The sequence below is a fragment of the Phyllostomus discolor genome, chromosome 2 (assembly GCF_004126475.2).
Source record: "Phyllostomus discolor isolate MPI-MPIP mPhyDis1 chromosome 2, mPhyDis1.pri.v3, whole genome shotgun sequence".
In the NCBI taxonomy this organism is placed as follows: Eukaryota; Metazoa; Chordata; class Mammalia; order Chiroptera; family Phyllostomidae; genus Phyllostomus; species Phyllostomus discolor.
The window spans coordinates 158,934,998-159,007,086 of NC_040904.2; the positions used below are offsets into that span (position 1 = coordinate 158,934,998).

The 72,089-nt window shown below is 41.3% G+C and overlaps 1 protein-coding gene across 1 annotated transcript; it reads left to right on the plus strand.

The window, feature by feature from the left end:
• The first annotated feature begins 10,007 nt into the window (after nt 1-10,007).
• On the plus strand, nt 10,008-53,970 carry LRIG3 (leucine rich repeats and immunoglobulin like domains 3). The gene is made up of 19 exons (XM_028532398.2): nt 10,008-10,514; nt 16,268-16,339; nt 16,545-16,619; nt 35,401-35,532; nt 36,109-36,252; nt 37,269-37,412; nt 37,715-37,858; nt 38,279-38,422; nt 39,326-39,406; nt 40,309-40,380; nt 42,574-42,645; nt 43,139-43,302; nt 45,536-45,856; nt 46,942-47,223; nt 48,378-48,830; nt 49,643-49,801; nt 51,942-52,085; nt 52,176-52,448; nt 53,682-53,970. The coding sequence occupies exons 1-19, from the start codon at nt 10,297-10,299 to the stop codon at nt 53,924-53,926; spliced, it is 3,339 nt and encodes a 1,112-aa protein (XP_028388199.1). The 5' UTR covers nt 10,008-10,296; the 3' UTR covers nt 53,927-53,970.
• The last annotated feature ends 18,119 nt before the right edge of the window (nt 53,971-72,089 follow it).

Here is a 72,089-nt window from a genome sequence, read left to right on the forward strand (position 1 = left end):
CTCTCTTTCTCCCTCCTTTACCCTCCATCTAAAAATACACACACACACACACACATACACACACACACATATATACAAACATACATAATAAATGGTGTTGGGAAAATCGGACAGATATGTGCATAAAAATGAAATTAGACAACCTTCTTACATATACAAGAATAAATTCAAAATGGATTAAAGACTCAAATATAATACTTGATACCATAAAATTCCTAGAAGAAAATATAGGCAGTAAAATTTCAGACATTTCTCATAGCAATATTTTTGCTGATATATTTCTTTGAGCAAGGGAAACAAAACAAAATATAAATAAACTGGACTACATCAAACTAAAGTATTTTTGCACAACAAAGGAAACAACAACAAAATGAAAAGATACTTATTTGACAGAACATATTCACTAATGACACATCTGATAAGGGGTTAATATCTAACATTTATAAGCAACCCAACACCAAATAAACAAACAATCCAATTAAAAAATGAGAAAGCACCTGAAAAGACACTTCTCCGAAGAGGACATACAGATGCCCAATAGACATATGGATTGCTGAACATCACCAATCATCAGAGAAGAGCAAATTAAAACCACAGTGATATATCACCTCACGCCTATCATAATGGCTGTCATCAATAAATCAACAAACTAGTGTTGGTGTGAATGGAGAGAAAAGGAGCCATATTGCACTGTTGTTCAGACTGCAGATTGGTGTAGCCACTGTAGAAAACAATATGGAGTTTCCTTTAAAAACTAAAATGGAACTGCCTTATCACCCAGTGGTTCCACTTCTGAGAAAATATCTGAAGAAACCCAAAACACTGATTTGAAAGAATACATGCACCCCTATATTCATTGCAACATTATTTAAATAGCCAAGATTTAAAAGCAGCCCAAGAGCCCATCAGTAGATGAGTGCATAAAAAAACTATGATACGTTTACACTATGGAATACTACTGGGACGTAAAAAAGAAGGAAATCTTACCTTTTGCAACGGTATGAATGGACCTGGACAATATTGTGCTAAGTGAAATAAGCCAGTCAGAGAAAGACAAGGACCATATGATTTTAGTTATATTATATATATATAAAATAAATATATGCATATAATGAATATATGTATTATATATGGGTATGTAGTAAAACATATAATAAACAAACAAATAAACACATGAAATGGAAACAGACTTGTAGATACCAAAGAAAGACTGACAGCTATTGGAGGGAAGGGGTTTTGGCGAGCTGGGTAAAAAAGGTGAAGGGATTAAGCACAAAAATAAAACCTCGTAGATACAGACAAAAGTATTGTAATTGCCACAGGTAACGGGGGTGTGACAGGAAGTAAAAGAGGGCAAATGGGGAATAAATGGTGATGGGAGGAGATGACTTTGGGTAGTGAACACACAATATAATATACAGGTACCATATTATAGAATTGTACACCTGAAACATATACAATTTTACTAACCATTGTCACCCCAATAAACTCCATACAATTTTTCAATAAACAAAATAAAACAATTTTTTTAAAAATCAGTGTTTTTAGAAGCAGATTGCTCTTAACTCCAGATCTAGTCACATATAAAACACATCTTAAAGTAACTATAGTTACCAAATATGGATTGCTTCAGGATATTTTAGTTATTTTTAATGGTGGGAAGCATGCTACATTTGAGTGATTTCATAAAACCTGATTTAAATTTTTAGTTTTATTTTTGCCCCAGGCAAAATTTTTAGAAAGAGCTTTTGTGACTGCAATCAGTATTTGCAAATTATGCATAATTCTGTTTCCAACATTCTCATCTTGTCTCAAAAATTCTACCCTCACCTTGAGACATTTAGCATGTACTCTCATTAACACTATAACAAAAGACCCAAAGTTTAAAAGGGAAAAAATAGTACATTTTATTTTTCCCTTCACAAGCATGTCAATTTCAATGAAAAATCACAAAGTTCAGGGAAATGCTCATCATCTTCTAATGTTATAGAATCCTTTTGAGAAAGAACAATCAACATTTAATATAATTAATTATTCATGTTTTCATTAACTTCCTATATTATTATTTCATTAGGTAAAATAAAGATTTTGTCCAAATTCTTATTTTTAAGATATGTCTTGGCTTTAAAAGTTTCTACCACTGCATTAACTAATTTAATGTTCTAGGACAAGCTGATTAAATAAGCTCTATTTCAATAACATATTTAAGAAATATCTGAAAAAGTCAGTATTTTATATGAATTACTTTGTGTATAGACTCAAAATCACAGATGAGAGTTCAATATTAGGTGATAAAAATTCAAAAACAAATTCATAACTTTTAACACAGGGGAGCGTGTGTCTTTAGTACTTTCTCTTATAATATTAGAAAGTATGGATTTTTATCAAAATCCCAGTAAGTTCATTTTCATGATGTCTATTATATTCTTCATAACAGAAATTATTTGTCATGACAAGGAATGGCTTATTAAGTATAAATGAAGATAATGGAAATTGCCGTTTTGTTTTGTAACCTGAGTTGGGTCTTTGAGTGAGAAAGGCACAACTTTTTGTAGCTGAGGAGACTTGGGCAGAGTCCCCACCTCAGGGTAGACCCTGAGATGTTCCTGGAGCAATGGACATAAAGGGTAGCCTTTTAAAAAAGCTAACTGAAAAACTAGAATTAAAAACTAGATTATTTAGGACACACAAAAAAAAACTCTACTTCACCAGTACAGGAGTTAGAAAAACATAAAAATTAGCATTAGCAAATAAACCAAAAGTTAAAAGAAAAGTCTGCTATCACATATAAAGTATCTCAGTGGCTGAAATATAACCCCTGGTATTAATATTTCATTTCTCTGGGCTTCTTGAATCATACATACCCTATCACTGTCCTCCTAATCAGGTACAGTCCTAGACAAAATTGTAAAAAATGCAAAGCTCAGTTCTCTTTCTGCATTTTTTAAATCTTCTGATTACCAGTCCCCTGGGTTCTGCAAGCCATGTGGAGTTTTATGGGACACTGACCCTCATGTGCCAATGACGCCTCACACAGCACTCCTGGAGTGGGCGTGCACTGACATTGCAGGACTTAGGGACACAGTAATGCCTGAATACACACTGTTACTCTCAGTAGTTAGATTTCAAGCACCAGTCTCATACCTAGGCATGGATGCCTGCCTTTACAAATCAGAACCTAAAATGATTGATTCATACATCTACATGAGACTTTTTTTCCCCCTCAAACTTGAATTAATGAACAGAGGAGGGAAGAAAGAGAGAAGGAAAGGAGAAGGAGTAACTAAACTATAGTCAACCAGCAACAAAATTACCAGGCAAGTTCCATGCTTTCCTGTTGATGGACTTTGGAACCTCTGCTTCTTCTGACTAGTGAAAAGCAGTGTAGCATAGTGGTTGAAAGGGTACACCTTGAAGTCTGATTAACTGGGTTTGAATCTCAATTCCAACATAGGCAAATGCCTTAGCATCCCCCTACATCAGTGACCTCATCTGACACATGGGGCTGATACCTTACAGTGTGGTTGTTAAAAACAGGTTAATACATATGACACACTTAGAGAATAGTAACAGCTTAATAGTAAAACCTGAATGTCATCGTTTGTGGAGTTCTAGGAGTCTCTTACTTTCACTTTGCCATATCGTCTACACAAGGCAAGTAAACAGAAAAGAGTAATTCCTGAGCCTCGTGAGGGTGTTAGAGGAAGTGGAGTGCTTGGGAGAAAGTGTTAACAAGAGTTGCAGTTATTTAATTTTCAAAGAGGAAAGCTAAGGAATGTTTCTGGTAATAGCTTCTACTTTGTCCTGGAAAAAAAAAAGCAGAAAAGCTCAGATGGCTGCAAGAGAGCCAGAGGAACTTATTTCTCTGGGCTGTGAAGACGAACACTCTGACTGACCAAGTTTTTCAAGCCCAAAAGCACTGCTGTGGGAGCGGAGGAGGCTGCCTGCTGCAGACACAGTTGCGCCGGGGCCAGCAGTGAGCAAGGCGCCCTTGAAACCTCTTCACACTCTACGTCAGTGTTTCCATGGAAAACTTTGTGTATGGATGTATAAACAGTATAGACACGTGTAAAGCTTTGGGCTAAAAACTGAACATTTTAGCAGGAAAATGTTTGTACTGTCTTTGCTATGACAGAAACACGATGTTGCGTTGAACTGACTCCACAGAACCAAAATTCTTCATTCTCTATTGAAAACACTTATGCAGAAGAATATGTAAGCACTGTGGCTTGATAGTGATATTTACATTTAGGAGCAGAAGCAGAGCTTTTAATGCAGGGAACTTGATTTTGAGACTATTCGTGACAAAGTCATTTTAAATAATTTGATAGGCCTGGGTAAATATCAAATAGAGGATAAATCTATAAATAAAAGCAGTACACTCAGTTATGAGCCCTTTCATGGTTCGGAAATGTAAATTAATTCTTAGAATAGTATATAGGCCAGCTGTTCACCCAAATAGTGGGAGAAATATATTCTGCAGAAAAGTTCCCAGGAGGGATATTTGAGTCTTTTTAGTAAATATGCCTAATGATTTTTTTTTTTTTACCTCACAGCATAAACCATAATGAATTGAGGTATGCAGTAACTTTTGGAGATGACATAATACAATTCATATTAAAAATCTCAGGATGTGTATAGTAAAAATCTCAGTATGCTGTTATAACATAAATTAAGGATTCTATATTAAAGTTATAAAGCTTTTTTTCATTTAAAATTAATTATGTTCTTCACTTTACTCAGGACTAGCGGTTGAGGGTTCACTTATTTCCAATATTCCACTGGTCAGTGATCCCAGCAGCAGAACGAGTCTACAGTTAACACATTTCAATCCCTTGATCAATAAAAAGAGAACAGCATTTTGAGAGTTAAGTCATGAGAACTGGAATCTCTGTGGGACTTTATACTTATACAATACTATAGTTATACAATACTATCTATATTGCAGCAATGTATCACTCTTCACCCCATTTTACAGATAAGAAACAGGAAGTATAGCGATGTTCAGTGAACCAAAGTTACTGTGCTTACCACCTCACTGTCAGACTTCTGACCACCTTGCCTTCTCTATTACAAAGTCTCAAACATTTGAATTTCTGCATTTCTGACAGGATGGAGCCTATTTTTATGTGTTGAAGATTCCCTGTGGTGTCTTAATATTGCTACTGGCTGGAGGTGCGGGGGGGGGGGGGGGGGGGGGGGGGGGGGGGGGGGGAGCAGGGATTGGCAGAAGAAAAGAAACTGTCCCAAGGTCCTTAAAGGAGTTAGGAAACTGGAGACCATGAAAAGCAGCTGTTGCTGGGGAAAGACACTCACCAGGAAGGAGAATCTGGCGGAAATCCCAGACTCTCACCCTGAGCCTTCAGCCTCCCCCACCCCACCTCAGGTCTCCCAGCTTTCAGGAGCCCCAGGCCACACCAAGTTTTACCCAGTTTTATTCACAATAGGAGTTTTCCTCAGCACACACATAATTCCTAAGGGTAACTTGAGAAATGAGTAAAATAAAAGATAGCATATGTTTAATATGTAATTAAGTGAACGTTCAGACAACATTGTTTTCAATTCAAGTAATATCGTACAGTTGGCCAACTTGAGGAAAACAGATGGGTGGCTATCTTCATCTTTCTAAATATTTTCTAAAGAGTTAAGACATGTTCCTAGAGGGAGGTTTATAAAGTAAGATTCTATTTTCCTGCTCTTTGAGTGAAGCATTGCATTTTTTGTGTGTGAGAAAAGGGGGTTATCTATTTCTTCTAAAATGCCTTAATGAATGGAGAAAGATATGGTTAGGTTACAGAGTACAGCAACATTTGCTTTTGGCATCATTATCTGGGGAGTTTTGTGCTTTTCTTCCTGCTTTGCCTTATCTCTTTCCCTTTTCACAGTTCACACTTACACAAACTGTGTCATTCATTGTAATGATAAAGCAAGTACTGAGTGTTTAGCTTTCATTCTTGTCCTTGGATGTTAGAACTGACAGCTTAGCACCTCTATTACTTTTTATCGGTGAGTCATTGCCCTTGCCAGCACTCAAGATAAGAAAGTCTCACACTTGCCAGAGGGGGAGGAGGGAACAGGAAAACTAAAAAGAGCTCCTGGGCTGGGTTATACCAACCGTAAAATGGACGGATGGTAGGAGGCTCCTTTGAAAATGGATGGGACTTGCCATTCACCAGGACAAAATTATAAATGAGAAGCTGTCTGGGGCTGATTTAGGTGATTACCAATGGAGAGTCAATTTTCAACCACATGGTTAACCAGTGTAAACCTCTGAAGGAATAGATTAATCCAAAACTCTCTCTCATTTTAATTCAAATATTAAAAGACCCCCAGTCAAAATGAATTTGACTATCTCACACCAAATCCTTGTTTACAAGACTAGCCACAAGAACTGAGAATCAACATTTGCTGCTACTTATTGTGTGTGTATGCCCGGAAAGACTACATCAGGAGAGGGTCACAGGTCAGGATGTTTAAGGGTCATTGTTATTAATGGATTGATTTTGGGATATGAAATAGAATTTCATGGTTTTTTCCCCTTCAACTACAGACCATCTTTCCTGGGACTCTGCCTTCACTCCTACTGTCAAGGTTGTATAGAAGCAGCTACACAGGGCTGCGAAGGATCTCAAGGATGTTCAGTACTCACCTGCTCAGGTAGCTGAGCAGTGAGACATCTGTCCTGTGTTTCTTAAAGAGTTTGAGAAGCCCGTGACAGCGTTATACTGATTTAAAGTTCCCATGTGAAACTGGTTTCCATCTCTAATGACTGCACGGCTGAGGATGTACTGAGGCAGAGAGGAGCTGTATGTAACATGTGCTACATCTTTTCTATGTCTAGCTTGCTCTCTCACCAACCACGTGAGGTTTTCAGTAAGTGTGAGCCACACCCATCAAAATCCTCAGCTGATTGATTCCCAGTTATGATTACTTTAAAGTGGAACAAGCATTTAAAGATGCCCACAAACCAATCTGTGCCAAGAAACATCCTAGATTTATAATTTCTCCCCAGTTTTTACAATTGTTTGCCCATGTCTAATTTCATAGCCTCACATTCAAGTGATTTCCTTTAAAGAATCTTTCCTTACCTTCAAATTCATTACTATAGACATGATGTTACTTTCAGATTGCACTTGTACTTATTTGGTTTACACAATAATTTAATTGTGTAATACTACATGTAAACAAGTCTGCAGCTACTATGGATCAACATCCGACCGGAGGAGCAAACATGCAGAGTGTAGCAGGGAGGGGCTGGTCGCCTCCAGACTTCAGGTGGTCCTAGGCATTACTCAGCAGATCTTACAGAGAGAACAGACAGTGACTGCTAAGTTAGCGAACTGAGAAACCGAAATCAGATACAGTTTTTATTGCACTCCCAACTTACAGAAGGAGAAACTGAGGTATTGAAAGTTTAAATAATTTAATTAGATTCACACATCTGGTGAAACCCTTAAAGGATAGAGAGGCCACATGGTGATATGGAAATTCTAAGCATTATCTAGGAAGTAGTAGAGTGAAAATGGCCAGTTCATTCCAGTGAATACTGCGTGTGGTGGGTGGGAGTGCACTGGAGGAATAGCTAAAGCAGGGCTCAGGGGATCTTCCTTCCTAAGAGGGATGCTCAATAGAAATGCAAGTGAACCAGGCAAAAGAAGGGCAGAAGAGTGACCTGGACAGAGAGACCAGCATGTGAAGGAAGGCCAAAGGCAAAAGTGCATCATGGGAAGAGAATTGCAAGTAGTTCCTAGAGTAAAAGAGAGATGATTAAATAAAACAAGTTCAAGAGATAAGCACAGGCCAAACATGCACATAAAAAGGCTGCATATGTCACTCGAAAAAAAGTAAACTTCATTCTGAAGACAATGGGAGCCTGTGAAAGGAATTAGGCAGTTGAGTCACAGGATCAGATTTGAGCTTTGGGGATATTATTTGACTGCACTGTGGAGAAAGGACTGGAATGCCAGCTAGGAACGAGGCTATGGCAGTATTCCAAGTGAGAGCTGATGGTGGTCTGAGTTTACATAATGTCTGTGGAGATAGAGAAGAGATATATTCAGTTGCTAGCTTCATTGGGACTTGCTAACTAATTGCATGTACAGGTGGTAGTGAAAATGAGGAAATGGTAAGTGTGAATTAGGCACCTGGGCCAGTAGTCATCTGGACAGAGGGAGGTATCCTTTGAGATAGTACAGTCATGAGGAAAAGCAGTAGGTTCAGAGCTGGTGGTGAAATTTAATTCCAGCCATGTTACATTCAAACATCAATCTGAGATGACCTGTGGATGTTTGAACATATGGCTCTAAAGTTTAGGAGAAACATTTGGGCTAGAAATATGTAAGTATCATATATCAGTAAATATCAGTATGTGGATATAAATGGAACTCACAAAAGATGAAATAATATAAAATAGTGTAGAATGGGGAAAGAAAATGAGAAAAATCCACCTCCAAAGTTGTAACCTATCTATTTCTGACTATCTCTGTCATGTGGGTGACATGTCAATCAGCAAGCCACTGTATTCCTGCTGCCATTCTTACACATAATGACGTGTATAATGGCATATTTCTTCTTAAAAACTCCAATTCGCTAAGCCAGATTTTCTTTATTTGAAACAAATGGGGAAGACTGAGCTGGGAAATCCATGGCATGACTGTGGTGTGTCTTGATCACTCCCAAGTAGGCAAACTGATCATTTGAAAACCAAGGTGTCATCATTATAAATATTTTCTAAATGTATGTCATCAAAAACAGTGGTGGAGTCAGTGCTAATGGTGACCGGAAAGAAGAGGATGGGATATCCTATGTGAAGTAGTACACTTCCATTCAACTTCTAAGTGAGTCTTTTCTCTCCATGAATGGAGGTGTTTATACAGGTGATATGCTACAGTGGAAATCAATGGTCATTGGAGATAAAGTCTCAATTCCACAAGCTACCCCCATTTCTCAATAATGAAAAGTTTATGTGGCTCAAAAGAATGCTTTGGTAAAGAATATGCAAGAAACACTGAATGCAAAAGTAGAAGTTTAAAATGAGCTTCCAGCTTTTACCACAAACAGGTTCGCTACCTTCCCTGGGTCTACCCACCCCTCTTCCTGGGGGAGGGCCTCCTCAGATGTTCCCTGAGGTGGCCCTCTGCCCTGCGATCCCCTGGAAGAGTAAGTCAAGACACAGACTTCATGAGAAAGTCCAGTGTGCTGAATCCACCCCAGGATGAGGAGGCAAGAAAGTGCTTCCAGCCTGGTAGCATTCTCAACCAGGGTTAGTCATCACTCAAAGCTCAGGTGGACCACGCATGGTACATATATTAATTTTTCCTCCTAGGTTTTATTTTGCTTTAAAATGTAACTGTGTATACTTTTATTATTTCTAGCTATTGCATGCAACCTATGATTGCCATCGCAGTTTATTAGAAGGTCATTTCTCATCATTTCCTCCAGTTCTGTTCAGCTGGCTATTTGTAACTCAATATACTATTTCCAATACCATGGCTTTTACGTTATTGTTTTTATTTTTGGAGCCAATATGCAGAAAAACCCAATCAGTGTTAATGTTAAAGAAAACACTTTCTTTACTTTCTTACTTTCTTTTCTTTCATTGAAACCATTGTTCATCTGTGACTAGTAGGACAATTGAAACATTTTTTAAATTTGGAATTGAAAGTTTTTCTGGTAACAGCTAACTTAAGGTTACTCCCCTGATGTTCCATAAAAAACTTCCAACTCCACGAGCTGCCCTAATATTTGTGCACTTGCTTTCTCACTCCTTCTTTCTCTTCAACTCCATTTGATATGTTTCCCAGGATGTAGTGAAGACTTCTGGACCAAGAGGCTGGAAAATGTAACCCTCAATTTCCTACAATCTCAGCTCCACTTTCTCGGGTGCTCCGCCCTGGGCTTGGAGCCCTGTTATTGTCACGTGGTCACGGACGGCTGGGGCCTGGCTGGCCAATGGAGGCGCGCGGGTCACTACAGACCCCGCCCCCCGACTTCTCCGAGTCCGACTTGGCGCTCCACTGCAGCGAGGCGGTGAAAAAGTTTTTTTTGCTGGCAAAAGGGCCTTCGGCGCGCCGAGGGTTCTCCTACTGCAACTCTGCCGCAGTCAGCCTTTCTTTTTGGTTTCCCTCACAGTGCTCCGGGGCATGAAAAGGCTTCGCCGTAGAGAGTAAAAGAAAGGAATTTACCTGGGAGTACGAGAAGAGGGCGCGCACCCACTGTCCCCTGGAAGTTTGCCCCGGGTTCCAAGTGCGTGCGGGCTGCGGAGCGCAGGGCCGACCTAGAGGCCGCAGGACCGTGATGGGCGCGCCGACACTCCGCGCGCCCGCCGCCGCAGCCCTGGGGTTGCTGCTGTGCGAGGTGCTGGGATGTGCGGGTCCGGCCGAGGGCAGCGGCCGCGGGGTCCCCCGGGACCGCCTGTGCCCGGTTCCCTGTCGCTGCATTGGGGATCTGCTGGACTGCAGTCGCCAGCGGCTGGCGCGCCTTCCCGAGCCACTCCCGCCCTGGGTCGCTCGGCTGTAAGTATTCTTCTTGAGGGCGAAGGGGGAGAGGGCCAGGGGCCTGGGCACTTGGCTCGCAGCAGTGTTTTCCCGGGCAGCTCATCTTGGCCCAGGCCTCCAGTGGTGCTTGGTGGGGTTGGAAAAGGAGCCATCGGGGCCTCAGTCTCCCTTCCCCAGTGACTTGCGGGTCGCGCTGTGGGCCCTGGCACAGCCCACCAAGCCTCAGATGAGCGAAGGGAGGGAGCGAATGACAGCTCTGGGGGTACAGTCAACATCCCGTGAGTGGAGCTTTCCTAGGGAGTTCAAATACGCACCCCTTGCCTAGCTGGGAGAGGTAGCAACCTGCGGACTACCGGAGTTCTCTGTTCTCTCTCTCAGTGTATAGGGCCTGTCACTCAACTAGTTTCTAACCACTTCAGGCCCGTTTTCCTGTACCTGTCTAGTCATTGAACGTGCCACTGTCCAAGCTGTAGTAGACATCCTTTTGTTGTTCTTTTCTCCTGTGCTCCGTAAATCCCCCCTCCTCGCCCAAATTGTAACATCTTTTTTCCGGTAAGAAGTTGTCAAGACTGATCAGTGGACAAGGAAAGGAAGGTGCGAGAGTTTTCAGAACCAAGGGCTTGATTTCTGAGCTTCGTAGCACGCCCAGACAGTTTAGGAGAGAGTGCTGGGTGCTGTTATGCAAGTTTTTGGATGCTAGCTGTGAAGTCTGAAAACCTGAAATCACTGCCAACTGCCTGCAAGAACAAGGAAAAAAAGTGTATTTTAGTTGGAAAGGCTGATTCTTTCCAAATGTCATCTCTTTATTTTCTCTCAGCCTTAGTTTTGTTAAAATTGGATAACTGTAAAATGTAAACAATCAAAACTCGTGCTTTAAAAAAAGTTATCTGTTTAAAAGAAATAAAAGTAGTGTATCCTTAATCCTTAAATTTGGATCTAGCAGAATAGCGATGAAACTTGTAAATTCTTAAGCAATTCTAGTAGATTATCCTAATGTCCTAGTGATAGTGGTAGGAAGAAATTGCATTTTTATAGCAGTGTGCAAATCAAAATTTTTGTGAATTGTAGAGTTGTTGACCCTCAAAATCATATTCTTTGTGTTAGTAAATATTGGTTTAATTAAAAGTAAAATTGGAGAGTTTTAGATTGATATTTAATCTCTTATCAGGGGATGTCTTGTTTAGTAGTTTTTATTACAATTGAAGAAGGAGATAAGGGCTTTAACCCAAAGCAGGAAGACTTTCAATTAGTTGTGGCTAATTCTATTCAATTGCCTCTTGTGGAGGTCATGCTGCCTTATTCATGAAATGTGAATGGCTCTATTGACAACATATGGAACTGAACATTTGAATGACTGGAGGTGAACACCTAAATAATAGAGGGATGAGAAAAAGAAAAGCAGTAGAGTAGTGCTTCCTGGGGTGTGTTTCAAGAGGCTTGAATTGTTCACAAATCTAATTTATATTCAACAGCTTCACCCTATTAAGTGGACTCTTACCATGCAGTGCCTATTTTTGTGAATTTGGATGCCTTTTAAAAAATAACTGTATTGCTCTTGATTAGAAGTTGAGTTAGACCAAAAGGGGTTTGATACCTATTTAAACATTGTCTTAAAAGTAGCTGACCTAATTAGGTTTTGTTTTGCAGATAATTTGGTGGCATACTGAAAACAAATTACAGTTTATTTGGTTAGCACAATCTTTAATTACATTTCCGCCAGCAGTAAATTGTCTCAATACAAGTCTACATTCCTTAAATGTATGTGAAAATAAGTTCCACTTGTGTAAATAAGCACTAGGTCTGTTGTCAGAAGCCCCACTGTGATCACTCATTGGACAGCTCTGTCATTCTTGTACTTGTGTGACTTTTAACCAACTTTGTAGTTGTCACCAAACCATGTGGTCTAAATTCTTTATTGTAAATGTTTCCTTTGTTTGTGTCTAAAACTCGAGAGGTCTTCTCTCTCCAACTCTGAAAGGACATGAGAGAAAAAACACGAGGAATTGAGCTTTAGCTTTTCTGTTTCTTGATGTTTGAAACAAGCGGCAGAAGGTAGCTGCTTCTTAAATTTTACAGAACGAGACAAGCTTTTAAGTAGATTGTTTCATTGTTTAGAAATAACTAGAAAAATGCATATTGTTCTTCCCATATCTTAACTTCCTCTCATTAGGTAATTAAAGTAGTAAAAGTTTGCCTTAGGACTAGCTTATGAGAGCACTATTCAAAAAAAGTTTATTGTCTGCCTTTTGTCGTGTTTGTTGAATAAGCAAGTTAAAAACTCAGTCTTTCTATTATACCTGTGTATTTATTTTTTTTCACTTCACTCAATTGTAATTTATTGCTGTAGGAACCCCATGTGTGACAAGTTGAATAGTTTAAGCTGTAATGTGATAATACTGTAGTTAGTTCTCCTTTTAAAAAGTAGCTTCTAATACTTTATTGAAAGGGGCTCTTAAAACTATTTGAAGGTTGCTTACAACTAACTGCCTTAAAGCTAGACTTGAGTTTGCATCTAGAGTTTGTGCTTACAGAGTCCTGAGCCTGAAGAAGGGTGTTTGTTAGAATATGTTACTCAGCCGCCAATGAAAACTTCAAGTATTATTAAAATCTCGCTGGAATTTCAAAATTATTTATTGTATCGCTTAAAAATGTTTGAGTTAGCAGGGCAGAAAAAGTCCGAAAGGTACTTTCTACTGGTGGGGTTGCTTTAGTATTCGCCTGTTATAAATCCTCTGGTTGGTACCAGAATTGGGCCTGGGGTGGTGGGGGTAATGGCCCTTATGGTTTTCACAGCTGTTTTTCTATATTTTCCAGACTAAAACTTGAACATAGCAGGCTGATTTATGAGTCACTTTGGATCAGTGTCTTAAAACAGCTACAGCCTGGCTTTTTGTTTTCCAGCTTTCCAGATTTCTGCTGAATTAGCAGCTCTGCAGGCCCCAGTGGGGTTGATTAAGAAGCTGTGCTGGATTTGCATTTTAAAATTGGACTTGGAAGTCAGATTTCCAAATGCGAAAAGGAAGAAAATGATAGCTAGAACCAAATGTTGGAAACTAATTATTTTCTTATATATTTATTTGCCTGCTCATATTCAAGAAGAGAGGCTTCTCTCTACCAAGTAGAGTTTGATTTTCAAGTATTTGGTCAGCTGAGTTCTGGGTAAATAGTTAACACCTCTCTGCCTGACCACCTTTCCATTAACCTCACTACCAAAAGTAGTTTTTAAAAGGTTCTTGGTAACACTTTGTAAAGGATGATGATTGTCTAACCACTATGTATAGCTGTACACCTGAAACTAATACAAAATAATATTGAGTCTAAATGGCAAATAAAAAAAGAAAAAAAATTAAAGGCAAAAAAATTGTTGCACATTTAAAAAAGATATATCCCTATATGTTTTATGTTTCTTATACTATTATAAATGATTTCTTTTCAAAAGTTTCTTGGTGAAGATGTTCATTAATAGGACTCTAAAAATGAAGAATCTGCCTTATTGAATGTTCTTATGGGTTTTAACAAAGAATTAACATTATGCAACTTGAATTTGTTTTTGATATTCTAGCCATAAAAACAATGTAAGGAAAATTTAGGGTAATGTGACATCCTTGTACTGGAAAGTAATCACTTCTGAAACATAAACTGTAGTAAATCTAAATTTAGGTGCATTAAAAATTTCATGGCTTTAAGTATTTAGCAGTAAAAGTCACTTAAGGGGCGATTTTTTTCCTCCCACATATAATGTGGTTTTAATAGTAGTACACAAAATTCAAGAATGGAAGCGTTGCAATAGCTGAAATATTTAAGGTTACCAAATCTGGCTTCAGAATCACAAGTGAGTGGTCCTCAGCATGTGCTCTGTTCTCTGGAGGCAGTTTCTCAATTTAAAGGTCTTTTGTTGGAGTTCTCATCCCATTGCTGGTTGAGAAAAATGTTAGGCACTCAATCTCTTTTCTCACAGGATTGCTCTGTGAAATAATCCTTAAAACGAAGTGAAGAGTGAGGTTTTAGTTTGTGTAATTAAAAGGCAAATCACCTGTCTTAAGTGTCGATACCAGATTGGTTCCCCCTTTCCTCTTAAAATGTGAAACAATAAGGGGATGCAGTTTTATGCCGGTTCAGTATTTAGTTAAGTGGGTCCGAGTGAGACTTTCTGTTGATTCAGGCTACCTCCCAGGTGAAGGACTCTTTTCCTTGGTTGTTTTTTGAGCCCTGTGGGAAATCTGTGACTGTCTGTGGTGCTAAAAGCACACAGGTTTTGTTTGAGTCCTAACGTGAGTTGTTGGGCTCACGGTTTCCTTGATGAACTCCAGATGGACCTGGGCTGGTTTGTGAGGGAAAGTGTCTGGCTCCAGCGTGGTGAGCATGCACAGCAGTGGTTGTAATTGCAGGATTTTTATAGTTTAAAGGCGGTGCCAGGTTTTTTTTTCATGTTATAACTCTACCAGAACAAATCTACTCATGTCTGTTACTGTCTGGTAGGTCTTTAGGCAAACATGTTTCAAATAAAAAAACCTTTGCAGATTTTTTTTTTTGGTGAAATAGAGAAATCCAGGTTTATTCTCAAAACAAAATTCAAAGGTTGAAAGACTCTCTGATTTCCAATTGTTAACTAATGGGCGTGCGCTAAGTAACACTGTGCTTCTCTGTGATTTCTCTGCCTTGTGCAGGGCGGGGGGGGCAGGGGGCATACTTATGCATATAACAAATGGTTCATGCTTTTCTCCAGTCAAGTTTGGTTATTTGAAACTTTGGTTATTTAAAAATCATTTTCCAACACTGAGAGAACTTAGTGAGGTTGGTTAGCCTCTTTCACGGGGAGAGCTTCAAACCACACTGTTGTTAGCCTGGTTTTCCATAGCTGTGCAGCCACGTTACCTTTGTCACCCATCCTGAAGGCACCTATTCAGTGCATTGACAAGTATGGGGAGTAGAACCCAGTGTTTGGCAGGTTGAACTCTATAGTTTGAATCTTCAGTGATGTGATGACTTCCTAGCCTAGAGTATTGTGTACATAGGCATTTTATTGTACTTTTTTAAAGAAATAATGTTGAATGGCAGTTGTTACTGTTTGATTGAGTCTTTGAGTAAGTAGCAGAGCTACTTTAATGATTGAAGAGGAATCCGATCACAGTGTTCTGTACATTCTGCTTAACTTTGTTAGGTAGTTATATTACCAGATACTGAGATTGGGGAATTCAGGAAAATATAGGGTTGAGGTTGTTTTCCACCCTCAACACACACACACACACACACACCCCCCACAATGAGACTTTCAATAATTTGGTGCCTTAGCCCAAAGAAATAAATGTGTGAACAGCACTTTCTATTTTGTTTGACTATCATAAGGACACTGATGTTTCATCTTTTATAATAAATAGGTTCCTTCAGAGGTTTTCGTTTTAGCAACCTGCCTAATTAGCCACTTTTCACAAGCCATGACTTCATCATATCAGGTTGGAAGTTGGGAGATGGCAGGGAATCAGGAAGGCGAAGCCAAACAGCCAGCTCACAAAAGATCGGTTCACCCTGTGCCAAAAACATCTCCTAGGACGTTTGCGGGCCTGAAGCACTCGAATCTGCCAGCCTCCTACACTAATTTTGTCCTCAGAGTTCGTATTTTTCAGTGTGGCGTTTGGGTTCCCATCTAGTTTATGGGCAGGAGGGGCAGTTTATTTGTGATGTTTCACAGATCTGCTGTGTCTTGTACATCATTGAGTGCTATACATGATTTTTTTTAAACTACTTATAATTTTATTTTTGTTTTCTTATAGGGACTTAAGTCACAACAGATTGTCTGTCATCAAGGCAAGTTCCATGAGCCACCTTCAAAGCCTTCGCGAAGTGTGAGTCTTAGTTTTTTTCTATTTGATGTTTGATTAAAATATAACTATTACACTATTTAATTGTAAAGACCATTTGGATTACAATAAATTATTTAAAATCTAATTTAGGAGGTATGTTTAAATACTTTTACAAAGTTTCACCTCTATGAATTACAGATTACCTAATCAGCTTCCACCGCCCACCCCCTTTTTTTGGCACTTACAGGAAACTGAACAACAATGAACTGGAGACCATTCCAAATCTAGGACCAGTCTCAGCAAATATCACACTTCTGTCCGTGTAAGTGAATGCTAGCAGGGTTACTTGTGTGCATTTGTAATGGAGGTATTCTTTAAATTAGTTGACTTGTTTTCCAGCTCCAGTCTCTGCTGAATTCGAAGTATTATAACAACACACTTTTTACACTTTGCTGTCATTGCTAAACTGGCCTCTAAGATTCACAGAAGCCACCTGCACCCCATAGAGACATGTATTTGGTTATGTTCTGTGGCCTAGGACTTCACCTCTGGTATTACTTCATAGCTGGCATGGCGTCTACAGGTTAGGTATTATTACATAGACACTGGTGGAAAACATTGTTTTGTGAGAGGAAATGTGAGTTTTTTAGGAAGACATTGGAGTATCTTCTTTTAAGTGTGGCAGCTGGGGTGGAAATCAAGGTCAGAAACATCTAATCAAAATATGAACTTTGTACAGTTAAAACTAAATATGTGGTTGAAGTTAGAAATACCATTGCCTGTTATTTTGCAAATAGGAGTTTTCAAATAAAATTAAAATTCTGTTAGCTTTTGTGTGTGTCTGGGCCAAATAACATTTTACTCATGTACTGGACATGTTTCGGAATAATTTTGACTTTCAGCATCTAAAGGCAGCATTTAGAATGTGCATGGTTTAATTTCTAAAATTAAGTAGTTAACCATCTTAATCTGGAGTGATTTAAAAATATATTTGACCCACAGAAGTTAAAAATGTTTTCTTCCTTTAAACAAAGGAAGGGAAAAAACACCATTGTTAGGTGCTTCTGCGAAAGGTGTTGGGAGGGTGGAAATTATACAGTAAATTTCAGGAAAGCTGTTCAATTAATTAAAGTGATCACTACCCAATTGCTTACATCTGGTGATTTATAGAGGTTTGTTTTTACTTAAGGCCCAGGTCAGCTAAGTCACTGGTGCAGCCGCTGTGTCTGCTTTCCTCTGTTTGAATAAGAACTAAGTGACATTTGATACTGATGTGGTTTTTCCAAAGATCAGAAACAGAAAGGAATGAGAGAAAAAGCAGTTGGTATTTGACAAGTAAACACTGAATTCAAAAAATATCTTTATGCTAACATTAATACCTGTTTTCGGTCTTTCACAATGGCTTAAAATTGTGGAGTGTACATGAAGCGCTGACTTCGGTTTCTTAAACATCTCCGGCTATTCTCCTTTGACCAGTGGGGCCTTTTTTGAAATCGCAGGGAACGCCACTTCACCCTCCTGTCCTTGTCCTGTGTGTTGGCAGATGCTGTCAGCATGTCCAAGAGAGCCTTGCAGGGGGTCATTGCACGCTTCAGGGCTGAGGGCATTTGCAGTGGAGTTTCAGAATCTGGGTGGGGTAGGGAAAACAGTCTTCTCTTCAGCTTCATGTCGAGTTGGAAGCACATTAGCAGTAAACTTGTAAATAAATTAGAAAGTTCTGTTGAAAAATATAACCTAGTGATTTTACACTTTAAAACTATAATTTGTCATTAGAAAACTGAAATAAAATATGGAAAGTTAGAAACTTGCAAAATGTGAAATCATCTTCATATTTTGTTTGCGTTTCACTTTTGTAAGTGCTGAATAATCTTTTTGGAACTTGAATAATCTCACTTTCTTTCCTCTTGATCTGCTGCAACACCTCTAACCAGGGATTGCTTTGTTCGTCCATGTAATGACGCATCCTGTTTATCACCCAAAATCACATGCAGTCTATGTGGAAAGTAATTTCTGTGATGGGCCTGCTAATTCATTATTGATAGTGAAAAACTCTTTTTATACCTATGAAATATCTTGAAAAGTTTACTTCTCTGGCTATTTTCTTCTACAGATGTCTCCTGTAGGCTTCTTTGGATGTTGCAGTGTGCAGTCCTTGCTTTTAAAGTACTGCTACTGTCTGCCTTGTGCTGTGTCCGGTGGACATTTTCTTTTATATAAAAGCACTTGAAAATAATCAGAGCCAAAAGTCAGTACTTACACATTTCTGAAATATCAAAAACAAAATTTGTTAAACCACATAACATGAGTCAGATGAGAACCATGCTGTAGCACCACCATTAAATGCCACATCTTTCAAAGCAGTTCTTAGGATTATATGACTTTTATTCTGTCAAGATTTTTTTTAATAGTTTGTGAAGGAAATCATTGTTCTGGGTAATTTGCACAAGTTAAATTATTTTAAACATATTAAAGAAAAGGAAAAATTTGTTGTAGTCTTGAACACAGGATTTGGTGCCAGAGTTCCACAGTGTTGCTGTTCTGGGCAGTGGGGACCCCTTCCAGCTGGGGGTGGGGTGCGGCAAGAGCTGGCGAGGGCTGCATGCAGAGAAGACTGTCAGGTAAGACCTCTTTCCTCTCTCAGCTGCAGGAGCCAGGAGCTACTATTGGGTCAGGCGGCACCCCATGTCCAGAGATGGATTTATGGGAGGACCAGTTCTGATGTCAGGGAAACTTGGCAAAACACATCATAGGTTGACCACTGGGTAGACAGTGAACCTCCCCAGTAAGAAAGCTCATCTCTTAACATTTCTAGGGACTTTTCAGAATATAAAAAACTAGAATAGACTTGCTTGTCTTTGAATCCCACACAGCACCAGCTCAAGTCAACTGGCACTCTAAGGGCAAGACTTGGTTTGGGCTTTTTGTTTATTTTTCTCTCACAATTACTTCCTACCAGTGACAGGATGCTGTGTTTTAGGAAAAGAAATGGAATAATCTTTGGAATGAAGATATTTTGTAGTAAAACCGTTGATCTGGCATAAGTGAGTGTGCTCACTGAAGTGACTGCTAGTCCTGGCTTCCTGTGGCATGTGTAAGCTGCTCAAGCCATGGACACTCCTGAGCCCTGTGACCTGGTGAGGGTCTGGTCCCAAGTCCCTGAGTTATATAACACTGGTGTTGAACAAGAGAGGAGTCGTTGGTCATTGAATAAAGCTAGTGAGTCTTAGCCTTGACATTGATGGTTTGTATGGTATTGCCCAACATGCTGATACTTGCCTGTTGCCTTAGAGATGGAAAGGTTTAGGTGAGTGAATGGCTAAGAGGTACCTAGATTACTTGTTAAAAATGTGGATTTCTCGACCCTGTCCCTAGAGATTGTAAATTAATGGGCCAAGAATATCTATTTTAATGCATCTACCTGGCTGATTCTAATCAGAAATTGTATAAATATTTCTGGAATTACCGACAGAGTCCAGTTATCATAGTCAAATAAGCCTTCACTCATTATTTCTTATCTCGGAGGTAGAACATCTCTCCCAAGTTCATCATTTTCTTCATAATACGTTATATTTCCAGAAATGGCATTGTCATCCTTCCAAAGAGGTGGTCATGAAAATCAATCACCTTCGTGGGTGGGACCCCAAAACATGTGCTCAAACGAGGGAAAGCCATCAAAGAGATTTCAAGCAGATTGCAGTGGCCAGACTTGCTTTTTGGAAGTGCCACTCTGGCTTCCTGGTAGAGTGTGGCTGGGCGGGGCAGGTAGTTCTGACGGCCAGCCATGAGGCCGGCCATGAGGAGAGCACTGCCGCTGGCCAGGAGAGAGGGCGGCGCCGCGGCTCCTGCACCGCGCAGCTGGGGTGGTCAGCAGTGCAGCGATTCGGGGAGAAGCCCAAGTCAGAGGGCTCGGAACTCATTGCTGGCTCTTCCCTTCTCTGGGTTTTCGACCTTGGGCAGGTTACTACTGTCTTCCCGTTTCCTCATTGGGTGGTTGTGAGGGTTTGGAGAGAGCACACAGGTGACCGAGCTGGCAGCCGCTCAGTGAAGGTGGGTGCGCCGGGATCTCGGTCCTCATCCAACTAAAGTTCATTGAGGAAATAAGCGGTGCCAGGCTCTGTTTTAAGTGCTGGGGCCACAGTGCTTATCAGGAAGCTTTCCTCCTAGTGAGGGGTGAGAAAAATAAATAAGTGAACAAACTTTAAAATAAAACTTGAATTTCTTATAAATGCTGAGAAGGGAAAGAAAAGAGGACAGAGGGATGAAGAGCTCTGGCAGCTGCCCTGTAGTTGGTCAGGGAAGACTTCTTTCTGAATACTTACCAAACCCTGCTGTGTGCTGGGTGCTTGTTTTAGGGTTGAGATTCAACAGTGAGCCAAAGAGCTGAAAGTCTCTGCCCTCTCATGGAAAGACAAAAGGTAAAACAAATGAGAAATGTGGTCAGAAAGTGATAAGTGCCCAGGGGAATGATAGAGCAGAAAGGAGGTAGGGGAGTGTGTGGTGGAAGAAGGGGTTTACGGTTTTAAATGGGGTGCATGGAGCCACTTGGCAGGTGACATTTGAATAAGGGCCTGAAGGTGGGGAAGGGAGTCACGGGGCGGGGAGGGTGGGGGGACACCCTCTCTTCCCATTTCCTCTGCCCTGCCCAGGCCCGTCTTGCCTTGTCTGTTCAGCTGTCACGTGGAAATGAAATGGTTTTGTTTGTAATTCTCTCCCTTCCTATACTCTAAGGCCTCTGAGGCTCACTCTCGTTTTTCCCAGCACCTCATGCAGGTATGTGGCATGTAATTGGTGCTTAATTAGTATATGAATTAAGGAATATTTATGGAACAGCCACATGCAGTTGGCATAATTCAAACAGATCTTCTCTTGTAAACTTAGTCTGTACCAGAAACTAAAAATTTACAGTGGACACAAAGCATGCCTATGTTCCACTTAATTTGTATTCAACTATACATGCTTGGTAGAAAAAAATTAATAATAAAAAATGATAACAGCAGCAATAATAATTAAAGAAAAAAGAACAAGAGAAGTAACTGAAGTAGCGTAAGCGGATTTAGCTTGCCCCTGTGGCCGGCGAGCACTGCCCTGCAGTGTGTGCCTCGTGCTCGTGTGTGGGGAGCAGCGCCCCTCTCCCGTGGCCCATTGTTCTAGTGCCCAGCTGGGCCCACTGCAGACGACTTTGGTCTCCCAGTGAGGACATAGATATTTTTCATAGCCCCTGTCCCAACACACATGAGAACTACATTTTCAGGTCCTGAAGTAAAAATTTGAAATATGAAACTGGCCCTGTATAGGACTCATTGAGAGAGGATGAGAGAATAAGTCTGCATAAAAATTTTTTGCTAGTGTGTAAGGGATCTTCAAGCGTGTATTCATAATAGCTGGTTTCCCCCATCAACTGGTGTTACAGCCTGGTGCCATGTGACACAGGGTCCATCCTGTCCTGTCCTCCTGTACTGGAGATGCTTTGGGGAGGCAGGAAAGTGTGTGCCATGCCTTTTCATCCAACATCTGGTGCAATTTATATGCTACAGAGAACAGTCCTGGGTGGTAGGCAGTAGGGAGTATTGGGAAACGGGGTAGCATGAACAATTGTCATGGCAGACTTCTGAGAAGGGTATGACTGGGGCTTTTCTTCCTGCACTTTTGAAACTCCCACACGGACAGCATGTGTAGTGCTCCAGTGGCATTTGTCACACATCTCACTGCAGGGTAGGACACATGCCTTACTGAGCTTTCAGTCCCCTCAGCAGTGGGCCCGGCTCTGGCACAGAGAGATGCTCACTGAATATCTGAGTGGATGAGACAGATCACGGGCACTTGTGCAGTAGAGTGGCCTGAACTGGGAATGGGGCACACAGGGTTTTGTTTTGTCTCACACTAACGATCCATGTGACCTCAGGCAGAGTTAACTAACTCTTTGTTTACCTGTAAAAACAGTGTAAAGATGTTTTTCCATCTGCCTCCTCTGATTCTGGTGGAGGATCCAGGGGTACGATGTAGAGGAAAGGGCTCTGGAGTGTGTGAGCCCCAGCAGCTGCTGCTGGTGCAGCCTCAGTGGGCCTGGCAGAGTAGCAGAGGTGGGAGGCAGTGGGCCAGGGAGGGTTCTGGGACAGGAGGGTCACAGGAAGGAGACAAGACTTAGAAACATGGTCCTAGCAGCAAAGATGAGGGAGCGAGAAAAAACTTTGCATTTGGGGTGAATTTTCAAGAAACTTTTATCTTCTTGAAATGGTTTTTAAAAAATGGGTGGGCATCAATTATAGTTAATAACCACACAACATTTCTAAGGTTTGCATACCTATAAGGTGGATTTCGAGCTGTTCCTAGTGCCCAACCACAAGGTCCACTGGGTGCTAAGTGCTAGGAAACAAAGAAAAGTAGGATGTGGCCTCTGCCCTGGCGGCGGGGGGGGGGGGGGGGGGGGGGGGGGGGGGGCAGTGTTAAATAAGGACAACAGGGGAAGAGAGACAGCAGAGAGACCCTCCAGCAGGATGCTGCCCTGGCTGACAGAGACATGCCCAGGGCTGCCCTGGTGCGGAGCAGGGCTGCAGGCTCCGAAAGCGTAGAGTGTGAGCGTGCGGGGGGCCTAGAGGAGCATGGAGCCTTGGGTAAGGATCAGCTTAGGTGATTCACAAGTGTGGGGAGTCACCCCAGACTTCTTAAAGCAGGGGGATGAAATGACTGCATTTCCATTCGTCACAGAATCTGCTTTTCTCCTTTTTTCTCCTCTGTTTCAGTCTTAAACAATGTTCATTTTCTGAGTCAAGTGCTATGAAGACAGATAAAGAATGTGACTTTGATATTTAACAGTTATTCAGCAAGTCACACCTGTCATCCCTCCGCCCGGAACCCTGTGTTCTCCGAGCCCTGCTGTGTGTTAGCTCCACGTCCTTGTCCCCACGGAGGGCCATTGGCTGTGGGTGTGCATCATTTGCATACTGACTTCTGGATGATGAAAAGGGTAGATTTGAACGAGTGGTTAGAAATCTGGTCAGCAGTGTTCTTTTACCTAGATACTGAACCCAGTATCTAGTATCTTAATGGGGTATCTGGTACCCCCATAAGTGGGAATTTCATTTCTCATTACAGCTCAAAAATCAGACTAATGCAAAAAGTCAGTTCAGGAGACAGTGATTTAAGAGACTAGTGCTTGATTGCATGGCTCAGACTTGACCCAAATAGTTCATGAAACTCAATTTATAACTTTTAAAACATTGGTATTTTAGTAGTTCACAACTCAGATAAAGCTGTGTATACGGAAGGCAAGTATTACATATGTTTTCAAGTGATGATGTAACTGAATCATTTTAAGACCGCAGAGTACAGCGCAAACATTGTTAGTTGCTGTTTTTTTAAAACCCAAACCTGCATGAGTCAGTATGTTAAAAGTGGTCACCATTCTGTCGTATTAATTAAGGAAGTCTGGGAGCAGCTTTAGTCACAATTAAAACTTAATTTCCTTGGGCATCAAGGAGCTTAGTTATGATTAAGTGAACATAAACCATGTCCTCTTTACCTACATCTGGGTATAAAGGAGCCCATGGAACTTGATCACCTTAACTGAAAAATTCACCCCAAAATGTATGCTGTGCCCGCGTGGGTGAGTGGACCAGTGTCTTCACATGTAGGGCATTGCCTTAGAGCGCTGCAGACTCCCCAGTGCAAGCCAGACGCCATTGTATCCAGATGGACATAAGCTCTTGGAGATCAGGTCTTACAAACATGTACACATGTTAATATGATAAGTTGTATTCTTTTATTGGACTTTAAAATGTTTATATGTGATTTGCACATGAAAGAGTTTTCTGTATACAGACGTGTGTTTGTGAGAGATAATCTCTTAAATTTAATCTTCACATTTACTGGAAACTGCTCCCCAGGATACAAGTTTGCGAGGTTTTTGAATTCTTAATTTAGAATGATTGTATTTGAAACAAATTTGTGATCATGTCATGGCTCTTTCGACCCTTCATTGCTCTTAGATCCAGAGCAAAATTTTGCTTAAGCTCTGCGGGGCTCTGCGTGATCCGAATCTTCTTTCCCATTGAGCCTCCTCTCGACTCATCCCCCATGTCCAGGCCTGTGCCAGCACGCTCCTGCCCCAGGCCCTGCGGTCCATGCCTGCCCTCTGCCTGGGGCACTCCCCCTCCCCCAGCTTTTCAGTGAGGTTCGGGGGTCCCCTCATATATTTTCATATCTTCTTTACTTGCATTGCCTACTTTATTATAAGATACACTGTTACATTTTTCAGTTGCACTTGTGGTACTTTAATGTCCATTCCCCCCACCGGAATGAAACTTCATAAAAGCTGAGACTGTGTCTGTTTTCATGCCCTCTGCCACCCTGACATCAGTGCAGAACGGGGCAGATGGTGGCCCATCGGTGCATGTTTGTGAGATGAGTGACCACAAGGATAGCCCTGTCCAAATTAACACACGTAATGTCCCTGCCTCTTTACACACACTTAAACTTTTCATTAATGAAACTTGGTTTTTCCAGGGGAACAACATTATTAGATTGGCATGGTGACCCATTGAGCATCTTTCTTTGGTGATGGTTCTTAGAGTCAGTAAAATGGACCCCTAGTCCCTTAATTTGACCTTCCTGTGGAGCATGCCATAAAAACTCCTGCGTTACCCATGTGTATCCCGAACCTACACCATTTCCTCATCCTTTCTCTCAACTTTACGCTGGCCATTTTGGTTGCTACTTTGAAATATCAAGTATAACTTCTGCCAGAGACTTTAAGCTGAATGAGACTTGTGCTGCCAAAACAGACAAAACAATAAAGCTACAGCTAGTTGCTCTTCTTGATTGGGGTGGCAAGATTCAACATGTGTTTCTATCCTGGCCTCCTTACTTTCCCTCCTCCTCTTCCTTATTTTATAGCAGCATCTCTGCTGTCCTACCTAGACCAGAGGCGCAGGGCTCTAGCTGAGTAGAGAGACCAAAACAATGAAACAGGGCTCTAATCAGTAAGACTTCTTTCTTTGGCTGAAAGTTGCTTAAGTACTAAATTCAAAACATGAAAGGAAAGGCAATTATAAATATAAGCACCTCCTTTCTAGTACTTCAGATCACCTGCTTGGCTGTCCCCCTCTCTCTCCCTGAAGCTTTACCAGCAGACACAGTCCTCTCTAGAGGGAGGGTGAGAACAAGACGAAACAGTAAGGCAATATTTATGCTGCAAGTACCGTGCAGCATTTGACTGCCCATTTGACTGTGCATGAGCAATTTTCAGTGTTTTTATAATAAAACAAACATGGAATAGCATCAGAATGAGCATAATAATTTGAAAAAATAAGATGCTTTTCGGACTTAGTCACCAATGGCCATGCCGTCCCACTCAAGGTGTTGGAGGGCAGCGTTTTTAAAGGTGGGTGTTCACAGAGTCAGGAAAGCAGTCGATGGATTGCGTAAATCCCTCTGTCTCTTAGTCTTCTTCTCCTGTATCTTTTTTGCTTTTACTTCCTCACCACCATCTTCATTTAAGTATCAAGAACAAGGTCAGGGATTAGAAACAGTTTTGTATGTTATATATATTACTGATCATAATGCGTTTTTGTTAGTTTTGAGTGTCTGTACTCAATTCTAACCTTAGAATTGGCAGAGACATTCCTTCCCATGGAGAAACCTCTGAAACAGAGGGCATCCGGAGATGAGACCCCGTGAACACATCCAGGGACAAAAGCTCACTTCCCAGGAAGGAGCCATTCCACTGGAAATAGTTCAGACTGCTGGGGCTTTTTGTTAAGCTGAGCTCTGCCCTTCAGTGGCTTTTACCTGTTCTCCTAATTCTGCACTGGAGAAAACAGCTTCCTTCTATTTTCAGCATTATAAAGCAAGACTGAAAATGCAAGGTTTTCTTAAAGCCTTCTTTTCCCCAGCTGAGACTCCAGTTCCCGTCGCCCGTGTGACAGGCGGTCCAGGCCAGTGCTCCCCAGGAGCACTCTCCGCCTTGGCCAGAACGCTCTGTGTCTGAGCTGCCCACCGCGCTAGCCACTCACGCACGGGTGCCGAACACTGGAAATACGGCTAGTGTTGTTGAATTTTCCATTTAATTTGTCTTAAATGTACATGGCCAGTGGCTGTTTCACTGGATGGTGTACATCCAGATTCCTAAAGTCCACCCCACACACATTGCTCGTCTGGCGTGACGTTGTGAAATAATGTGCCCAGAACAAATATTGAGATGTGGTCTAATACAGAATATGGTTGGACCATCACTCTCGGCCCAAATAGGAAATTAATGAGGCTTAAGATTCTATTGGCTTCCTAGGGACCACACTGTGGCATTGTCTCATACTCAGTTGTCATCAGCTGAGGACCCAAGACTTGCCATTTTCATAAGAATTTCTTTCAGATAGGCCTTTTAAAATGATTGATTAAAAATTCAAAACACTGCCTTATCCCAGCTTAGTTTCTATGGCTGCTTCTAGGCCATGATTTTAATACATAGAGAGATTTGGGGTCACAAGTCATCTATTAGATGAATTGTCCTTACAGCTCTGTGGCTCTTGTAGTTGACTGTTCACATCCCTATTCACACCCCTGTTCACATTAACAGGGGTTAACACAGATGGTGGACTAAATGCATTAACTTAACTCCCCACCTTCCTAAATCCCCTGAAAAGGAGAATAAAGGACTGCACACTGATGAGAACAGAGAGAAAATAGAAGAGACAGTTCAAATGAAAGATGCCATAAAAATTTTTGCAAGCAAACAGGCAAATTGTACCTGACTTCAGAGTAGATCCAAAAAGAAGCAAACTTTCTCTTTCTTTCTTTCTTTCTTTCTTTCCTTCTTTCTTCCTTCCTTCCTTCCTTCCTTCCTTCCTTCCTTCCTTCCTTCCTTCCTTCCTTCAGAACCTCAGAGTAGTTCAGGAACTCAAGACCTGTAAAGGTGGAGGTGCAAAGTAGCACTAAAAAAATGGGAGTTTGCTTAAACCTCTTTTAGAAGAAGCAGTCGGACCTCTGGGTTCCTCCTCTAAAACTCAAAGCCCAGGGACTGCCCCTCCCCTGATGTAGGCAGAGAGGATTGGAAGCGTCCTCTCTGGAGGGTTGAAACAAAATCTCAGGAATTTGGGACACAGGCCTAGCTGGACAGGGGTTGGGGATTGAGGGCAGCCTATTTATTGTGCAGTCAGGGAAATTCAGCCAAATCCGAGTAGTCAGAGTGACAGTACTTCTTTCCCTGTTAGCCCTCAGATTACTTTCCTGTTCACCCTTGTAGACACTAGATTTGAGATTGGAGGGTTTGGGCAGTGAGACTTGGAGATCGGCCATGAAATAGGTCTGTGGTGTGACTGACCAGTCAGCAGGTCCGTTGCACACACAGCCCATAATAAGCTTTTTAGGACTGCCTTTTATTAAATACACATGATGATCTGCACCAAGGGATGTTGCTGTGCAATTTCAGAGTACCAGGTGTAAAGAGAAGCTCTGAGAGGAGGGAGGGAAAGAACACAAAGCAGATCAGCTCTCAGGATTGACAATGGTCCCCTCAAGTGCACTCCTAGCAATGTCTGCATCACCTGAGAACCTGGTAGGAATGCAGATTCTCAGGCTCCACCCAGACCTACTGAAAAAAGAACCACAAGGGTGGGGCACCATGGTCTTGCTTCAAGAAGCCCTGCTGCCCCATCATCATTCTGGTGCCTGCTGAAGTTGGAGAAAGTCTGGGTAGAGAATCAAAACGGCCTCTGGCTTCTCAGACTGACAACTATAACAGCTATAATGGAGCAAAACAATGTCTTCAAATCCTAAGGCAAAAGAATTTCTAATCTTAACTCTATACACCCAAACTGTCAATCCTATAATGATATTTCCAAACATAGAAAACAAACAACAAACAAAAAAACACTGCTACATATGGTATCTGGGAAAGCTAATGGAAGATTTTCCCCAGGAAAATGAGGGAATAAACCAAGTAAGACCAGGCAGGGATTCCAACAGAGAGGTGCGGTCCCCCCAAAGTGAGGCCAGATTCTCTAAAGGCTGCATTTTTGCCTGATGATTATGTGACGCCTCTGTAGCAAATCTAGTCATTTGCAGTGTTTGTGATCTAGAATCTCAGCTTCTTAGAGGTTGACAGATCGTTCCATTCCATTTCTGCCTGTTGACAGGTGAGAAAATCAAGGTCCACAAAAGTCTAGTAAATCAAAATAGAACCAGGAACAGAATCAACATCCCCTTGCTGGGAAACTGTGGTTTGAATGGCTGCTTCAGAGAGATCGTAAGAGGGAGAGAGGGGGAGAGAGAGAGAGAGAGAGAGAGAGAGGGAGAGAGGGAGAGAGGGAGAGAGCGTGAGCGAGTGCGAGCGCCCTCTAGAAAGGAGGGCAGGCTTGCGGGCGCACAAGAGAGCGAGCCCAGGTGAGCAGAGGACACACTCCTACATTTAATAGGTTCTTTAGCATATGGAACCACAGTTTTATGTTTACTTTTTCTGGGTGGTGCTATAATGGTCCTAACATTTTTTGACATACATGAGCATCTTGAACCACAATTTAGATAAATCCTTGCAGGCTAATCTAAACTTAATATCCAGAGTTTCTGGACTAATGCTCATCACTTCAGGGTCTTAAACCCATTCATTTGGCTCTGTCTTTGGAGGAACCAAACATGAATTAGAAGTTCTCTCCGCTCCCAAGTAAACCACAACCTAAAGGGAACACTCAGACTCACAGCTTAACAGTGACAGTTGCCTGGTGTGTGAAAGTGGCTGTGGAGGGCCTCTGCCTCAAAAGAGAGAGAGGGAAGATTTTTAAATTTCACTAAATTAGAGTTAAATTTTATTGCACATAATTAAATTGTTTCAGATTAAAATAATTGTTCAGTAAGTGTGTTCCTTAGCATCCTAAATTGAAAGACTTGCTCTTAAATTTCTGTTTACATAAAGAAGTAAATTGAATTTACACTTGAGGATCAAAAGGGTTGTTTTGTATGCCGTGTGAATGGGTTTTTGACTCATTTCTTTTTTTTTTACTTTTAACATGTGTTATAATTGGAATATTAATAGGGCCCTGATTATTGTATTAAAACATTGTGGCCGTCATTATAATGTTCACGATCCAAAAGATAATTATATTTTATATTGACCTGGCTTTTAGCTGATAGAACTGGCTCCTCGCTCCTCATGGTGGCTCATTTGCTGCTTAGTATCATTAATTCTTAATCAAGAATCTTTCTCCTCGCTAAAATTGCCTCATTTGGCTTTGCTCTTTGATGCCACAGTACCACTGGACCGGTCTAAACATGTGTTCTTTTAATGAAACTTCTTAATTACTTTTTTAGAAAAAAAAAAAAGATGAGCAGAGAGTTTATTTTTATCTGCATGGGAGAGGTCCTTTGCTTGCCAAGTCTCTCTGTTAAAAGAAGCCTAACATTATGGGGTGTTAGTATTCCAGCCAAGATAGTTTTCAAGGAAGGTTTCTTTTTGGGGGGGGTGGGAAGTAGAGTAATTGTTCAAAGTATAAGTGACCTTTAATGTGTTTGCAAAATACAGTGTTTTCTTTAACAACTTGTAATTCCTTCATAAATGATGCTAAACCGGTTGCTTGCAAGTTATATATAGAAATCGGTATTTCCTTGGGGCCAGGCCGATGATCCCAGTCAGTGCAGTTAATATGCTTGCTCTGTGGTTGTATGGAATGACCACAGATTCAGCAATTTGTTAGCTTCAATAACTGAATTGGACTTAAGGGATGTGGTTAGAGAAATGCATTCTAAGAAAAGAAGGCATTGCAACATATAAGAAAAGGTTTCAAATTAGGTTTCACTGCACACACCCTCTCTAAAATGAAAATGCCACACACACACACACACACACACACACACACTCACCACAGCTGCAAAGCCTTAAACCGCCTGCTAGCTTGTGCAATAGATAGGAGACAGTTGAAATGATTGACAGATACTTCATATTCATCAAGAAGTTACAGTTTAATTGGTTCAGGAATTCCAGTGTGAAAAACCTGATATTCTGGTTCCTCACTAACAAAGAGTATTTCACTCTGTGACTCTCCTTTCAGATTCTGGAAATCAACTACCAACATTTATATCCACTTAAGAGTTCATGAGGTCCTTTTGAGACTCATGCTTTCTGGCAATCATAGTGGGTCAAAAAGTAGAACCAATCATCGTCATACCAAGTGGTATGTTGCTAACCTGATAAGTTGTATTGTGCTGTTACTAATTTAGTCTGGGTTTACATTTAGTTGAGGTGATCAGAGTATCAGCACAAACAAGTACATTTCTAATTTATGAGAATGATACTTTTGTCCATTTTCCTAGTGATTATAGGAAATCACACAAAAATGTACTGGGCTCTTCTAGTCAGCACCTCTCACCTGAGCAGAAGAGAACCATAGTCTGTGCTCCTCCGAGCTTTAGAAGGCCTCCCACATGGGCACTACAAAACACTGTACTAACAGGTAGAGGGAGTGGCGATTTCTAGTAGCACTGAACCGGATCCCTGTGGCCGGAGACCAGGGAGCTGAAAAGTGGAGCTTGTATGTCAGGGGAGGAAAAGAGCACAGTGTGTGCCCTGGGAAGCCAGAGGATGACTGGTGCTTCACCCCCCCAAGTGGACACGTAGGTGGACAGTCATGAGCATCCCAACATGCCACCATCTGTCCTCTGCACCTCCCACGGTGCTCCTGCACCTGGTGTTGCCTGCCCCCAGCCAGGCTTTCTACCCACAGCTGCCAGAGCAGCCTTTTTAAGATGCACCTCTGATATTGTCACCCCACCATCTGAGATCCTCCGTCCTCCTCCCCCTACTTGATCTTGACGTGGAGGCCAGATGCCTAACTCGGCTTCCAGGGTGCCACTTGACCTGTCGTCTCTTTCCATCACCTCACTCTTGAACTTCCTCTCTCTCCAGTCTCTCCCCATGAACTCTGCACTTCAGCCCTCAAGGCTTTCTTTCATTTCCGCAAAGGGAAGAAGGCCTGCCTTGCCCTCCCTTGCTTCTGCTTGGATCACTAGCCGCCGCCTCGCCATGGGAAGCTGTGCTGATTGCCTGCGCCCCGCCCACCTCTTTGTGGGAGGCTGTCCTCTCCTCCTCCACTGCCCTCTTTCCTTATCACCGATTACCTCAGTGACCACTCCCATATCTGTCTCCTTCATTGATAGATCCTGAGCACTCTCAGAGCAAATACCATCGTGCAAAATGGTAAGTCATGGTTGCCTCTACACTTTAAAGGTATTTGGCAAAGTGGGCTGAAAGGTGAAATTAGCAACAAAGTGGAGCCACTGTTGTCGGGCCAGAGAAGCCCAGGCTGCAGTGCCTAGGACTCCTGCTTCTCCTGTGGCCTCTGAGAAGCCTGAGGGAACCCTCTGCATTCCACCTGACCCAGACCCCAGGTCTGTGTTTGTCCATGGGGACTGATTATACTTGACCTCGGCAATGATTTAACCACGGGACACCTTGTACTGTCAACAAACATAGACGACCAAAATGTTCGTAGTCCTTAAGATGTGTTTGCCTGAGACTGAAATGCTTTTCAGCACTTACAGCACCATACCGTGATTTTTGAACAATGCAGAGATGGCATTTTCACATTAAGTTAAGTAATAGAGAAAGGTATTCGCGCAGTTTGTTTTGTTTTTGGTTAGAGCATTGCATATTTCCTGCCAAAAACATTAACTGCAGTGCTTTCAGTGTATTCGTCCATTTCAGTATTTATCCATATCAGGAGAGAAATAAAAGCTGGATTTGAATGGAATCTTTGTCTTCTAGAAGTGGCTATTTGTGACCCACTCTGTTATCATATGTGTTTATAGTGAGGGTTCTAGGTGATTAAAAATAGTTTTTAAAGCAGTTTTTTAATGTAGTTGGTACGTATCAGGTAGTTATGTGCCAGTTAAGGCTGAGAGCTAATATGAAACTGGTATTTGGATCTGATTCAGCGCTATTAGGATAGCGTTAAGATTTTGTGATACAGGGACTATTATCCCGGCAGTGTAAGGGATTTTTGTGCTGGGGAGCGGTCCTGACAAAGACAGCACTGTGTGCGCGCCATCCCTCACGGAGCACTTTCACACTGCAGTTTAGGAGGTGTACAGCTCAGGAAATTGCTGGCTTTGGCTGCAGCATACTTTAACTGCAAGGAAAATTTTATTCGTCACTCAAGTAATTGGCAGTTTTAATACCTTGTTCATAATTACCTTATAAACAAACGAATACATAAACCAAAGATTGTATGGCCTGGTATCTAACTCAGAGCCATATTTGACTAATGTGAAAGACACCTGTAGGTCCCTGGCTCCCTCCCACAAAAACACCAATTTGCCCCATTTATTGCAGAAATCTGAGGCTGAGCGTTTTCTTGTTGTTGTTGTTAAATATAAGTGTAACTGTACTAGCCCCAGACAGCCTGGGGGCCAAAACCAGATGCCCAGCTTAATGGGAGGTGGTGGTTCGGGAGGGGAGGGGGGTGGGGAGAGGGGCACCTGGGCACGTCAGGGCCACTCCACTGTGGGTGGACATCTGGTGATGCAAACAGTTGGGCTGTGTATTTAAGACATTTTTGTCCCCTAAAGTGTGGTTTTGTTTAACCTACACACCCTGGCCCTGAGGCCCTGTGGCTTGTTTCTTGGAACAGGTCCATCTCCAGGACCTTGAAAATGACTAATTGTCTCACTTGCATTACCCCGTACCTCACAACTAGATCAAGGAGTCTATATACTGGCCAATCCAGATGTGGGAACTGGCCGAAATCAGAGGTCATGGCTGACTTGACTCTAAACAAAGTCCCTACAGCTTTATGGGAATTTCTCCATGTGACTGGTACATGGAGATGCTAATTGTGGTTGGTTTGTTGTGGTGGTTGTCTTTTTTCACCTTACTGTTATCACAAATCGGCTCCTCCATCTGCATCCTTTTGTTATCTTATATAGATAGCATTACTTTAAAATGAGGATGACTGGAATTACAAAAGATCCCCCCATAGTCCTTAAAAGTAACATAGGGAGGATTTTAACACTATTTTGAGAAGCTTCCTTAGTTGTTTGCTTAGAGACTTAACACCCTTATTCTTCCTTGTGGGGGGGAGGCAGCCCCTGACGTGTGCAGGTAATCAGGAAGTCTGCCACTCTGATGGGTGCCAAACACAGGCAGGCCCCTGGGGCCCCTCTTAGCAACCTAGGCTGCATGCACAGCTGGAGGCACTTCCAGGGCTTCCTAAGTGTGGGCATGATGGTGGCTCAGTGAGCCAGGGTGGAGCCCCACATTAGTTTGAAACCCGAAGTGCAGCACTTCCACAAGAGTGGGAAGTTGCAGGCATTTCTTGGGGTGAGTGTCCTCATAAGGACTTACTGGCAAAATGTCTTTGCAACTGTGTGCTATGAAACAAGATTTCAGGGATTGTTTTGGGACCAGTAACCAGTAAGGACTCACTCCATGAGGCACTTTGGGAGTGTTTGGACTGTTAGATTAAAACCTCTAATTTCCTAATTTTAAAATTAACTGTGATACCTGTACCAGAGAAAGGTTGTCACGATTAAATGGCAAAGGAGTGTATGGAAAAAATGCTTAGCATAGGGCTTGGAATCTCATAATATGTCCTCAAAGTGATTCAGTCCTGTACATGTTCCGAGACAGAGGAGTAGAGACATGTCCCTGTGTGGAGGGAGCTCCCAGCATGACAGACAGGACCGCCAGGGTGAGGGCTGTGACAGAACGCCACACAGGCTTTGCGGAAATACGTTACGGGTGGACCTAACTCAGGAACCTTCGGAGCTGGTGAGAGGCTTCTGAGTTACAATAATACAGAAGAGCTTAATAAACTCAGAGCACAGAGAAAGGCATCTATTGGGAAGAAAGGTACAAACAGGACATGGATTTCCTAGGTTTTCACATCAAGTGGAGGTTAACTACAGATGTGCGTAGAAACACCAGCACGTGACTTCTGCAGACTGCAGTACACAAAGCCTTCAGGTTGTCTCATCGTTTTGGGGTTGGTTGTAAAGAGGCGGCTTTTTTCTTAAACAGACTGTTATCTTCCCAGCTTTTCAACCTGGACACGTTGTCTTCCCCTGCCAAGTGATTGCCTGGAAAGGTAAAGGTCTAAAATGACAATTAAGATGGCCCACCCATCAGTTTAACTTTTCTCTTCTAGCAAGATGGCCATTTAATGCTGACATCCCCCTTGGAACCTGTTGTCTTGATGACCACTTATGAGCTTTGCCTTGGTGCCTGTCTCTCTCTCTCTCTCTCTCTCTCTCTCTCTCTCTCTCTCTCTCTCTTTTTAATTTGTGGTCTAAAGTGCTCACCAGTAGAACTTCTCACAATGGTGGAAGTGTTCTGCCTGTGCAGTGTCCCGTTTGACAGCCACCAGGCATATGCGGCAACTGTGACTAAGGAATTGAATTTAAACATTTAGCTTTAATTAAATTTAAAGAGCTTTGTGTGGCTACCATATTGGACATTCTGGTTTGGTGTCAAGACTCTTAGTTAATGTCAGATATTTTAAATCTACTCCCAGGAATTATTTCGACTGGGGTGCTCGTATGTAACACTTTTATACTATTCAGAGCCCTGAAGCGTACATAGTCCCTGGTTTTGAAGTATATGGCAGGGCTTTGAAACTTGCTATTTCTTAAAGAGATCTCTCTATCATAGCTGTAAAAACATCCCTATCTGATGAGTATTTTAAGTTCATTGGCACCTGAAGCATGGGTACTTTCCGAGCGAAGAATTAGAAATAGATTAGGAATCAACAAGAAGGAAAAGGGAACTAACAAATCAGTGCCTGGAATGCCAGCTTGGTGCTAGGCATTCACATGCCATTTAATAAAAAATGACAAGGAAGAAGGACTGTTAACAAAATAACAAAGAAAAGTCAGTGTAGGTGCATAGCATTTAGGTAACACACCCAGATTTTTATAGGAATGTTTTTCATATATTTTTCTATTATGATGTACTATTTAATTCAAAATCAAAGTGACTAAAGAGGTGCTCTTTAACTTTCAAAAATGCTGTTTAGAGCAATCAGTTTTCCATTTTTCCAGAGAACGAGTCTGGAACAGAGAGTATTTTTCACCTTTCAGATTGTCGTACCGTTACCTCTGTTACCTTCGCTGTCCTTTTATTGCAGAGCTGGAAACAAGATTGCTGAAATTTTACCTGAACAGCTGAAACATTTTCAATCCCTGGAAACATTGGACCTCAGCAGCAATAATATTTCAGATCTTAAAACTGTATTTCCCCCTCTGCAACTCAAATATCTGTAAGTCAACTTTCTTTACCAAAAGTTTTTACCTGTGGTGAAAATGTCATGTTATAAGAAAATCAATTTTAAGATATAACAAACTGCCTACTTTTCCTGCTGATAAATCAAAAGTAGGACTTTCTTACTGATTGATAATTTGCTCTAAGTCCGAATAGCCACGATCTTCATTTTACTCTGATACTTTGAAACAAAAGAATGAGACATCCCTTCTCATGGATGGGATAAGAAAACTTATGGGGTACAACATACTTCTTTTAAAAAATGAGATTAAACCATTGTCATTTCATTGTTGTTTTATTACTAAGTTAATAAAAATGAAATTAATTTTTAAAAAGTAGATAAGCATCTCTAATAAATTTTTATAATCCAGATTTTCCAGTTACTCTTGCCCTGCCAGTGTGTGTGAATCACTGTCAGTACTGGTCTCCAAGGACCAAAGGAGCGGTGATTACAGTGTCCATTGTTCTACATGGTGGTTAGGTTCTCTGGGGATTCGTTATAGTACAGGTCATGCGTGCACTCTGTCTTCCCAAAGCAACCAGAAAGAGAATCTCATCTTCAAACTTTCAACAGGTACATCAACAGCAACCGGGTCACATCGATGGAACCTGGGTATTTTGACAATTTGGCCAACACACTCCTGGTATTGAAGCTGAACAGGAACCGAATCACCACTATCCCACCCAAGATGTTTAAACTGCCCCAACTGCAACACCTGTAAGTAATGCATCTTCTTTGGTAATGTTTCCTCATCTCCTCTAAATCCATGGTGTCTGTTCCCCAAAATCCACAATGTGGCAGAAAGAGTTTAGAAGCAAGGATGTGGCCATCTTCCCTTTGAGGGCTGGAGTTGTAGAATCGCCGAATCAGAACAAGCCTTAGGGTCACCTAGAACAAGCGCTTGCCCCACAAGGCCTGTCGGGTTGTTACCAGAAGAGTGAACAGTGTAATCGTCGAACAACTGTGTACAAAGGTGGCATCGTGGCACAGAAGAAATCCTGGGGACTCTCGATAGCTGGGGTTTATGAGAATAATGCCAACAACTCCAGGAGGCTCTGATGGCTTAAGTGGCTGTAAAGAACTATCTCGTTAGTATTGGTTGAATGATCTGTGAACAGGCTCCTACAAAATAGTGGTTTCCAGCCTCGGCTGCACATTGCAGACACTTGGGGAGCTTTTAAAAATCCCAGTGGCCAGGCCACACCCCAGGCCAATTATATGGGAACCTCTGGGGATAAGATCCAGACCTCAGTAATTTTTAAAACTCGCAGGTGACTCTGGTGTGCAAGCGAGGTTGAGAATGACTGCCTTAAAGAGAAAGCGCTAAACATAAAGAATCGCAAGAGGAACCAACTTTTGTAAGCAGACTGAGTGGATCAACTTGACCTCCCTGTTCCTGAATAAACCTCATGGTTGAATGTCACAGTCATCATTCTCATTCTGGATAACTTAAAGACAAATATTAATTTGTTTAGTTTTATACTGAGTGGACGCAGTTTCGAAATTAAAGTGTAGTCTAGTTTCAGTATTCTATCATTCCAGAAATACATCACACATTTCAGAAGGAAATTCACTTACTGCTATTAAATCAAAATTTGTATCAATAAAATGTTTAGAAATTTAAGACAATATGTAATTTAACACTGGCTGGTTTCACTATATTGTAATAATTTTATTACTACCTCCAGAATTTGTCATATAAGCTAACTATTTAACTGTAATATCCAACGCAGTGAACTGAACCGAAACAAGATTAAAAACGTAGATGGGCTCACGTTCCAAGGGCTTGGAGCTTTGAAGTCTCTGAAAATGCAACGAAATGGAGTAACAAAACTTATGGATGGAGCTTTTTGGGGGCTGAGCAACATGGAAATCTTGTAAGTGTGGAACATCACAATTCCTATTCAGGTAGCATGACCACTGAACCTTCAATAGCTTTTATTTGAAATTCTGTGTTAAAAATCTTATAATTGATAGTCATTCATAATTTAGCTTTGTTTTACGTAAAACGACTTAGAAATTTATAAGCATGTGGTCTTTTTTGCTGATGTCTTCATATAACAAAAGCTAAATGTCTAGCAACAATAGTAATATGTAATAGGTTGTCATCACATGTCCCCTTTGAAAAGACTAGATAATGAACTTTGGATCCTGCTTTTGATTCTCATTGTAAATGTAGGCAGCTGGACCATAACAACCTCACAGAGATTACCAAAGGCTGGCTTTATGGCTTGCTGATGCTGCAGGAACTTCACCTCAGCCAAAATGCCATCAGCAGGATCAGTCCTGATGCCTGGGAGTTCTGCCAAAAACTCAGTGAGCTGTGAGTTGCCTTTTATTCTCCTCAAGTTTGAGAGCAGGGATCATGCCAGAGCATGAGCTTCTTACCACTGATCTGTGAAATTTTCATAACAGTTTCCAAGGTGACAGCTTTTTTTCACATGCAACCTAGTCATATTTTTGTTGTGATAAGTTAAAGCCGACTCTGCTGTTTCAGGTCTGTGGCGCATGGGCTAAAGCAATGATGGTTATTTTCAAATAAAGAGATTTTTTTTAAATTACTGGGATTAGAAATGATGTTTACCTGGGCATTATTAAGGAGGCAGAGTTTTAGAATAAGGATTATTGTGGTTGCACATATTACCTGTCTTTTTTTTTTTTTTAACAAATCATTGTGTTGAATTAAAAAGTAAAAGCTATTATATGTGTTTTTTTACTTTTTTTTTTCCTTTTTCCTTTACAGGGACCTAACTTTCAATCACTTATCAAGGTTGGATGATTCAAGCTTCCTGGGCCTCAGCTTGCTAAATACCCTGCACATTGGGAACAACAAAGTCAGCTACATTGCTGATTGTGCCTTCCGGGGGCTTTCCAGTTTAAAGACTTTGTAAGTTACACAGTTTGCTCTCCATACATGAACCTAATTGGTTCCTAAATGTGCCCACTTTTCTCCAAGCAGATTTCCTTTGTTGTGAAGGAAGTGTGTACAGCCTTAGAAGTAGTGTCTTAATCTTTCCCAGATCAGTTTGATTAAAATCGGTCCATTTCATCCAGATGGGTTTCTTAAAGGGATTAAAAAAGACAGTGATCAGATTGTTTGGGTGATTATAGTTGGCCTTCTCAGGATCTCCAGGAAATGGCTAACTGCTCAAGAGGGAAACAATTTTAAGTCCACTAATTTTTATAAAATGCAGATTAAAAATTACCAAGAGCAAAAAGGTATACAAAGGCTTCAAAGGAAGATGCCTGTTGATCATACCAGTTACATCCAGATTTGATCTCTGTCCAAGAGAAAAAAGAGGGAATTGGATTAATTGACCTTTGAAAAATCTCTCAAACACTAATTTTAATGTTGCGCAATGGGCTTGTGATTTTTGCACTGTCAGAAACTTTTGCTGTGTTCTCTATTTGAAGCATTACATAATTGAAAGACATACTGTATGCTTTGGCGAACTCCTGCTTGTGTGGTTGGAACAGTGGTTTAAAAGTTTAATGTATTTTTCAGACTCTTCAAGTCTTTCAGGATTTAGTCATCTTGATAGAGGCATTAATAGAGCCAGAGTCAGCTGTCCTGATTTTGGACAAAAACTGAAAATGTTATGGAAAGAGGGAGAATTTTCTGTCATTCGGAAAGGCGTAGAGAAGATGTGGGAATTAGGAGGACTAGACTACAAATCACATGCCACCTGGGTGGTAGTCTTAGACTTCTGAGTGTATCCCAAAAGAGAATGCTCGTATCTTTTGTTAGCTACTTGGTACCAGTTTTAGTAACATTCCGTTTTAATATTAGGGATCTGAAGAACAATGAAATTTCCTGGACTATTGAGGACATGAATGGTGCTTTCTCTGGGCTTGACAAACTGAGGCGGCTGTGAGTATGAGATTTGCCTCATAATATGACTCACTCTTCGATCTAAAATAAACATTGCGTCTTAATTAAGTCAGTTCCACAAGCTTAAAGAGTTTAGAAATTGGCGCTTAATCGGGTCGCTATCCTTTGTCATTTCCCGTAATGAGTGCTGTTATGTAAGAAATGTGTTAATTTGCTTTTCTTCTTTGATATAAGGGTTTTATTCAGCACTGGTTTCTTTAACTTATTTTGATATCTAGGCAAGAATTTTTCATTGTTTTGTGTGCTTAGACCCTTGAGATTATCATTGTGTAAAACTTCAACATTTGAAATTTTTACTATTGCACTGTACTCACAGAAATTTTTAAGTGAAGCAACCTAGTATCTACTGGTAACACCGACATAGGTTCCAAGCAATAAAAACATGCTTAGATTTAGCCATAAAATGGCCCTGCAGATGGCCAAATTTTGTATTTTAAGCCAGTGGTTTTCAAATTGAGTTTCACCTAGCCCTAAACTTCAGGGGATAATGAAGATACTCATGAGTAGGGAGGCTAAAGAGAAATTCTCCACTGTTATCTGCTTCATTTATTAGAGTGCTGAGGAAATTTACTTGGAGTAAAGTTTCTACCTATAGTAATGACTAGCCATTCCTAAAGAGACTTTGAAAGTCACTGCTTTAATTGAGCCATCAGTGTAATTTACTGATGACCTGTTTTTGCTGGGTTCTCTTTTGAATGCTGTGGAAACCATGCCAAACCGTACTACTGAAGTAGATGGCATGGATACACTTTTACAGACTATTTTGTTTAGCTCAAGAAAATAAAGTATTCACAAATGATTTCAAAAGCAGTGCTTTTCATGAGAATTCTATGCCCAAAATGGCTTTTATTAACTGTTCCAATGTAAATTTCTTTTTTCAGAATCCTTCAGGGAAACCGGATTCGATCTATTACCAAAAAAGCCTTCGCCGGTTTGGATGCATTAGAACACCTGTGAGTAGCTGGCATTTAGTTACCCTAAAGGTAGACTAAGACAGGTGTTTACTTATGTGACCTGAAGGGTAAAGCAAACTAAAACATAATTTTGTTGGCATCCTCCTTGTGCCGTAAAGTGCATTTGCACATCTGCTCATCCTCTGTCCACCATCCTACCTGCCTGCTCACCTGTCTGTGTCTGTCTGCACATATTTTCCTTTGCCTTGAAGGACATTGCTGCAAATTATTATTGGGTTTTGTTTAGTTATTTTTCTCAAGTAGTGATACATGTTTTTTAAACTATCATTTATGCCCTGGCGGGTGGTTCAGTTGGTTAGAGCATCACCCCTATACGCCAAGGTTGCTTGTTCAATCCCTGCTCAGGGTACACACAATAACCAACCAATGAGTGCATCAGTAAGTGGAACAACAAAGTAATGTCTCTCTTTCCCTCTCTCTTCAAATCAATAGAAGTAAAAATAAATAAAAAATTTAAAAAACTCCCATTTGGTATGCACCCATAACACATTAGGCATTATGCCAAAGTTTTTATATATAGGTTCAAATAATCCCCACAGTTTCTGAGAATGGCACTTGGAGGAATTAACTACTTCCAGAGTTTTTGTTAGTTTGTCATTGCTGATGTTTGGTTATAAAACGTACAGCCTGCTTTTCCCCCTTTATTGTCATTTTTCATGTTCTCTTGCTGCTAACCCATCAGTCAGCAGCAGGCAGAACCAGGACTAGAACCAGGGGTGCCTGTGTTTTCATAGAGTCCCTGCCTCGCTCGACTTTTGCCTTCACCACCTCCGCCACCGGCCATTCTCAGTGTAATTCCTGGCACACAGTTTTGAAATGAGATTTAGGGGCCAAAGTATTTTCAGCTTTAGGAGAGCAGGCGAGGCAACTGTGATAGGAATCGGAACCTGCATGAGCCCTGAGCCAACCAGCTGCCTATGACCTTGAATGTATGTTTTATACTTGTACAGTAGAAGTACAAAGCAACATAAATACTTCACTCTAACCAGCAAGGAATGCTTATAGCCAGGCATTTCAATATCTAATATCTTATATAAAAGAAGTTATAATATGAAATATGCATTGCGTCTGTACCCCCTTTGTGCCGTGTGTTGAGTGAAGACTTAGCTGTTCTGTGAACCACCTTGCTGCTGTGTCTGGCGTACCTGGTAGGTGGCGGGGGTTGGGATGGCGAGCCACAGTGACCGTGCGGCGGTTCAGGTTGTGCAGAATGACAGTGCAGAGCAGAGTTGGGAAGGGCAGAGCAGCACTGCTGGACTTACGGAAACAAGAGAAACGCGCCAAAGGCTTTGTCGTGGGACCCACTCCATTTCTGGGGAAGTGCCATCGGTGGGTCCGTGGAGTGTTAGCCTCTGCTTCAAGTCTCTGAACCTTCTTGCCTCCCCAGCCTCTTTCACTGCCCGTGTTTAGTGCTTTCATTCCGTCTTCATGGTCATCTGTCTGATTCATAGTCCTTTTTGTATACTCGGACTCTTGTAAAGAAAAACAGTAGTAATCATTGTGGCGAGTGCTTTAATTCAAACTGCTTGGAAGTACTAGTTAAAAACAAAACCAGCCCAAAATATTTGCTCGTTGTATAAATGTTCTGCCTGAAGTGTGTGTTTGTTTTAGCAAGTACATCTTGTCTAAACACTCAACCATCTTTACAGTAGCGGGTTGTGTGTGGCAGAATTAGGCTAGTGATTAAGCCTAGGTTTTGAAATAATTGGGTTCAAATCTTAGCATCCTTTTCCTGCTGAGCAAGGTCATAATGCCATCTTTTGGGTTTGCTGTGAGGAATAAATGTAATAATACACGTAAATCACTTAACAGTGCGTATCATAGCAAGTATTCCATATATGATGTTCTTTTAAAAGCATAATTATGAGCAGTTCATTTGTGTACTTAAAAGGTACTAATGGTTAAGTTGAATAATGAGAAATTCAATAAAAACAATATAGCAGAATAGCTTGGGCCCTTATGAGTCCAGCAACCTGTAAGTGGTAATGGAAGGAGAATCTCCCACTGTAACAGAACTCGCCTCTGGTGCAGGCACCCGTGTTCTTCAGCTCAGGCTCCCTTGTGGGCTCTGCGAGGGTCGGCCCTGTGCGTGTCAGCCGTAGAGTGTGTGCTTGGTGAAAGGCATGCCGAGACACAGTTTGTGCCTAATGTGTCTGATTTGATTATTTTCAGAGACCTGAGCGACAACGCCATCATGTCATTACAAGGCAATGCATTTTCACAAATGAAGAAACTTCAGCAATTGTAAGCTTTCCTTTTCCTTCTACGTTTTCAGTAAAGCAGAGGGGGAAAACCACCACGGGGTGTGGCATCCTAGGTCATGTCTCTGTAAAATGCATCCAGCCGGTTCTTAGTATTCCTTGACCCTCATACCAGAAAGCAGAAAGTAGTGAAAGGAAAAGTGATTCCTTTTGTTAAAAAGTGTAGTTTCTCTTTCTTTCTGGGATGAATTTCTAATTTAAATTCGTGAGGCCTACCGTGCCTAGTCACAGGAACAAGTTTTCAGTAGTAAGGTATCTTTGATAGATCAGCACTTCTGTCTCAGTAGGTCAGCAAGAACAACAACAAAAAAATTGTGCCAGGCACATTTCTTGCATTTTAAGACAGACCATAGGCTATTACTACCTGGGATGTGTGTTTCCATATTCACTGCTTTGTTAGTATTTACTTGAGTTTAGCTTACTTGTACAAATCTGCATTTCATACAAAACAAATTGAATGTAATTACTCTCCTCAGGCATTTAAATACATCAAGCCTTTTGTGTGATTGCCAACTGAAATGGCTCCCACAGTGGGTGGCGGAAAACAACTTCCAGAGCTTTGTGAATGCCAGTTGTGCCCATCCTCAGCTGCTGAAGGGAAGGAGCATTTTTGCTGTCAGCCCCGACGGCTTTGTGTGTGGTGAGTGTAGCTGTCTCCCTGGCCTTTTATTCTTTCTTCCTTTTCTTTCTTCCATCTATCCCAATAATGGATGTGAATAAATTTATGCTCTTTTAATAAAGCTTTTGTTTCTGCTAAGGTAGATGAAAATGAATCTATAGTTTGCTTATTTTAACTTTACAGATGAGAGGGAGAGTTTTCGTTGTCTTCGTTTTGGCATTAGGGTGGTTTGGTGGAAAGAATGATGTTGGATCTCTGGGGAATTAAAGGATCTAGCGCCAGCCCTCCTGCTTAACTTTAAATTCCCTAAATCTCCATCTCTGCCTGTATGAAATGGGAACTCTGCTCTCAGCTCTTCCCAACTCCAGGGCTCACTGAGAGACTCTCATGAGCTCTGTGACGAGACTGAACTGAAAGCCCTGTGCAAACGCTGTTTATGTGGAGTAGAAAGAGAAGATTATTAGTTAGTGATTTATAGGCTGCTAAAATTTTTACTATTTGTGGGTAAAGCATTTCAAGTAATGAAAGTTTGAATGTATTATAAATAAATTTATGGTCTCTTATCTTAGTATCTAAGCATTTCATCATTAGACATCCACTTATCCAAATGTCACCTGGCTAGTTAGCAAATCTGGATCAGAAAGCCAAGTTTTTATCTTTTTGATACCGTCTGCTGTCTGCTACACTATACTGTTTACTATTCACTGCCATGGAGACCTTTGCAAAACTAAATGGGTGTATAGAACATGAAGTCAGCTTTTGCTTAAATTTTAGCATGTACACTAAGATATTACAGAACCTAATTTCACATTGGCCTTTAAAACTTTACTTAAAAATGTTTTCCCTAAGATTGGTTTGATAAGTATAAGAAATATATATATATATATTATATATATATATATATATATTATATATATATTTTAGGTTACAGCATTAAACGGTGCCAAGAGGTTATGCAAATAAAACTTTTGATACAGCTCTTGGATCTAAATAAGCTTTTGGCATTTACCTGTAAGGACCTGAGTTATTTTCACAGTTCTCTGTTTCCAAGATATGAACTCTTCATTATTTTCAGACAAACAGGGTGGGGCAAAAGTAGGTGTACAGTTGTTCATGTGGGAAATAGTACAGTAATAAATAATACAAGAACAAACTCCGTGTTTCACAATATCACAGCTGTACACCTACTTTTGCCTACCCCTATATATGCAGCATCCATAATATTGCATCCCTCCATCGTGGAGCACAGACACTGATTTACCAGAGGAGAATTCTACGATCATCATACAAAAGAATAAACTGTAACATGCAGGCACAGCATGGGAAATCAGTGGCATTGGAGTTATCAGAGCATCCCTCACATCCCGTTCTCTCTCTCTCTCTCTCTCTCTCTCTCTCTCTCTCACACACACATACACACACACACACACACACACACACACTATTTTTGCAGTACTCTTTTCAGAACCCAAATAAGACATTTGGTAGATCTAAGATGTTTCCTTTTGGGTTTAGACCATCTCTGAGAAACTGAAGTTCAAAAAGGTAACTTTTCCGAAAAGTAACAGAGAACTAAAAATAACTGCTTGCAATGAAAGAGTTGCTTAGCTCTAATTACAATGTAGCTCTCACGGGGCAGCACGCAGCAGCGGGATGGATCGTCCACTCTCAGCTGCAGGCCACGCCAGGCTCTCACAGTGCGCTGCGGAGGCTTTTTCTTTCACGACAGGACTGGTTTTTTCTGATCTACCTACAAATTGTTGCTTGTTAATATGGGTTCTGTTTTTGCTAAATGGGGTGTTAATTGCCGTCTTTAGTGATATTGATTATCATTATTGATGTTTGATTTTTTAATTTTGCTGCTCCTTTGTATTTGAAGAACAGAGAGAGAATTGCAGTTCCTGATAGTGTTTGTAGGTGGTCTGTGAGTTTCTTAACTGATTTTTTCCCCTTGTATTTATATTTTAAAAAGCACAGGGGGTCTGGGATATACCATATTCCAAAATAACAGTCTTCTCTCAGTTAATGATGGATAAATAGCTCTCCATCTCTACTTGAAGTGAATGAATTCCTTTATAAACACTCTCCCAGGCTATCGTTTCAACACTGGGGCTGCTAGTCCATCTGCGAAACATACACAAAGGGTAAAACCTAAGCCCCTGTTTGTTTTGAGTTTCCTGGTGTTCACATCTGAGTAGCGTTTGGGCTCTCAAGCCTTAAAATCATTCTGTTTCCTCCTCTCCATTTTGAACAGATGATTTCCCTAAACCCCAGATCACGGTTCAGCCAGAAACACAATCAGCAATAAAAGGTTCCAATTTGAGCTTCATCTGCTCGGCTGCCAGCAGCAGTGATTCCCCCATGACTTTCGCTTGGAAGAAAGACAACGAGCTGCTGCACGATGCCGAGATGGAGAATTACGCACACCTGCGGGCCCAGGGCGGCGAGGTGATGGAGTACACCACCATCCTGCGGCTGCGCAACGTGGAATTCGCCAGCGAAGGGAAATACCAGTGTGTCATCTCCAACCACTTTGGTTCCTCCTACTCCGTCAAAGCCAAGCTGACAGTGAACAGTACGTGATCTGACTTTGCCTTTGGCACTTCAAAGCTCCCTTTAGAAACAGAGAGCACCTGGCTTCTTCTTCCTCTTATTCCTGCTCCTGTCCTCTGCTCTCATAGTTCTCCACCAACCCTTTTTTCCCCCACCTCATGCCACCACATTCAGATTCTTGGTTATTTGTATCTGATCAAGCATTTTTTGCATCAACCCCATACACAGGATGGTGGGTACTCAGAGATGACCCAGACATTTTAAGCTCTTTGGGAGTTCACACTGTGCTAATTTGACGTGGGAGGCCATAAGTACAGTGTTAAAGCACACCGCCTGTGTCGCAGAGATCTGGGTGTGAATCCTGCCACTTCTGCTTATAGCCGTGTGACTCTGAGCCAGTTATTTCATCTCTCTGTGCCTCCATTTGTACATCTGTCAATGAGAATAGCACCTACCTTATAGAGGTATGATCATTAAATAAAATTTGTGTAAAGCACTTAGCAGAATGCCCAGAATACAGTAAGCACTAAGCGATGCAGTAAGTTTTAGCTGCTGTTAATAAAAGACATGTATCATCATGGGCTCTGCAGGGCAGATACACAGTTCTACAGGAGGATCTTGCCACTTGTCATATGATCATTGTTATCTTCCATGGGAAAAAGTTGTGTATATGATTCATTAATGCATCAGATAACTGATTGCTGAGACCTGCCTGACACAGAACAGCTTTGAGTTTAAAGTATAGGACAAAACATATTTAAAGTCATAGAGTACTAGAGCCAGGAGGGATTTAAAACAAAAGGTGGACTGGTCAGGTCACAGAGATACAAATCAATTTGCCCAAGATCTGGCAAGTAATCACTGGGGACACTGGAAAGTAGCAGGAAGACCCTCAGCCCAAGATCAGGTGACCTGTGTTTCATCCCGACTCTGTCATTTCTGTAACCTTGAGGGAGCCACTTAATCTTTCCTCGCAGCCTTAGATTCCTTATCTTGTAATTAGAAATAACCCCCGTTGTCAGGGTCACCTGTGTCAGAAAAAAAAGAATGAAAATGAACCTCTAAACCCCCACAGCACTAATGCCCACATGGTTTTTCTGGTCTCAGTGCTCCCTTCTTTCACCAAGACCCCCATGGACCTCACCATCCGCGCGGGGGCCATGGCGCGCTTGGAGTGTGCTGCCCTGGGCCACCCGGCCCCGCAGATAGCCTGGCAGAAGGACGGGGGCACCGACTTCCCTGCCGCGAGGGAGAGGCGTATGCACGTGATGCCTGAGGACGACGTGTTCTTTATCGTGGATGTGAAGATAGAGGACATCGGAGTGTACAGCTGCACCGCTCAAAATAGTGCAGGAAGCATTTCTGCAAACGCAACCCTGACTGTCCTGGGTAAGTGGGTGTTTACCCTGAGATGTAAAGTAGCCATAAAGATGCTAGCTCACCCAAGTCCCTCAGCTGGGAGGGTGAGAGATGGCCCAGAGGACTTGGCCCTTTCCTGGGAAGAACTGATGGCTCCACAGAGGCTTTGAAGTCAGGAGTGCGTCCTCCTTCCTGTCTGTGGCCGGTGAGATGGATCCGCTCCCTCTTCCGAGGAGAGGGGAAGTGCTTTCACTTTTTTGCAGGGCCCACTCTCCCCATCATGCGGTCTCCACTGAGATCTTATTTTTTGTTAAAGATTTTATTTATCTATTTTTAGACAGAGGGGAAGGGAAGGAGAAAGAGAGGGAGAGAAACATCAGTGTGTGGTTGCCTCTCATGTTCCCCCTACTGGGGACCTGGCCTGCAACCCAGGCATGTGCCCTGACTGGGAATTGAACCAACCACCCTTTGGTTCGCATCCCCATGCTCAATCCACTGAGCCACACCAACCAGGGTTCCACCAATATCTTAACACTATAAAGAAAAAAGATAATAAAGATATGAACACATTGGGAGGGACCTCTTGTCTTTTCTTGGCTTACCCTAGCGTTCTGAAAATCGGAGTTTGTTTCTTATCTTTGACCGAAACAAGTGCTTTTTAAAAACGTGAACATGTTAATCACATGTGTACCTTTAAAGGAGTTAAAGTAACCTGCTAACACCAAATAACAAAAATAAATCATTTTCAGAATTTTAATATAGGACTGGACGCTTAGCACTAGAAAGTTTCTCTTTAAAAATTGTGATGTTCTGATTCTTTAATGCATCCACACACTCTTGTGCTTGGCATTATTTTCATACATATTTTTGTTTCTGAAAAATGTCTAAAATATCCAACTTTGCCCCCTTCTCCCACATTCCCCATCCTTGTCAGCAGTGAGGGAGGTAGAGATTATAAAATCATAAATGTTACTGTAACTGGTGTTAAGACTCAGTGACAGCTGAACAGTGAAATGAAATCCCCAGTGTTGTGTAGTTGTGTATATTTAGACTCTTAAAGCAGCATGCATGGTAACTTGAGGGAGAATAAAATTTTACCTTGCAATTTGAATAAATTTAAGCCCTGGGTCTACTGCAAAATGTAATTTCATTTAAGAGATAAAAAGCGTAACTTCTCATTCCAGAAACGCCATCATTCTTGCGGCCCCTGTTGGACCGAACCGTAACCAAGGGAGAAACGGCCGTTCTGCAGTGCATCGCTGGAGGTAGCCCTCCTCCCAAGTTGAACTGGACCAAGGACGACAGCCCTTTGGTGGTCACTGAAAGGCACTTTTTCGCAGCAGGCAACCAGCTGCTGATCATTGTGGACTCAGATGTCAGCGATGCTGGGAAGTACACATGTGAAATGTCCAACACCCTGGGCACTGAGCGAGGCCACGTGCGCCTCAGCGTGATCCCTACTCCGACCTGTGACTCCCCTCAGATGACCGCCTCGTCATTCGATGATGACGGGTGGGCCACCGTGGGCATCGTGATCATAGCGGTGGTCTGCTGTGTGGTGGGCACGTCGCTGGTGTGGGTGGTCATCATATACCACACGAGGCGGAGGAACGAAGATTGCAGCATTACCAACACAGGTGCGCAGACAGAGGCCGGGCGCAGGCGCAGCCGGCGTGCCCGCGTGCACGTGTGCGTGTGTGTGTGTGTGTGTGTGTGTGTGAGAGAGAGAGAGAGAGAAGGAGAGAGAGAGATCCCGTGGGAATTCTCTCCTGCAGCGTGTGTCCTGCAGTCCGAGGCCACGTCAGAAGGGTGACTCATTTGTTTCAGCTGCAGAAATATGGTTAGCTAAAAATAACGCCCTGGCTCAAAATACAGCCGATGTTTAAAGATTAGTACTTTTTGTGAAAACCTCATCAGAATATCCTATTGGCTGTGAGACCCAGTGGAAACCAGACTATGTCCTTCGCAAGACGGGAGTGGAGAACCAGGAGCGGCCCTTTGGTTGCGAGGTTTACACTCCGCCATAGGTTTCCATCGTGCCGTGTGTGCGGAGGAATCTAGGGAGGGTAGTAATTGTTCGTGGGAGACACCTGTGCGCACACTCCCATATTGGTGAACACCATTAAGTCAGGACTACAGCAGAGATCAAGATTGATTCAAGAGCTTAGATACTATCCCTTGAAAATTCTTAAGCCTTTCTTTTTAACATGTGTTGTCTTTGAACTGTGGGAGGGGCATCCCACAGGTGATAAAGTAGAAAATCGGCTCAGGCTGCTGGGAGGTGCAGAGCCCTAACTCGCCTGCCTGAGTACCACACAGTCCGGATGGTTTTGCAGGGCCAGATCCCTTTGATTGAAGGAAACCAAAACAGTGTGTACTGTGCATCAGGGAAGCCCTGGGGGCACTTGTGAGGCTTCTTGGTTAATGGAGTGCTGCTGTTGTGCCGTAGATGAGACCAACCTGCCAGCAGATATCCCCAGTTACCTGTCGTCTCAGGGAACCCTGGCCGACAGACAGGATGGGTACGGGTCCTCAGAAAGCGGAAGCCACCACCAGTTCGTCACTTCTTCAGGGGGCGGATTTTTCTTACCACAACATGACGGTAATGGTGAGTGTGTAAAATGAGCATGGGCTGTAGTTGTTTTGAAATCTGATGGAAGGCTCAAATATAATATTAGAATTATAATTGAGCCTTAGGACCTGGCCTAAGATCCTTGGCAAAGCTAATATTAAATAAATTTTCTTAAATGCTAGGAAAATCTTCATTTCTGACAATAAAAGAAGTAGGTTAAGTAAAATTTAATTCCTCCATGCAATGTAAATATTTTCTTTACATTGTAAATATTCTTTGGCCCTGAATGTTCTACCTTGTAGGAGACCATCCTGCATGGTGTGGGCCCAGCTCCCACTCGGAAATGCTAGTGGGGAGCGAGGTCCAGCACACAGGACCCACGCCCATGGATAGGTTCTCCTGTGGGGAATCAGGCCTGCATTGTACCTAAGCCACTTTGAGACTTGAATTTTGCTAAAACTCCCTCACCCTGAATTGAGACAGCAAACATTTACTGCATATCTTTAAAGTAACTTCCTAAAATACATGCTAAGCCTTCCAAGGAGAAGTGTAACCAGTTCAACCACTTTTTCCTTTGCATTTGCAAATATCCTTCTTCTGTGATGTGATTAGCAGCATCCTCTCCTTTGTTTTCTGTAAAAGGTAACCACCTAAAGTGAACCTGTGCATAGTAAATGAGGACCATCCTCAATGTAATGTGCCCAGAAAAGCAGTCAAAGCCTGTCAAGGCAAGGGTGAGGGCACTCTCTGCTTGAGAGAGTGGCCCTGCTGTCCCTTTTCCTCCACAGGACTCGGTAGTCCATGTGAATCTGTCTCATTTCATCCATAATGCCACTGACCCCACGAGCTGGGGTCCACATCACTACCTTATTAAATCAGAGTGACTAGTTTCATGCATGCTCTGAAAAATCAAATGATTTAAGAAGCATTTTATTAGGAATATCTAACTCTGACTCTTGCTTTAAGAACTGTATAGTTTTAAGAATCATAATGGAGACAGCATGAATAAGAGCACAAGCTTGGTTTAAGAACCACTTCTGACACTCGTGGTGTGTCTTTGGACAATTATAGTACTTTCCTGTTAGGCTGTGAAAATTAAAACGGTAATGAAAAACTACATGTTGCTTGGCACACATTAAGGGCTCATCAAGTGGGGGCTTTTGACATTATTTTCAAACATTTTGGCATCTTTTCCCACAAGCATTCCTTGAGTGTCTGCTTTGTGATGGACTCCATACTTGGGAGAGAAGAAAAGATGTTTTCAGTGTTCACAGTTTAGTCAGTGGTGAGAGAAGATTCAACTAATGATTACCAAGTGCTTGATAAGGCAGTGGTAGAGGATGTACAGATAGAAGACTTGAGCTCTTAAGTGGATGTTCTGCTTCACTCATTTGATTGCAGAGAGCAGAGGCCCAAGCGTGCTGAAATGCAGCAGGGTTTACTGAAAAGACCCTCATGAAAGTGTGAAGGGACAGAACTGGAGCGTACTGGTGCCGCCTCACCTGGATCTGGGGGCTGGAGGCTGGTCTGTGCTGAGACCAGCTCCAGAGGTCACCAGCTTTGCTGGGTCCTCATTCTGCATGTTTGCTCTGACACCAGCCACCCTCTGTCCATCCCGTCCTGCTTCCCACCCGCGTGGCTCACTCAGTGCAGCATCTCGAACACTCGCGATCTCACTGCTGTGCCCACTACTAACTGGCATATCGTGTCTGGGCTGTTTAGCTCAAATACTCAGGATAGGAGTTGTTGTGGGCTGAGCCCCTCTTTGCTCTCAGCATTAAGAGGTGTTTGGTAGGTGTCGGCCTGTGGTCCTGGTCATTTGTGACTTTGCAGAGGAAGGGACGGTGGCAAATGGTGTCCTGTGGTTCAGCTGACAGCGCTTTGCTGCTGTATGGACACAAATCAGTTTCTCTGGCCGGTGGGTGGGGCCAGCAGACAGGCCGACACGTGTAGTACAGTGCTTAGTGAAGTCCTCTGTTGGTTAGATGTCACAGGTTTACTCAGTCCATAGACTTCAATAAATTTTGTAAAAACCTCGAATTTCTGCAATTTTTTCCTTTATGTGTTACTCTATACAAAGTTTTCATCTATAAAAATGGAAAATGCCAAAAGTAAAGAGAATGCTGAATGGTGCTTGAGTAAGATTGGTTCGATGACTAAGATATCTGTTTTAAAGGGACATGCCACGTCGACAACAGCAGCGAAGCTGATGTGGAAGCCGCCACAGATCCATTCCTCTGTCCCTTTCTGGGGTCCCCAGGCCCTGTGTGTTTGAAGGGGAATGTGTATGGCCCAGATCCTTTTGAAGCGTATCATACAGGTATGTGGCTTTCTTATCCGCGTTCTGTTTCCTGAAAGATTCCCGGAAGTGCTAACTCTGTCTCCTTCTGATATTGTCCCCAAACGGAAGGTTGTGGTCCGGACCCTAGAACTGCTCTGATGGACCCCTGTGAGGCCGGCTACACAAAGAAGAAGGAGTGCTACCCATGTCTTCACCCTGCGGAAGAATCCTGTGAACAGAGTGTCAGTGACATAGGATGGCCATCGCACGCGAGGAAGTTAATCAGTTCCACTTACTCTCAAAATGAAGGACCTGGAATGAAAAATGTGTGTCTGAAGTCCTCTTTAGATTTTGGGCCAAGTTCAGAGCCAGCATTGGTTACTTTGAGTAACTCGTTCATGGGTAAGTTCATTTAACGATGCGATACCTCGACTCGGGACCCATATTCCACGTTGCGTGTGGGAGAGAGTGAGAGCTTCAGATGCTGAACTGGTGGAAAGAGTTCGGTTTTTTTAGTGATTCTGTCATGCCATTCTATTAGTTAGTTTATACATTTCTGAAAGCAAAGTCAGATTTGAGGGGTTTTACTTGACTATGTATCTGATCCATAACTAAACCTGGGGAGCTTTCGGGTTGCACTGTGTGTGGCATCGTCTCGAACACGAGAGTGTTGGGAGTGACTGAGGAGCTCAGCTCGTCAGCCATGTGGAAAAAGTGGTTTTGGGCTCCGGCAGCCTTTGGGGTGGGGCTGTGTGCACTGCATGCTTGTGGTTTGGGATGTCTGGTGGTTTATAACGAAACCCACAGTCGAAGGGTAGACAGCGTCCTATCTGGCAACAGCTCCCTGCTCGCCAGCCAGCCTGGACTACCTTTGGCAAGGACACCAGCAGAGCCCTGAAGCCCATGGCAGCGGCAGCAGACACTGCCTGGCACCAAGACCCATTTGTGGACTTTTTCAATCTAGTGCCTGGGGCCAGGGAGGTGGGAGAACTGAGATCATCTGCACACTGGCAGATAGGGGAAAATAAACCGCCACTTGTCTTGTTTAAGAAATAGAATTTTTAAATATTTCACCCAGCTATTAAGAAATTTTGTGTTCTGTCACAGTATAATTACGTACGTTCCTGTTTTGAAAAAAAATGAAAATAATCCCTTTTATACAACTGAGGCAAGAATTTGAGTCAGCCCAATAATATTTTGCCACTGAAAAAAGAACACGACATAAGAATTATTTCAAAAGTGCCTTCTTCATTCAGGCATAGTTTACTTGTATGTTACTGTCTAAATACCCTTCATGGAGACTGTGGGCTCTTACGTCCTAAGGTGAGGTTTTGAGGGAACACAGGTGGGGGACCTTCGCTGCTCAGTGATGAAGAGGGCTGAGGGTCCTGGGAAGTGGAAGGCAGCGGATGCGTGTATGTAGTGGGTGTGTGCAAGAGTGACGTGAGCATCCTCAGCTCCGTTCTGCACGTTCTGTCTCCCCAGCACAGGCACACGTACCGCGAGTACCATCACGTGGACTTGCAGAAGATGTTTGTTTGTGTTCATGGGATATGGTGCTGCAGTTGAAATGCTTTTTAGTGGATCCCATGTTAGCAAAAGGAGTCATGTGCTCAAGGGGTTTCTTTCTTTCAGGAACGTTTGGAAAGCCTCTGAGGAGACCTCACCTGGATGCCTTTTCGGGCTTTGGACAGCCATCGGATGGCCAGCCAAGAGCCTTTCACTTGAAAGCGCATTCTTCCCCAGACTTGGACTCTGAGTCAGAAGAAGATGGGAAAGAAAGGACAGATTTTCAGCAAGAGAATCACACATGTACCTATAAACAGACCTTAGAAAACCACAGGACTCCAAATTTTCAGCCTTATGACTTGGACACATAGACTGAAGGTGGCCCAAGAGTTCCAACATACTACTACCTCACGTGGACTTTTATTTAAAAGAGAGAGAATCCTATGTTTTTAAATGGAGTTATGGATTTTAAAAGGATAAAATGTCTTATTTATACAGATGGACCAAAATTTCCAAAATTTATACAAATTTTATACTGGGAGTAACTTTCACGTAAGAATTTCTTTTTAAACTATTTTATAACTTTGTTTTATGCAAAAAAAATCTTGTGTAAATTAAGGGTATAAGTCCATTACTATTTTATGTATTTTTATAATGCCAGATTTCTTTTTATTGAAAATGAGTACTAAAGCATTTTAAATAATACCTGTCTTGTACTTTTTTTGCATAGAGTTCACTTCATTTTATTTTGCACACTTAATAAAATGTATCATTTTGAACCCATGCCCCATCTATACAATACCATTTTTATTGTTTTCAGCCCTGTGTAGGCTTAATGATTACACATTATCATGTCTCAAGCTGGTGAAAATTATATGCAGCACATAAAAATGCGAGCAAAAAATGACCATTCTGCCTACCTCCCAGGACTGTAATACAGATGCACATCAGATTCGTGTATGTGAAAGCATAGTAAAGGAGAAGGAGCTACAGAGATTTGAGATACATTAGTTTCTACCCGTTCAAACAAAAGATTTGTTGTAGTCTGGTGTAATAATGCTCAGCCACCATTGCTTAAGTCACTGCTTCACGCCATGATTCCTTAATTATAATAATGCTTCATGTGGTCTAATGCTTTGTGCTTTTCCAAATAGTTTCACATTCACCATCCCTTTAATTATACCGAGGGTGGTTTTTGCTCATTTCTGTAGTTAAAACAGCTATAGTAGGTGCAGATTTTCATCCAGTGTTCCAGGTTATAATAGGATGCTAGGAGAATTCTTTGCTATTATTGATTTTCTGCTGGATGAACAGTTTTTGTAAAAAAAGGTATGCTAAGCTGACTTGCAACATTCATTAATAATTAAAATATTTTTCTAATTTGGTTATCATAGCTCTACTTGGTAAAAACTGAGTATCAAATCTGTTACTTGAACACATAAACTATTTAAAATATTTGTTTTAAACAGAAATTAAATGATACAGTTTGAAGTAATTGAATAAAAAAACTTAAGATTAGTAATTCAGATGAAGAAACTGGATTTCTTTTTTTTTTCCAGGAAATCCTTGTTTACATCTATAGTTTAAAAAAAACCCTGTTGTCCAAGATCAATTAAGTTGGTGTGGGAGGAGCTGATGTAGCACATTGGGCTTTAAAAACCTAACCAGCTGGAAGTGTGACTGTGTGTCATGGTCAGCTCTTCAAACTAGATTGCAAACCGCTACGAGAAGAGCAGGTTCTCCTCTGAGGAGATGTTGAGGTGCAGTTTTCCTGCATAGTGAGTTTAGAGCTTTGCTATTTGTGAGCCAGAGCCTGGAACCCAGAATGCAGTAAGATTTTCCTCTAATTGAGACACAGAGTGGAAGGCAGGAAGTTACTCGTCCTTGGACCACCAGTGACTAAGTGCGGAGAAGTGATTTCGGATGCTTCGCCTTTATCACGTTGCCAGATTTTCCAATCTTGTTGATTTGTCTTCATTATTGCCAGATGTGATGCAGCCATCGCTAGGGGCTTCTTCAATATTTATGAACTGACTTAAAGGATTTCATTTTTCCAGACTTAAGAACAAAGGTTTAAATCACTAACGCCTGAAATTCAAAATGTAGATTCATTGTACATCAATATGATTGTTCCCTTTTACTTTGCTTATGTGCTGAAATTCATGGATTGTGTATAATCTTAGCTGTCTGGAGGAACGGGAAGAGCTCAGTTTCATTTGGACATTCGCAGGAAAAGGATGTGCATAATTTGAGACTCCATATTGAATTAACAAAACGAGTCTAGTAGGTATCAAGAGATCCTAAAATAACATAGACTTTAAAAAAACTAATGTAAATAAATATCAAATCACGTGGCTTATTTATGAGGAGGAATGTTTAATATTTTCAGTTTAATTTTTCTATACATGTATAACATATCCTAATAGATGTTCACACAACTTTTGTACTTTTTCTTTCACTATTGACATTAATGATAAGATAATTACTGTGTATAATCTTAACTATTTTTTTAAGATATTGGGGGAAAATATTCCTTACTTGTGGCAGGCAATACTTTATAAAAATTAAAGATCTGTAGAACACTTACAATTTATTTTCAGTGTCCTTGCAGAAAGAAACTGACAGTTATTTCTCAGAATAAAGCTAATGGTACTATTTTTAAAAACTTGATAGGAAAAAAAAACATGATATTTGTAAACACTTGAGAGGCTTCAGTCCTTCTGATTTAAAGTGATAGGAAGTAATTCACAACCAATATTACAATAGATGTGCTATACTGGTATTTTTCGAAGACAATGAGAACCAAATGTTTTTGCAAAATGCCTGCTCTGTCCCTTCCACCCTTGGAATGAATCTGCAGTGATTGGACTTCTGTAATAGGATAATTTATTTTTTTAACTTTTATTTTAGTTTTAATTAAATTTATTGGGGTGACGTTGGTTAATAAAATTATATTGGTTCAAGTGTACATTTCTATGATACATGATCTGTATGCCCATTGTGTGCCCACCACCCAAAGTCAAATCATCTTCCATCACCATAAATTTGGCCCCCTTTACCGTTACTACTCGCTCACCCACCGTCCCTTTGGTAACCACCATATTTAGTTGTATATTTTGCATTGGTGACATGAATTGAGTAAAATGATCTTTCTCCTAATTATCAGTGGGCTAGGAAACAGGATCCTGAATAAATACTTAATAATACAATGTGTTAAATGCTAGAGCTTAGTAGGACCCCTGTAACTGGCACTAATTTTGACTCTAATTCTACCAGAACTATCTGGAATTGTGAAATGTACCTCACTCAAGATGTCCTAGAACATGCTGATTATCTGCTCCTGCTCTAGCGCTCTCTTCCTTGCTCAGTTACCATTAATCACCATTCTGTTGAGTGTGCATCTGAATTAAGTCAAGGTTGTTTATGCCTTTCCTCAGCACAACCAAGTTCAGGCCCTTATCTGTCCCTTGTATTTCTCTCACCCTCATCCTCTCCTTATTTCACTGTTACTAGAGTTGTTTTTCTAAAAGAGATCTACATTGGTCACTTCCTGTTTAAAAACCTTCAACAGCTAAGTCTTACAGTAAAGGAGACTTTTCACACATTGATTCCAGTCCAGCCTTCAAACCATACCCCTTCCTCAGCCCCAGTCCCAACTTTTTAACAGGATAATACAGCAGCCCCTGACCAGCCCATGGACACCTCCATGGCTTGGCTTTGATATATGTGCAGCTCAAAGTTGGAATTTGGTAGCAACATACTGTTGGCTGTGATTATGCACGGTTTCTCACTTCTGGTTCAGCAAACATTTGAGTGACTACTATGATAGGTGCTGTCTTATAGACTATTCAAACAAATATTCTTCCCCCCAAGAAGCTCCTAGACAAATGACAAAGTTACTTTCCTGAGCTTCTCTTCCATTTCCCTCATCTGGTAGAATCTACTCTTTCAAAACCAAACCTTTCCTTTATTACCCATAGAACTGTATATGAGTCAAACGTGAGAAAAATCACAAGGAAGCCATTAGTCACAAAACTAGCTGCAATGTTATTGTATGAGAAATACTAAAAACAGTTACCTGTGTGTCAATAAGACAGTTTCTAGGAAGAATAAAGAAGTAAAAAAAAATCAGTTTTTTATCAAAACAATCACCAGATGATTTGGTCTAACTCTCAGCAAGAAAATCAACTCATGTTCAGTTTACTAAAGCAAAATAGGCGGCTAAGGGTGTCAACAGGTTTTTTTTTCTTTCTGTAGCAACTGGGCATATGATTGCCCAGCTACTATATACATCTCAACCACCTTGCAGTTAGGCAGTAACCATGTGACCCTCTTTCCTAGTGGAATGTGAATAGTTGTTAAGGACCATTTTCAGTGCCACAAAACCACACACCATTTTCCTGCAGCTGTCTCATTAGAAAGCATGACCCAGAGCTAAGTTCAAGGAAGGGTATCTGAGTGACTTTATGGAATATGGTACCTCCAGACCAACCTGGAATAGTTCCTTTGAAGCCTTATGTAATCGAGAAATAGAGTTTATTGCAAGACTTCCAGTCAAGTTGGTGGCATAAGCAGGCATAGCTTGCCTCTTCGCACAACCACATCAAAATTACAATTAAAATGTAGAACAACCATCTCTCAGAATCATCAGAAATCGCATTGAATGGAAGTTGGGCAACAACAGAATTAAAGAAACCACATCTAGGCTGGTAGGAGGGGCGCAGATACAGAGTGGACTGGTGCCACACCCACATCTGGTGGCTAAAAATTCAGGAGGGATATCTCACGAGTGAGGAGTCCCAGCCCCTTACCAGGGCCCCCAGCCCAGGGTTCCAATGCCAAGAAGATAAGTCCCCATAACTTCTAGCTGCAAAAACCAGCAGGGATTGAATCAGTGAAGGAAACATCTGGAGTCCCAAACGGTTCCTCTAAAAGAACCCACACATAGACTCACCTACTAGGATTCCCTTCCTCAGAGCTTCAGCACAGGGTGGCAGCTTGAAAGGTACCAGTGGCATACTGGTAGAGGCTTAGGTGCCAGGCATCAAGGAGAACAGAGGTCATTGCCCCTTTTCTGAGCCTGCCCCCCACACGGCCACAGAGCCAGCAAGCTGGTGTCATATCTGAGACTCCATCAACCTGGCTACCACCGTTGGACCTGCCTTGGGGATTCCCAGAGACTGCAGCGCAACCAATTTACAGCCCACCCAAGTTGCTTTCCATGTGAATGGTTGGTCTTGGCTCATACTGCACAACTTCCTAAATCCTCTCAAACAAGCAACAGCTGGCCTGAGTGAGCCCCAGACCCAGCACCAGCAGCAGCCAGCCTAGATTCGCAGCTTGGCTTTTCCTGGGAATCTCCAAACCCAACACAAGTAGCAACCATCTCAGATTGCTTTATAGCTCAGGCAGGGTGGCCCAGGGCAAAACACAGGTGGGGGCTGACCATGGCCTACACCACCCAGTGGACAGCTGCAGACCACATCAGAGCGCCACCACCCTGCCCTGCACAGCTGATCCTCCATGGAGGGCAGAGGGTGGTGGTCAGTGGTCACAGCAAATCTTTGCAGCTGACCGGCCTGGGTAAATCCCTCCCATTTCTATGCCAACAGCAATTTTTCATTTACTTTCCTCTTGTGTTCTTTCTAGGCAAATAGTCAGTACTATTTGAATTCTCAATTCTTTAATTGTATTCTAGAACATCCTTCTTTAAAAGGCAAAGACTCTCACATCATACATGGTTGCTAATTGTTTCTGATTTTAACCATTTCTTGAGTTATATCTACTAGCGGCATTTCACAATTTACTTTTCTGAGTCTTTTTTGTGCCTCTGAGAATCTTAAACAAAATTATTTCAAAATCACTTACAAATTGTTTTGTTATTTTTATATTTTCAAAACTGACACTATCTTCTACTTGTTGATAGTGTTGACTGCCTCTTTTAATCATAGTTGTGGTTATGTGCTTTGGAATTTTTGTTTGCAGGTTTATAATTTTTCCTTCCTTTTTTTGTGATCACATACCCTGGCATGGTGATTTTACGATTTCCTGGAGGCACTGCTAGACCCTTGCTCCCAGAGCAGGTTTTGTGTTAGAAGCTAGGGATGACTGGGACACTTGAAAGATAAATTACAGGAGCTGGCAGGCAACGTGGTTCAAGTCCAGGCTGCCCCCTTCAAGCACTACAAGTGCACTGAGCCCTGGTCAGTGGCCACTGCTGTTTCCATCGCATTCCACAGGTGCAAAGCCCTTCCCTGGTGTCATATCATGCAATGAGCCTGACTTTGCACCCTTCAGCACCTGGTGAACTTTTGACTCCTGATCAAACTTCTGGTTCTGCCTGCCATTTTTCTGACTCAGAGCTTGATAGAACCATGGCTTTAGCTTGTTACTCCTCCATGTTGTTGTTCATTTGTTTGTTTTTTTGGTTACATGCATCTGTTCCATAGGTATGTTCATGTCATTTTTTCAGTGTGACTGTGCCATGTATGCATAACACACATACAGCCATGCATGCACACATAGATGTTTATATTTGCTGGGTGAAGATGGAAGCAAGAAATCATAATGTCACCCTGACAGAAAAAGATCTTCTGAATGAAGCTGGAAGTGACTGTTAGGGAGGAAGCAAAGACACCAACGTTCCAGCTTTTGTGATTAGATGGATGGTTGCCCCATTAACTGAGACACAGAACATAATAAGTTTGGTGAGAGAAGATAATAAATGTTATTTTCTATAATTTGAAGAACTTATTTAAAAACCAACTGGGAATTTCAATAGACTTAACACTCAGGAAAGTAAAAAATGCTCCTGATCAAGAGATGTGAATCATTAGCATGTACATTCAGCTAAGTCCTGAGAGGCTATGAGATGAAGAGAGTTTGTAAGAGAGAGTAGATAAGAGAGCGGAAAGTATAGGGGACAAGAGATAAAGTGGAATTAGCAATGAAGCTTAAAAAGAGGACTATCACTTCTTGGCTGCATTAACATGATAGTCACGTAATTCATCTCTTTGTTTCCAACCTTGCCCTCTCCCGTCTATTATTAATATAGTCCTTAGATGAACCTGTTAACGTATGAGTCTTTCCTTTGATTAAAAACCCTCAATATCTGTGCCTGCCCAACTGAGAAAAAGCCTAAGTTCTTGCAATGGCCCCTAAGACCCCATGATCGTCAGACCCCTGTGCTGTCTCCTGTATCCTCTCCTAGTCCCCCCCCACCCCGGGCCAGTCCTTCCCGCTGCAAGCTCCCGTTTCAACGCCTTTCCCACTTGCAGTTTTCCTACCCTGTGTGGATGGCTCTGCCCCAGGTATCAACACTGCCGGATCCCTCACTTTTTCAGAACATTGCTCAAATAATTGAATTTCTGTGGCCACCCCACATAAAATTTTAGTCCCCACCCCTGTTGCTGCTAAGCACATTTCTTTGCTTTATTTTTCTTTACAGCATTGGCCACAGTGTAATATACCATATATGTAACTCATTTATTTTGCTAATTGTCCTCCATAATAAGTTCAATGAGAACAGCAACTTGCTTTTATTGTGTTTGTCCTTGTATTCCCTGCAAGTGGAGCAATGCTTGACATATAAAAAGTGCTCAGTACCTGATTGTTCAATGAATGAATAAATAGCAGGCAATTAATACATTTTAAATCTCTTCTTTTGCTTGTTATTTTTCTTTCGCCTTTCTGGAAACTTTTTTTTTCAGGCTTCATTGCTAATTTCAGCCGCGAAGGCAATGAGGATTAGAACTGTTTATATATTTTGAATTTGGAGTCAACAGGATTTGCTGGCAGATTGGATGTGGGGTCTAGAGATCAAGGAACACTGCCTCCCAGCTCTGCTGTGGCCAGGCTCACGGGGCCCCGGGCTCACTGTGCCCCAGGCCCTCCACTATCTCCAGGACCTCTGTTAACTAGCCAGTTCGTTGGGGGCAGTAGAAAGAAGCTGCCTCTTCCCTAGAGTTCCTTGCAGCTGTGGTTGCCCCATAGCCAGAGGCCCAAATAAACCTGTCACTCCTTTCTTTCATCATGTTTTTGTAGTCACACCTTACTTTTCCCCTATCATACACATCCCTGCCCTATACCTCTTACAGAAGCTTCTAGACAACAGTGTGTAAATCATTGCAAACTCACATACCAAGGCACGTAACCAGGCACATAACCTAAGTGTACAAATTGGGCCAGATATACTACAGTAGGGAGTGGCCGGAACTGGGTGTCCATCAAAGATGCCAACAGCTAAAATCAGGTTGGCCAGGACACTCTGGGATCTTCATGGTTCGGGGGCTCTTGTATAAACCACATATGCACTGAAGAAGCAATGCTGCAGTGAACAGGCGTCCTGGGCATTCTCACCACGATCCCTTTTTGCTGATTTATTCAGGTTTCTCCAGCTTGGACCTAACCTCAGACCAGGTGCATCTAAATGAGTAATTTAGATTTATGTTTCTCATCCAGCAGGAGTGGAATCTAAGTGTAAAAAAGAGCCATTAAAGCTAACTACTATATTTTGTAAATGAAGGCTGTCAGAGGGAAACGTTTTGAAGGTGTTTCTTGGTTTCTTCATCCACCTCCCTCCCCGGGGAAAAATGAATCCCACCTTTTAGGGCCAGGTGTTCTTTACAGTTAAGTAATAGCATGGCAGAGAGAGGGTAAGCTCACTCAACATTTCAAAAAGTAATCAAACTTTGTACTGGCTTGATTAATATATGTAATTTTAAACATGCTGCATAAAAATAAAATAAACAAACAACAAAAAAACAACCGTATGGTGTCTGTGTTCAGTTCTGTTTGGAAATCTCTGAGGACCACAGGCAACTCAGCAACTGAGTCTTCTCACGTGGTCCCAGGCTACTCCCGCCTGCGCTCCACTTCACTCCTACAGATGCTAATATGAATCAATTAGGGGCTGACACAGCAATTGGCTACCTGACAAATGTTCCATAATAATGGAGCAGAAGAGAATGTGGAATTTCTGAGGTGCTGGTTATAACGCTTTCAATATAGCTGTAAATTCCATGCCATGTCAGCACAGGTGGAAAGTTGAGTCGTAAATAAAATGTTTCCCCGATTCTTAAAAAGCTCCCTAGGTGATTGACCAAAGCAAGTTGTGATTTAATTCAACCACTTAAACTTTCAGGGAGTAAAAACCAGACCTTCATCAAACTCAGGCCGAAAGAGGGGGGAGGAAAGGGAGACTGTGTGTGTAAAGAATAGAGAGAAGGAAGAAAGGGAAAGGACGTTGGCAGCCAGGTATTAAAATGAGCACGGGCTGCTCCAGCTGAAGCAATTAAAGTGCTCATTATTTGGGAAACAGTAAAAGAAAAGACCATGGCTAGACGTGTGCTCAGTTCCAGGGGAGTAATTAAACGAGGCACACCACTTCTCCCCCTCCGTGGACCACAGCATGTGAATGGTGACTTAACTTTTCCACTGCGTTTTAATGGCTAGTGATGGAAGCACTAATGATTCATGTGGTTCCAGCAGACCCCTCTTCCACTTGGAGAAGCCTCATGGGCTTAAGCCAATTACCGTATTGAGTGAGAGAATGAAGGGAGAACTGTCATTCTCATGGGCTTTCTCAGGGAATCTCTCCGAAGGTAGGCATGTCTTTTAGTATTCTCCATAGCTTTTAGCATTAACTCTGAGAACATGGTAGACATACCATTACTATAGTGAAGAATGAATAAAATCAAAGGGGCAACCTCAGAGATTTATTATTTCAGGACACACAGATAAGCAGGGCAGTATTAGCAAGTTTAGTTGAAGACCTAAAATTTGAAGGTACTCCACTGTGACTTTTTAAAAAATAGAGTCTCATTACTTTGTCAAATTTGCTCTCATTCTCTATAGTTTTAGATGTCATTATGTCCAAGTATATTCCAATTACTTAATGCAAGGATAAAAGTCTCCTAGAGATACAAATATTGAAACACTATTATCTCATTTGATGCTAATGCATATTCTTATTTTCAGAGAGATGGCTAAGTAGAGTGAAGAAAGAACTCTTATTGCCAGGACAGTAATTGGTTTTATTGTTATGTCTTCCATTTCACATTTCATCTAGCTTTTGTGCCAAAGTTGTGAATGCCTATGTATGTGCACAGATGTGTGTTTGTGTAATTCTGAGTAGGTTCTTAGGGTATTTCTACCAAAGATACTAGTATCATAAGTACATCATTAAATTCCTCTCTGATGTAATAACTAGGAAGATATGACAGAGGAGCTGAAGATAATATTGTCCATTATTTGTGAAATGAGCACTTTCTGTACTTGTGAAGTGCAGTTATGCTTACTTTTCTATGCACAGAACTACCTGTGACTGTCATTGGACACATCGGTAATTCCCATCATATCTGAATTTCACAAGTATTTATAATTTTTTTAATTCTGGCCTTGTACTTCAATCATCTTAATTCATCAAGTGTTTTTATTATGAATGTTGTCAGAAAAGACCAAGCCCCTACTTAATCAAAACTAATTAAGTAGTTAAAAATAATTATCTATTTGTTAGTCTATTTTGTTAATATATTTTTAATCTTTATTATTACAAGTATTATTTATACAGTCCCATGAAATATTAAGACCTGAAGAACAAATCTTTCAACTACCTGTTTCTACAAACTCATGTCCTACTCTTTGCTCACCATGCACTACACTCTGCAATACTTATAGTCAACTGTGGTATGCTTTTCCTAGACCCCAGGTGTTAACTCATACTGTATTTCCTTTTCCATAAGATTAGTCTCCCATCCATTCCAGTAACTCCAGCTCATTCTTAAGATCTGAGCTTCAAGATCCCTTTCCCCAGGAAGCTTTTGCAGACTCCCTAGATAAGGCGGGTGCTCCCAGGCTCCCTGGTCCTTTCATGCCCCTCATTCTCCCAGATAATCATTTTAACCTCTTCTGTCCCCAAGTCTACCAAACCTCCTCATCACCTGTTCTCACTAAGATGACTTTACTGAGAAAACAGAAGCAAACAAAAGAGAACTTTCACAAAGTCGGCCACTATCCACCTGTCAGCATCTATGCCCAAAGAACTTGCCATCTGTCCTGCTATTTCAGTCCTTTGCTGCATGTACACACCTCATGCCTCCCACCCCGGGTGTTCTTCCCTCAGGGAGACAGCTTTGACAATGAGAGATGCAAACCATTGAACAAACTCTGGATGGTTTGGGGACTTACCAATTTCTTTGATATGGCATCTCTGAAGATGTCCTACAAGAATGAGCAATCTGTTTGTCACAAAACTGTGGTCATCTCATTAATGCTCCCTTATATTTGCGTCCCTTCCCTTCCCACCACACTCCCTGTATCCTCATTTCTGCTTCCTTATAGTTTCACGCCCCTAATGAAATATACAGCTTTAACATACTAACTATGTTCACATATAAAACTTGGTTTTTCTAGGGAGCCACAGTATGAGATTTTTTGTTGTGTACTAGATCTTCCCATGCTCACCTACTCAAGGTCACGATCCAGTAGTTTCCTCTCTCTTACATTACTCATTTTTCTCTCTATTCTGGATTTTTAAAATAAGGATACAGACCAGTGTTATTTCTTTCATATTAAAAATTAAAATCTGGATGCCATCTGGACGCCATTTCATTTTCCATCTGCTCCATTTTTCTCCTTTTTTCTTTTTTCTATTTTTCAAACCATAAAACTCTCAAAACAGTTGTCTCTAATTCCTCACCTTCTATCCTTTCACGAAACTACCCCCTTCATGCTGCTGTACCCACCTCTTCTCTAAATTGCTCTTGTTACGGTCAGCTAAGGCTTCTGTGTTCCCATATCTGGTGGTCACTTCTCAGTCACACCTCAGCCCAACCTGCCAACAGCATTTGACAGTTGATCAGTCCTGTCTTAACCATGTTCTCCTCTTGGCTTCCAGTATATTTTCCTGGTTTTCCTTCTACCCCAAGGACTGTGTCTTATTCTCCTTTGGTGGTTCCACCTCATAGCCCAGTCTCTTCACTTTGGAGTCCCCGATCCTCTTCTCATCTCTGTATTTACCCAGCCTGGATCTATGCTGTCTTATTCCATGAACTACCATCTAACTCCTGAAGATGCTCAAGTCTCCATGCCCAGCCCTGCTCTCTTCTCCGAACTTCTATTCGTCGGCCTCGCTGACATCTCTATTTATTTTTTTCTCTCTTTTCTTTTCTTATTATTTTTTAATTGTTGTTCAAGTACAGTTGTGGAGACAATAGTTTCTGTTAGGTATCTCGAACTCTGCATGTCAAGCCCTGACCTCCTGATCTTCCCCTCTCAAAAGCTGCTCCTCCCATGGTGTTTCCCATTTTATTTATTGAAGAATTTCACTCTTCCCTTGCTCATGCTTAAAAAAATCATAATAGTCACTTTTAACTTCTCTCTTCCTGTGAAACTCTATTTCCAATCTATAAGCAAGTTCTGTTGACTCTGCTTTCAAAATATATCCAGAATCCAGCAACTTCTCACCTTATCACCTGCCACCAGTCTGTTTCAAGCTACCTTCACTGTCACCTGAATTAATGCAGTCCACTCATAATTGGTATCCTAAATTTCATACCCTCAATCTGTTCTCAAGAACACTACTAGGGGATCCTATTATAACATACAGGCCCTCCCCCTCCTATGCTCGAAACACTGCTGTGAATTCAGAGTAAAAGACGAAGACGTTTACATTTGTCTGCAAGGCCAGATATGATCCAGACTACCCTTATGTTTCTGATACCATCACCTACTTCACTCTCTCCCCCCTCACTACCTCCAACCACATGACTGTCTGTAGCTCCTCGAAAGCACCAGCCTTGCTCTCATTTCAGAGCCTTTCCCTCTTACTGGGCCCTCGGCTTCTGCTTAACCCTCCTTGCTCTTTCTTTCCCTCTTCCGAAATGATCCTACCGTTAGTATTCACATGGATCTCACTCCTTTCATTACACTGTGTGTGTAGTCGAATGTTATTTTCTCTGGCAGGCTCCCTTTGCCCTCTAATTTCAATTGCTCAAGGTTCCCCACCCTCCTACCCACATTGTGTTTGCCTTACACCTTTCCACCATCTAACCTACCTTACACTTACTTTATTTTATTTTTATGTCTCCCTGCACTAGAACATAACCCCTATAAAGACAGGGATTAGTAGGTTCATGGCTATACCCTCAGTGCATTTGATAGCACCTTGCACACAGTAGACACTTAGTGAATACCTACGGCATGCTGCCTTTCCCTCATCACAACTCTGCAGTGAAAGCTTGTTAAATGTCTCCCTCCCCGACCTGAGTGAGCAGTTTGCCAGCAGGATCAGAGTCTCAATTCTTTTCTGCCGTATTTCCAAGGCCTAGCAGAGCACTGGCACAGAATTAGAAGTTCAATAAACATGTCAGAAAACTGAATGCAAAATTTTTAATCAATCATATGACTTACTGTTCAGATGCATTTAGACAATAGATCTGCTAAATTTAAAGGGTGTCAATGAAAAAGTCAAGAAGTTGGCTTTTGACTTAGCTCAGGATATTCACAGCTTCTGCCTTGATTTGAATAACCATTCAGTCTTGTTAGTTACAAGGCATGAGTGGCAGTCATCACTTGGAAGGGGTGCAGTCCTGGAGATAATGCCCCCATGTACCATGTTACAATCTGAATCATGGGGATATCCAAAGCCACCTTCCCCTAAATACCTATTGCAATGTTTCTCCACTGCTCACTTCTTTGTCATTTTAAGGAAAACAACAGCATACTTTTACTAGCACTGTTCTTATAGTAAAAGTAATCACGCTGCCTTAGAGACAATGGTTCAAAAAGTATAGAAAGTCCAGATCACCTGTTGTCCCTCTGTTCAGTGATAACCCTGGATGAGCACTGTCGTCTGCTCACATTTTTATACCTTATTTTCCACGTACAACACCATACATACAAGTATGTATGTCATTAAATATAATATGTATGTATATTTATCACACATATATATGTTACACAGGCATACTTTTAAAGAATATAACTAAATTTATTAATGTGCTCATTTTGTAGTATATACAAATATTGGAGCATTATGTTGTATACATAAAATAATATAATGTTATGCCAATTATACCTCAGTAAAAATATACATATATCATAATTTAAGTATTTTCATTTTGTTGGACATTTAAATTACTTAGTTTTCCCATAATGAAAATAACATGTTTATAAATGCTACTGATTTGCTCAGAACAAACACCTAAGAGAGGAATTATTAGGTCCAAGGACAGGTACATTTTAAAAGCTGACGTATGTGTTCATTTGAAAGGCTCCATCAGCTCACACTCAATTATCAGTGTATTTGAAGCACTAACTCCCCACTTATCAGAAGCATTTTGCCTGTAAATTTTTGACAACCTGAGATGTGAAGATGGAGTCTCATTGTTTCAATTTACCTAAAAATTTTTAATGCTTGCTGCATGCCAAACAATTTTTGGGCACTTAAAATCAATTAAATCATTTGATCCTCACAATATTATGAGGTATTCTATTAATTCCGTCCATCATATGGCAGGTAAAGAAAATGAGGCTAGGAGAAGTTACTCCTTTTTCATGAGGTAAAATGTTAAACTAAATAACTTTCCTTAGGTTAAAAAATTTTTTAACTTGTTCCCAAGCCTGGATTTGAACACACACCATCTAACTCTGAGCCTGGTTACTTAATACCTAGGAAAGCAAGATTAAATTATTTCATATTTATTAGTTCTTTCTCTTGCTTTTGTAAATTTACTATTCAAGACATTTTCTTATGTTTTTTAGGGTGTTTACCCTTTATTGATATGTAAGAAATATTTATCTATTAGCTACAAAAATAATTCATGACACTGTGCAAATGTTTCTCAGGTGAGTTGTCTTAATTCTATATATAGTAATTTGGCTTAAAGAGGTTTTATATTTTATGTAATCAAACACATTACTTGCTTCCTTCATGGCTTTTGCTTTGCTGTAGCCTTTAATGTCATCTTCACCCTGGAGGTTTAGAAATATCCACCCATATTTCCTTCTGTTCCTTTCATAGGTTCACCTATTGCATTTAAATTACTGGCATTTATTTTGATGTGAGGAAGAGACTTAACTGTTTTTCAGATGATTTAGTAATGTTCCAAGACCATTTATTAAACCATCCATTCCTTTTCTACTGATACAAAATGCTTTCTTTATCAAATACTAAATTTTCTTTTTTCTACTCAGATCTTATGTCTGGATTTTTAACCTCCCTTAGTTCTGAAAAGGCATATTTCAAAATGCCATTTTGGGGGCTCCACAGTGTTGTGGTAGGGAAAGGATGTGTGTGGGGGACCCACTAGATGTACAATTCTAGCCAAGAATTTCCTTGGTCCTCTTTTTTTGTAGAACAAAGAAAAAGCATAATATTCGCTCAACCTATACATAAGGTTATTATGCCACAAAACAAATTTTAATGAAAAAATGTTTAATTAACCCCCAAATCACTATGCAGATGTTTTTCAGTTGCCACAATATGTGATAAGCACTGAACCATTATTTTAACACAATAAGGGTAGAAAACAATTTCCTTACTTAAATTAACTTGAATAAAGGATAAATTATTTTGTTAATTCACATTTCCTTTGCAGTGCTACCTCTGAACCAGACTCGTATTTGCATTCTTTGTAAGGGAGAATATTCTTTGCCACATAGTGGCACGTCTTCCTACATGTCTGTTCGATGGCAACTTTTCCCTGTTCCTTCTCTTCAATAATACATGTTTTCTTTGAAAAATCAGTGGAGTATCTCTCTTCTACATATGAGAGCAGATGTAGACATTTTCCCCAAACATAGACATTGATCCCAGACTACCACCACCAGCCCTGGCAGATGCCTATGCAGATTCTCTCCCAGTGAGCTGAAACCCCATGGTCTGACCCGTGGGCATGGCCCAGAGGCCCACAGATTTGCTCAAACATCTGCAACCCACTGTTTTTAAAAAATATTTTAGTGTTTATGCTGTTACAGTTGTCCCAACTTTCCCCCTTAGCCCCTCCACCCAGCCCACCCCCACTCCCATAGTCACTCCCCACATCACTGTCCATGTCCGTGGGTCTTTCTTTTTTTTTTTTTATTTTAATCATTGTTCAAATACAGTTTTCTCCTTTTTACTCCCAATCCAGTCCCCCCTTCCACCCCTCCCCACTTCCCTCCCATTACCACCCTCCACTTAGTTTATGACCATGTGTCCTTTAAGTTTGTTCCTGTGAACCCTTCCCACTGTCCCCTTAAATTCCCTCTTCTCTCCCCTCCAGTCACCATCAGCCTGTCCTCTATTTCAGTGGCTTTGGTTATATTTTGCTTGTTTCTTTGTTTTGTTATTTAGGTTCCTGTTAAAGGTGAGATCATATGGTATTTGTCTTTCACTGACTGGCTTGTTTCGCTTAGCATAATGTTTTCCAGCTCCATCCACACTGTTGGAAACACTGTGGCAGTATAAACACTGTTGCAAAGAGTAGGAGCTCCTTCTTTCTTTCTGCTGCATAGATTCCATTGTGTAAATGTACCATAGTTTTTTGATCCATTCATTTACTGATGGGCATCTTGGTTGCTTCCAGCATCTAGCTATTGTAAATTGTGGGTCTTTCATACATGTTCTTTGACCAATTCCCTCACCCTTTAAATCAGTCCCACCTCCATCCACCCCTCTTATAGCTGTCCTTGATTCTATGCCTCTGGTTCTACCTTGCTTATTAGTTCATTTTGTTCATTAGATTCCACTTATGAATGAGATCATATGATATTTCTGTTTCACTTAGCATAATAGTCTCCAGTTCCAAAAAATAGGAATTTCTTCTTTTTTATTTTTATTTTTTAGAAATTTTATTTATTTATTTTTAGAGAGAGGGGAAGGGAGGAAGAAAAAGAGAGAGAGAAATATCAATGCGTGGTTACCTCTCTCATGCCCCACACCAGGGACCTGGCCTGCAACACAAGCAGGTGCCCTGACTGGAAATTGAACTGGCCACCCTTTGTTCACAGGCCACACTCAATCCACTGAGCCACACCAGCCAGGGTGGAATTTCTTCTTTTTTAATGCTGCATAGTATTCCATTGTGTCAATCACATCAAATTATACTATAAGGACATAGTAATCAAAAGAGCCTGGTACTGTCATAAGAACAGACACATAGATCAAGGGAACAGAATAGAGACCCCAGAAATAAACTCATGTCTTTATGGTCAATTAATATTGTCAAAGGAGGCAAGAGCATACAATGGAGTAAAGGCAGTCTCTTCAATAAATAGCACTGGGAGAACTAGACTGATATGTGCAAAAAATGAAACTAGGCCACCATCTTACACCACACACCAGAATAAACTCAAAATGGTTAAAAGATGCAAATATAAGTTGTGATACCATAAAAATTCTAGAGGAAAACTTAGGCAGTAAAATTTCAGATATCTCACATAGCTATATTATTGTCTATATATCTCTTAGGGCAAGAGAGTAAAGGAAAAAATAAACAAATGGGAATACATCAAATTAAAAAGCTTCTGCACAGTTAATGAAAACAGCAAAATAAAAAGGGAATCAATCATATGAAAAAACATATTTGCCAATGATACCTCAGAAAAAGAGTTTGATCTCTAAAACATATAAAATACTCATACAACTCACCACCAGGAAGACAAACAAACAATTCAATTAAAAATAAGCAAAGACCTAGATAGACACGTCTCCATGGAGGACATACTTGTGATCAATAGACATATGAAAAGATGTTCCACATCACTAGCCATCAGAGAGATACAAATTAAAACCACAGTGAGATATCACCTCACACCAGTCAGAATGGTCATCATCAATACATCAACAAACAAGTGTTGGCGAGGATGTGGAGAAAAGGGAACCCTAGTGAACTGTTGGTGGGAATGCAGACAGGTGCAGCCACTGTGGAAAACAGTATGGAATTTCCTCAAAAAATTAAAAATGAAACTGACTTTTGGTCCAGCAATTCCACTGCTGGGAATATGCTCTAAGAATCCCAAAACTCCAATTCAAATCAAGTTAGGCACTATTTACAATAGCCAAGATTTGGAAACAGACCAAATTCTTATCAGTAGATGAGTGGATTAAAAAACTGTGGTACATTTACACAATGCAAACCACTGTTTACAGTGACCAGAGCTAAAGACCCCTAGTGCTCCAGGGAGGCCAGTCCCACTGGAGGCAGTCACCTGATGAGAACAGTATAAAATGTCACGGAACTAGTCCTCACCTTCAAGGTCTCCACAGTTTTTGATCAGAGAGCCTGAAATCGCACTACTTCTTGGGCTTGGACAACTCTTTTCTAGTCATGAAAATGTTCTTTGGAAAAGCTATGAAACCCACACAATGGTGCCATCTCAGGAACTATGACCAAAAAAAAAAATTTAGGATGCATGTGTTTCTGATGCCTTCAGCCAGATGCAAATTCTTCCTTATCCGAACCCATCTCACCTGAAACCTCTCTTACAATGATAAGTATATGCTGTCCTAGATTAAAGGTACTGGCATTCTAGGTCTCTCTTTTCCCAGAG

Coding starts and splice junctions, on each gene's coding strand:
- LRIG3 (XM_028532398.2), top strand. CDS start 10,297: ATGGGCGCGCCGACACTCCGCGCGCCCGCCGCCGCAGCCCTGGGGTTG. Junction 10,515..16,267: donor CCGCCCTGGGTCGCTCGGCT/GTAAGTATTCTT, acceptor GTTTTCTTATAG/GGACTTAAGTCACAACAGAT. Junction 36,253..37,268: donor CTGCCCCAACTGCAACACCT/GTAAGTAATGCA, acceptor TATCCAACGCAG/TGAACTGAACCGAAACAAGA.